The sequence below is a fragment of the Amblyomma americanum genome, chromosome 5 (assembly GCF_052857255.1).
Source record: "Amblyomma americanum isolate KBUSLIRL-KWMA chromosome 5, ASM5285725v1, whole genome shotgun sequence".
Taxonomy (NCBI): Eukaryota; Metazoa; Arthropoda; class Arachnida; order Ixodida; family Ixodidae; genus Amblyomma; species Amblyomma americanum.
This window is the reverse complement of record NC_135501.1, coordinates 109,630,995-109,685,685: the sequence shown is the minus strand read 5'-3', so window position 1 is coordinate 109,685,685 and position 54,691 is coordinate 109,630,995. Positions and strand designations below refer to the sequence as shown.

The following is a 54,691-nucleotide window of genomic DNA, read 5'->3' as shown; positions in this document are numbered from 1 at the left end:
TTGCCGCAGGTGAGGAGGACTGATACCAGAGTTGCGCTGGTTATTGGCCCAAGCCCTTCGATGACGTCGTAGTTATGTAACAGGCAAAATAATTACAACCACTTAACTGCATGTACGGCCACTGACGTAAGAAAAATGGTTTGGTTTATGGGGGTTTAACGTCCCAGGCTACGCGGGCTATGAGGGACACCGTAGTGAAGGGCTGCGGAAACTTTGACCACATGGGGTTCTTTAACGTTCACTAACATAGCACAGTACACGGACCTCTTGAATTTCGCCCCATTGAAATGCGACCGCCGCAGCCGTTATCGAACCCGCGTCTTTCGGGCTGTAAATTGTGGGGTTTAACGTCCTGAAGCGGCATAGTATGGACAGTGAAGGATGCCCTGGTGGAGGCCACACGTGCTTTTTTCCATGTGGCCTTCATCGCAATGCAGCCGCCACTGCCTCCATTCGATCCCGCGATCTTGGGATCAGTAGCCGACAGCCAAAGCCACTGAGCCATCGCAGAAAGTTCAGTGATATGCGCTAGCTACTTCGTGCAATGATTAATGCAGTGACGTCACGCGTGACGGAACGACGATTGTGTTCATGTTATGGGAAACTTAACGAGTCCCTTTTTAGCCTGAGAAATTGTTTGGAAACGCACAGGGACCCTTTGCAGCACAGCGCGTGTGCGGGCAGCATCCCGAGAATGTTTGTCCTCCACTCAATCCACCGCTGCATACGTGCAGTGTTCAGAGCACGAGCCTCGGCTGCATCCATTGTCTTCCCGCAGTGTGACTTGTGTGTCCTGTAGCCACTGGCAGTTTTTATCGTCACTGAAGCGAGAGCGGAGGCAGAGGCGCACCGCTGCTAACCTTAAAAAAATGGTTTATAGACAGTTTATGCAGTTCTTGATTGCCTGCTTTCCTATAGATATTTTCTTCTCTGCATTCATAGTCTGTAGACAAAAACCTGTTAAAAATTATATGGCCATTGATCTATAGATTATCTATAGACTGTATGTGATTTGTATTGCCTATACAATGTGGTCTAGGTATTTTATATAGATTATCTACAGAGTGTCTAAAGAAATTTTTGTAAGAGTTAATTGCGGCTCCATCGAATCATGCCACCAAAGGCGAGCGAGTCTCCTCTCAGGAATACCTCTGTGTGCACGCAACTGTGTCACCGGAGTGCCGCCACGTGTATTCTCTTTTCGCCGCCTTCACCTGCTCCTCTTCTCCGCCTTCCACCTTCCTTCTCTCTTTCTATTTCTGCCCTTACCCGCACGGAACGGGGAACTAAAGAAAATACCGGTGAAAAACCGGGTGTGTCTGTGGAATTGCATTTGAACTCAATGTGCAAGTGCTTGCTGACTGATTACTGCACCTTTCCTCTCTAATTTTCATATACTAATAGCTTCCTTAAAATAGCTTGGATTCTATTGAGGCCGTCTTATTGATTCTGCCGCTTTTCTTCTTCTTTTCCCAAGCTAAATTGGGCAACTTGCAGAACGTATCTCCTAAGTAGAACGTTCTTGTGTTCCAGTTGGTAGATTTGAATTAAAGGTAGAACTGCGCGAATAAGAGTGGAGAAGACAAAAATGGAACCGTTTTCGTTTCTATGTTTCTGGCCATGTATTCTTGGCGAAGTTCTACCTTTTGATACCTCCTATCTGCGCGGCCACGTGCGACCTCTACGGTGTACACATCAAATGTATATATATATATGAGTGTAGGCTGATCAATACAGTAGTGCGCTTTGTTATTTAGTCTAGCTTGGGCTGTATTGTCAAGGTGAAGGTGCTCCGCAGATGCCTGGTGCATAACCCATAATTCAGCAACTGGACATTGTGCGCGCACACGTGTTGTCGAGGAAATATGGCGCACGTTCAAAAAATGGATGTCTCCAAAGAAGGAGTAAGAAGAAATAGCCCTCTTTGTCATACCTAAGATGTTTGACGGCATCCAATTGGAGACATTTTTTCCCACTTCGCAAATGGGGGCGTTTTAAAAATTCACACGTTTTCTTTTCCGGAACCAAGGCAGTGCCGTATGGGCAACGTGTCCAGGTGGCACTTCAACTGTCCAAATGCACAATCAAAAATTGCCATCGCCAGTCACTTCAGCCGCGATAAGCGCGAGGCAACAATCTAGACGATTAGAGGCGCGTTTTTGATAAGCTTCTTTGCCTAGATGCTCTTGACATAGCCCAGTCCCCTGATGCTTGATACGTAGGGCTGCATAAGTGCGTGGTAGACACTGGTAGCTCGTGCCTTCAAGCGCAGGCATATGCGGCATAGAAAAGCACTATGAGACCGGTCGCTCCTTTCTGTTCTTTGCTTGGTCCTCTTGCTAGTCTGTATGTTACAGCACTGTGACTGACACGGCAAACTATCATTGCAGGTTGCATATTGCTGCCAAGGTTTTTTGGTTCGTTCTAGCAGCTGCCAGCACGTGACGTGATAGCTGGGATGTGAAGGGCGAGCAGATTTGCAAGACTGTACCCTATCGCGCAACTGTTTCTACGAAGATCGAGATTGTCGTAGGTGATTTCATTGCTTCATCTCATAAGTCATTCGTCACCTTTAAATAGGGCGCAGCCCGTGAGCGGCGAAAATTCCGTTCCTTCGTGATCGCCGCGCACACTTGGTACGTCCGCTCTCGCCAAACGGTGTCTGTTTGGGGCCACGAGATCGGCCAGTAAGGCATTCATCTTTGACGCAAGCCTGGTCGTCTTCCTTCTCGACTGCCTGGCTTCACCACTGCGTGACAATATTTGAACACCTTAGACTGTTTAAATAGAAAAATTTATTATTGCTGCGCTATTTTTTATCTTTTGAGTGTAATATTTCACATGGTAACCAAAAAACAGATTGCTTGGGTACCGAAAGTGTAAGGAAGCAGTCCTCAACGGACGGAGAGCTGTAATAACATTGCCAACTAAATTTTGAAAATTTTCTACTCAGAGCTATAATTTCAAACCAATAAAGTCAGAATGTCGCTGACAGGCTGATTAGTACTCATGTTTTCATGCAGGCTGTTAAAATTGCAACGCATTTGAAATGCTTAACTAGGCGCACTCTAACTACAGTGTGAAGAAACTGTGGTTAAGCGCTGTGCGTGCGACCATAGCTGTGGCCAAACGGTTTTTGTGCGGATGGATGAGTGAAAGACCCCAGAGTGCACCCACAGTATCTTGCGACATTGTGCACTTTGGTCAAAGCTTTCCTTATGCCATATTTTGCGAATCTTTGTACTGTTCATTCTTCAAAGCTGCCAACACGCAAATTTGTCTTTTTGTTTGCTGAGCATGACGCGAACAGATTTATTTCGATTGATCGCATAGAGGTGGAGCTGATTATAGATTGTTCCAGAATGTCGCAGTAACTTTCCACACCCTGTCTCGAAAGTTCGCTATCAGCTTTAAATTAAGCACGGCCTTCAACAGCGGGCATTCTGTTCGTTGACCGCCGAGCACGCTTGTTGCTTTCGCCGCCACCGAGTGATTCACTCCATTGTGGGCTGTTACGACTGTGGTATCGGCAGACCACCGATGACAACCAGTTGTCGTGGCGAGCTGGCTTACGTGAACCCGGGTTCCATCGGGTAGCGTTTCCAAGCCTTCGGGCTGAGGAAAGATGGAACTTGATGTTTGAGAAAACGAAAACAAGCGGGTTTAATGGCACTTTGACAAAACTTTTAACATGTGAAAGAATAGCAAACAGTCAAAAATTTAAAGTTTATGCGTCGAACGACTGGATGAGCCTTGTCGCCAGGGCCCAGAGCGACCTTTCTCACTCAGCACGCTCCGTAAATCACCTAAGGTTCCACCCCTTCATCAGCCAGTGGCCAATCCAACACGAGGCACATTTCCTGGCTGGTTCATCATTTCAAAGCCCCCAGAGCCCACACACAATTCTTTTGCGCTCCCTGAATTCAGAACGGCCCAACGGTCTAGTGTGACGCCCCATCTCGGAACTCGTATAGTTAGAGCTATTAACCCGTGGGCTCCGGATAGCTTGGGAACACGCACGTGGTCAGATAAGTTTCTGGAGCTTTGTTCGCGATGCTAAACTCACTCCCCTTATGGCACCGCACTGCCTTGTACGCAATCAGCCTTCAGCTGGGGCAATAACTTCGCCCCCATTCTGTGCATACCTATGAATTTCAGCTGCCCAGAGGTGCAGCGAGGAACCGGAGCAGTACAGTCCCTGCCATTCCGTCGTTTGCATCTCAGGGCCCGCGTGGGCATCCTGGCAACGGGAGACCGTGTCCTGCAGTGGAACCAGCCTCGCGAGAAGTGTGGTGCTTCGTGGAAGGTGACTATCTGAGTTTCTTTTTTCGAGCGAAAAGCTTCACAGCGCCAGCTTTTCGAGCCGTCAAAGGGGCCGTAAGCTTGACCTTGAAAGTAGCTAGACTTGAGCGGGGCCGCAAGTTTGACCTTGAATGTAGCTAGCGGTGAAACCATGAGCAAAACTGGTGGTATTCAGGTTCGACACATGACGGCAGCTACAGTAGGCGACACTAGTGGCTGTTGCACCATCTATCTCACATTTGACCTTGACAATCGGTCAGGATCAACAGCCTCTGCCGGCATCGCATGCGCAGGTCATGAAAGTGGATTCTGCATAAAACGCCGGTGCATTTTGATGCGTTCAGCGGAACGGTAGGTGTGATTGATGCACTCCTGCCGTGGAGAGCAGCAGAAGTGCGCTCCGTCGCCGTGTTGCGGAGAGGAAAAAAGGAGGCACCCAAGGTATGCTGCCTACTCCCTACGTAACGTCACACACCTTGACCATTTCTCCAAGATGGGAAAAGTTGCACAGCACGTAGCAAGCGGAGTCACTTGTTGCAGAGACAACCCGTGCAAATGGGCGAGGAGAAATCGCAAGTCCGCCGCTATTTCTTACTGCGATGCAACAGTGCTGCAAGCTGCAACATGTCCATCAAAAACACCTGTGTTCCCTGCGGGGCCGCGGGCCTCAACTGCGGCGAGAACTCTGTGGTCGGACACAGTTAACTACTTGACGTGCCGTCCTTTCATTCCCCCGTCATCTGTCCATCGTCGGTCGCTTTCCCATCCGTCCTTCTTGCTGAGAACCAGGTAAAGGGGAATGTCATTCCGACGTAGCCAAGCGCGGGAAAATTCCGCCGCTAGGCCGCCAGCTGGGTCGTGACAGGACGCAGTGCAGCCCCAGTAAAGTTTACATTTAGAATCGCTTTTGGCCGTCTTCCTCACTGCTTGGACTCCCGCCACCAATACATGACAGCACAAAATAATCTTAATCACCAACGTTATGCGTCCAGGTGCTGGAAAAGTCTGAGCTGCAGCAGTGTCGCTTGGGGCACCAGCCGATCAGAGAGATTGAAATCCATGCTGAGGTGAGGCAAGTTTGCTCGGTTTCCGACTCGCATTGGCACGAATGGGCTATCACTGTATGTACTTTCTAATACTCTGAGTCGTGCTACACTCTAGCTTGAAGATTATCCTGCCCCTTGTGTACTTTAAGGCCATTAGCTGTTAAGGCAAAGGTTTGGTTAAGGGGGATTTAACATCCGAAAGCGACTGAGGCTATGAGGGACGCCGTAGTGAAGGGCTCCGGAAATGTCGACCATGTAGGGTTCTTTAACGTGCACTGACATCGCACAGTACACGGGCCTTTAGAATTTCGCCTTCATAGAAATTCAACTGCCGCTGCCGGGATCGAGCCCGCATCTTTCGGGTCAGCAGCCGATGGCCATAACCACTGAGCCACCGCGGCGCCTAGTAAGGCGAAGATTCCAGGTCTACATGTAGTATACATTCAGGGCTGCCAAAATCCAAAGTTCGGTGGATACCTCAACTGCGCCATGAGGGAAGGGAAGAAGTAGGGAATGAAAGAAGGAAGAGAGAGCTAGAGACGTACTGCAATTGGAAAGCTTCCGATAAATTTCAACCTCGTGGCGTTATTTAAAGGGCAACCTGCTTTCTTTTTTTTACATTTTCAGTCGATAACATTGCATTCTTTAGAGTCGCTTTTGTGCGGCAAAAACCGCTTTTGAAAATACAGAGTAGAAGAACTTTAAAACTGCAAAAACCAGGAAATCTAAATTCGGTTTATACCAAACAGTTGTCATGATAGATGTATTGTGACGTCACGAATACTGTCGCAAATTGTTTGTGAACACGTTGATTGGCTAAACTGGTGATCGTAAGTGACAGCTGTGGTTATTATTTGTCTGAAGTGAATAAAAACAAGCTGGAAATTTTGTACTTCAGGAAGCGCAGAGCTAGTATCGACCGGGACTCAGACGCGCACTGTGTGGCATTTCACCTCGCTGCTTTAGGCGAACATACGCAGTCAACACAGAGGATGAGTGCTCGTGTCTCGACCTATGCCTTTACTGGTGGCGTCGCAACCCGCATCCGGGGCCACCTCAGTGTTGCTTCCTTCGGGGAGCACTGACGTTTCGCTCCCAGTCCCGAATTCGCTATGTGCGGTTCACGCTCACTTCATTCGCATGAAGGAACGATGTCTCGGAAGATGCTCGGGAGAAGGACTACACTTGTAACCGAGCGGCCAGGCTCGCAAGGGGCACAGCGGAGAAAGGGCCGCTGCGCCCCTTGGTGTGCTTTATTTACAAGCATGAGACAGTCAATTACTTCAATCTCTCAGAATTCACGACGAATGGTCCAGCTTCACTTTAAGAAACCAGTACAGCCTCTTTTATCAGCATCCGTGCTGTCCCTTATTTTCAGGTTTGTATTGTTTGCACTAATGACTCAGGAAAATAGTCAACGTGAGGAAGATAGGCAGGCGTAATAATTGCGTTGGCATTCTTTCTTTTGCGAAAAAAGGAAAGGAGACCGTGAATAAGGCGATCTATGAATACCTCGTGTCCTTGTCTCTGCTTAACGCTTTTTCATTGACCGTTCCTGTTCTGCGGTTTCCTGTGTCTGCTCGGCTCAGAGTGCCTGTTTTTGAATGCTCTTTAACATAGACGAATTTCAAAAATACTCTACGTTGTTAGCAGTTTGGTCATAGTGTAAATTATGTTTAAGATTAATTAAATCTATATTCAGAAGGCATATCTGCCCAACACTATTATACGTACCTTCCAGTACAGACTTAAAACCACTCAAGAGATCTTACCATTGGACTAGTTCATTCTTGATTTTTAAGGCGCAAAAAAAAAGGGGCAAAACACGAAGGTAGGCAACAGGACGAGGTGCCGCTTCCAACTACGTTATTACATACACGAAACGTACATATGTAGCTTTCATCAGCAAATGCCCAGATAGGGCGCCCAAAGATCACAACAGACATGATGAAGCACACTCCCAGAATCTTTACTCAGGCGCGTACAATGCAATAAAGCGAATAAAGCGAAGGCTTTATTGGCCGCAAACTCGCGATTTCGCCGTGGGGGTACTCCATCGAGGCATGTGACGTCACAGCGCGTGCCTCGCAGCGGAAGGTAACTGTGCTTCGTGCGCTCGCCGCGCCATCTGGCATGACGTCACACCGCGCTGGTCACCGCCGCCATTTGGTAGGACGTGCCATCGCGTTCCTCGTCGTTGTGGTAGCCTCCACTCGCTTCGATAGCTGCGTCGCATGCATCATAATATGTCACAGGATTGAAAAGGAGAGCTGGCGTGTGCTGCAACCACAGTTGAGGTGACAGTATGGACGGCGACAATTATAAGCTGGAAGAGGCCTGGAATCAACAGCTGATTAAGGTGAAGAGGAAACGAATCGCCCCGGAAACAGACGAACAGCGCGCCGAACGACCGGCTAAACGCCGCCGCGAGACATGCACGTTTTATGTCCGGTGTCTCGACCGCTAGCAGCAGCGACAGCAGCCGGAGGAGAGACCCGAGTCTTCAGTGGCAGGCTCAAGAAACCGAAGAACAATGTGCCGTCAGCCTAGAGAATAAGCGTAAGAGTGACGTGACCCCTTCAATCCTTGGATAGCCTCGGTGCTGAAATCAAACATGGACCTATAGGTCATACTGGACGTTTATGCCTGTGCTTCATACGTTGTGGAATATGTGAACAAGGCCAACCGGGCAGTTTCACACTTGCTTTCGATACATATATCCTGGCATAGCTGAGCTAATTAAGCCACTGCCATTTTTTTTCATAAAAAATGCTTCTAACAGCCCCCTGGCTTTCATGTATTTACTTTTACCGAGAATGCGTGCGCCTACCCTTACGGCGTGTTTCGGGTGTCCGGCGAGATATGACAGTTACTGCGCCAATTCCTTTCCTCGAAAAACCAATTTTTCATTTTCATTTCAATGTAGCATGGCCCATAAGTATGAGACTCGCACCTTTTAATGGCTTCGGGAAATACGTAGCTTCCTTCATTTGTTCCACATTTTGCTCACGTACCTTTGCTCGCTCATTGACGCACCGTCCAATTTGTCCTATATAGGTAGGAGAGGTCACATGACAGGGGGATTTGGTAAAGCACCTCTTCAGCGGTTTACGAATTCCCCTGTGTGAGTCACGTACTGCACTTACGTATGCATTCTCGGTAAAAGTAAATACACGAAAGCCAGGGAGCTGTTACAAGCACGCTTCATCTTAGCGATCGTGACCTTTGGGTGACCTGTCTGCGCATGTCCCTAGGCAAATTATGCATACATGTACGTTTCATGTGTGCAATAAAAGATTTGAAGGTGGCATTTCGTCCTGTTTTCTGCCTTCGTCTTTTCCCGTTTCTTTTGGACGTTAAAAATCAAGGGCTAAGAATTGTTCACTGTGTGCTTCCCTTGCAGGCACCAGAATATCCTGGAAGTGTTTAACTGGTTCCACGATGACACACGTGCCTACCTTATTCCGGAGTACGCACCAAAAGGAGCGCTCTACAATAAGCTCGAAGCGAAGCGTTTCAGCGATGATCGTGCGGCAACGGTGAGTGCCCCTGTGCTCACCCACCTTTCATCGCGTGGGCCGTCCTCATCGCAACAGCCATGCCATTTTTCCCAGGCGCTCCTCTAATGTTATAGAAAAAGCTATCAGGCCGATCTCCATGGTTTAATGATACGGTGTGATTCTGTCGCAGAGACATGATGTACTTTGAATAACAGCCTAAGGAAGGGCTATGGAGTGTTTAGGATTTTTAGGAACCACAATGAAAACGCCAAGTCCGCTGAGGTTCTAAAGAGAGGATAACAAGAACCAGGAAGCAGGCAGTTTTTTTTAATAGCGTTGAGAATCAAGTGCGACCCGCTAACGGCTCTTTTGAGAAAGTCGCTAAAATATTTCATGTTTGCTCCGCCAGGCGACCACATTTAGCGGCGGGTTTATGAAGCTAATGATGCTGATAACGTGTTTATTACTCGTGATTCATTAGTAGTGCTGGCAAGGTCTTCTATCGACTTCAACATATAGTAACCCGTCTATTCTATCCTGGAACTGATCTTCAGAAAATGTGTAGGAGTTTGAAGCTTGCGGGATAAGAGGAAGCAGTAGATTATGCGGTAGATTTTCAGCAATACGGGACGGAAAACTTGACGAAAACAAAAAGACCGGCTGACGGCAGTAGGCCTCATCGAAAACAGAAAAAACTATGCCATGACCAATTCTCTTTGTTAGTGCAGTTGACCACATTGGGACTGGACTCTCAGCTCGAATACTGGTTGGCAAGGATATTTTAAATGAGAAAAAAAAATGACAGACGATTTAGTGTGGTTAGGCAAATGAGACATAGGTGCGCTAGCCCTAGTTGTGCTTAGAGCTTAATTACACGAGAGAGGTAATACGTTAATGGCCACTTATGCGGAAATGGGTTGAGTTGTGCATTGGGTTTAGCGGCACATAAGCATCTATGGCTATCATGCGCCAAGCTCAACATGCGGAATTGGTTATTGTCTGCTTTACATTCATAGATCGCTGGGAGTCCTCTTAACACTCCTGGCACAGTGGTGTGGCGGTTAAGGGATGCTCCACTGCCCTGCGATGGCAGGTGCTGCCACCGGTGCGGCTTGTGAGAGCCAGGTTTCTTTTCCCGAGCAACATCTCTCGAGAAGTCATTAACGGAACTGCTGCCTACCAGGGCGGGCAGTTTGCTCACAATCCTATTGGCAGATTTTGATGCCGTGCAAGGTCACGTCACGTAGGTTTTCCGGACAGCTGCCTACACCCCGGTGGGTACACACAGACAACCGCTAAGCGGCTAACAGGGAGCTCTAGTGCTAACGCACAAAAAATATAGCGTTATGTGCTGTCACGGATGTTGGCTTAGCACGTCCCACGTGTAGGAATGCATTTGACTCAAATTAAGTCCGTGTATGACACTGATGGAGTTCAGTTGGATCCGAAAAGAAAGGGGGTGAAGGATGGTTGAAACAGTAATACATTACATTTGTTGTTTAGCATGATGTATATCATAGCGTGTGGTCAGTCACTGAGTGCTAATTTCTGGAATGTGAAGTGTTTCAAAATATTGAGCAAAGCACTAGGAGTGGCATTGCAATGCTATGAAATAAAACCTTATGTGCTGCTCACTTACTTACGGAGTGGTGCTTATCAAATCAGTGGAGGGATTATATAATCGTCACTATTTCAGAACGACCATTTCGGCAGAAGGAGTCAAGTCTGAGCATGTTTGAATAGTAACTTAAGATAACAATTTGCAGTAAAAGATGACATTTGGGACAGAAAACAGCAGAACACGTTCCATATTGCAGCGAAAATGGGCAGCTGTGGAGCCTGGATGTAAAATGCCAAAAAATGATAAATGTGACTGAAAGAACCGGAACTTGTCTCTTTCACTCAGCAAGGAAGTGGCAGCAATTATTATTCTAGATAACACAGGGCGTCTAGCTGATGCGCGTTTTAGGATATCGCGTCGTCCTACACTCTAAACGCGAATTAAGCCTCTGTAGGAGTAAATAAAGGAGTAAGCTGTCTTTTAGCGCAGTCCCTCTTAGGGGCAGGGTAACCTGATCAAGTCTCAGAGTAATTTCAATTGCTAAATGTACAGAACGTTTGTACTCTTGGCAAAAAAGGCATACGGTGCATCTTTTCCACGGTTATTTTCGGCTGGCCTAAACGTTTCACCGGGGCCATCCTTTCTTACCGGTATGTGACAGTGCTACGGGCTGCTCTTTTGTAGCGAAAGCTACACTAGGCTAGTCAGCCACACATTTCGGGTAAGCATCCCTAGTTACTACTGTGCATGCGCCACTAGTTCCACCGCTACGCCGCACCGCGCCTTTACTCAACATCCCCCGTTTTTAGTTTTCATTTTCCTCTTTCTTCCTTTCTTCTTTCACTTCCTCCTTTATCCCTTCCCTTACGGTGGAGTTTAGGTGTCCACCGAGATATGCGAGACACTGTGCCATTTCCTTTCTCAAAAACCAAACAAAACAAGTGAGCCACCAGCGTTTATTTTCTCTAAAGGAAAGGCGCACAACTGGCTCGGATCCGTGGGTGAGTGGACACCTCAATCTCGCTTTCATGTACACGGCGTTGGTGTCCAACTGCAAAAAAGTTGTCTGTGGTTTAGCTCTGGTTAACCCTAGCTGAATTGCGAAATCTTCGTTTCCTCAGCAGGTTGTCTACGCAGCGTCTCATTCCGATGCTCTCGAGAACTCTGGACGGTCTCTCCACAATTGAAGAGTCACCCCGGGATGTGTCACGACTTGTTCCAGCCGCATTTTCGTTACGACGCTTCTTGAGTCGTGCGGCGCGTTCTTCTGGTGTCCCTTGAGCGCATTCTCTCTTCCTCGCTTCGTTATGTCGCTGTTGCGTTTCTTTCATACTCTCCATAAAGACTACAACACACTAAGGCGAAGCGCATACATATATGTACCCCCGCGAGGCGACACTTCCTCTCCCTCTACCCAATCGGAGAACATCTGGTGGATCGAGCGGCGTTGTACAGCATACATCGCGACGAGCCGAATTGCGTTCCGCACACTGGACCGACAGCGCGACCACCCTGCCACACTGACAGGTGGATGTTAATGGTTGATCGCGAGAGGCTGGTCAACAAATGAGCGCTGCAGCCTATTGCTGCAGTGCAGCATGTCTGCCACAACGTTGTCAGCGCAGATACAACAGCCCACATCTCTCTCTCTCCACTGCCACGTACATCAAAGCGCGAATGAGGCGTCCACTGATGCAGGGAGCCAGTTATGCGCCCTAGCATTCCTCAAAAATTATCGCCGTCTGGAACGTTGTCAACGCCAATGCCAATGAAGACAATGATCGCCCATAGCTTTCGCTTTCTATATATCCTGGATTAGTTCAGCTAATCCACATTCATTTTGAAGCGGTAGCTCAGCGAACGGTAGCGAACGTTGTCGTCTGACTCTCGCAGCGGGTGCTCGCAAGACATCAGCAACCCCCAGCGGAGCCGTCGTCTGCAGCCACGCAGTCGTGTGAAATGCATGCGTCGCGTATTAGGGTGACTGGCAGCCGGCATCAAGACCAGCACCCTACGAATTCCACTACACCTAACAGGTCAGGATTGGTTGGCGGTTTAAATCGTCATTTTTATTTTTAAAGGGACAAAGAGAATTTTGGTTGTGAGAGCTTTCGTTTCAAGGATGCCCAAAACAACAGCAAACTATGATCGTCACGTGTAATTTGTTGAGCCTGGTATATAATTACGCATTCAGTGTTTTCACTGATAATCCTTGTTCCAGTTTCGACAGCCGTACGGTGGCCATATATATGGCGTAGAAAACAAGTTCATGTGCTTTTGAGGTCACAAGATGTAAATTCAGCGATGTAATAGCTGTCTGTTGATTTCCTGTTGCTGTGTCTCTCCGGGCAGATTGGCCTGAGCTGGAGGGAATTACATTGACAAAGTAGTGATTTTATCCCAGCCTTTCTATGTTTTCACCAGACAGCGCTGCCTTAACTCGTCTGTCACTTCACGGCCACTCCTTGGCATTTGAAGCCAAAGCGAAACGATGGGAGGAAAAACGGAACTTAAAATTATTTAGCGAGGGCAAGAAGTTTCAGCTTCATTATGCATGTATACTAACTTATCACGCATCATTTAAGATAGAAAAAAAATTGCAGGATGGTTATGAATGCGTAGTGCGAGATTCAGCGATAGCTGTTTAGGCGTTTAGTCACGTGACTATTCTGGTAGTAGTGACGTCATACGCCCCTTCATTTCAGGCGGCTGTTTCAAACAGCGCCAACCGTAGGTTTATGCGACCCAGGTTGACCGGCGAACCCAGTAAGTGCCAGAGCACCCACCGGTTGGTGGGTGCGCTAGCACCCACACTGCTATCTCTGCGTGGTCCCTTGTCTCAACATGGTTGTACGATGCAGCTGTGTTGAAATTGCTAAACAGGCACGCATGGACACCATCCACCTCAGCTGCGTCGAACCACACGCCGCTTATGCCTCGCGCATCTATATATATTCACTGGTTGTGATATCGCTCGGGCTGACTCACGCAGTCATTATAACAGCTAAAGTAGAGCGTGTTGTTTTGCGATTGTGGCTGTCATCTTACCGCTTGCTGTCATCTTTGAGTGTTTCTCTATTACGTGGTTACAGCGTGGCAGTCGGGATACAGAATAAAGGACACAACGCAGCTGCATGTGTTGTGGTGTGTCCTTTTTTCTGGGAGCTGTCCATCGCGCTATAACTATAGATTAGGAAGCCCAACTCGCCCAACAAGTTTGTAGATTTTTCGCACCGGGCGACACGGCGGAAGGTTTCGAACAGTCTTTCTTGCATAGACCACTCAGAGTGTGAGCCGCCATGAATGGTGAGTTGGGCGAGTTGGATGTAGTTTATTTTGGCGATAATTCAGCGCGAAAAGACGAAGGACACAGAAAGGGACAAAACAGGCGCTGAACGCAAAAATATATACATACAGAAAAACGACATAGTTGCGATAGGCACGTATTACAAAGATACCGAAGAGCTCTTGTTTTGTCCCCTTTCTGTGTCCTTCGTTCCTTCGCGCTGAATTTACCGGCAAAATAAACAGAGAACGTGGCTTTGGCAGTTCAAGGAATAATGTCGCGTGTATTGTCATTGCCGCAGCTGACCGCTATTTTTATTTTTATTTATTTATTTATTTATTCATACTGTTAACCCTCTGCATGAGGGTCATTACAGGGAGGGAAACACATACAGACACAAGTGCAATTCTCTTCGCTAAAAAAAAGAAACACTCAAATGCACAGAATTACAGATTTGCACAGCAATCTTCCAGGAACGCGTTCACACCTATCACAAATATTTCTACATCTGTTTGGTCCACAACGTCACTTGGTAGTTGATTCCAAATTTCTACAGCATCGGGAAAAAAGGAGTAGCGATAGACATCAGTACGTGTAATAATAGGTTGTAATACCTTACTGTGATTTTTCCGAGGGCAACGCTTCAGGGGAGGTGTAACATAGTGATGTTTATTAACTTTAACTTTATGATTCATTATCAGAAAAAAAAGTTTCAATTTCTGCTTTGTTCTTCTTACTTCTAGTGATTCTAACTGACTCTTTTAGCATTGCTGTGACTGAATCAGTGCGGCGGTATTTAGAGCATATAAAACGTGCTGACATCCTTTGCAATCTTTCCAGTTGCCGTTTTAAACCCTTTTGATGAGGACTCCACACTGCACTTGCGTACTCTATGATTGGCCGCACGAACGTCTTGTACGCAATCAATTTAATTTCTCTAGTCGCATTCGGCAACTTCCTCCTCAGGCAACAGACCTTCTGGTAGGCTTTTAAATAGACATTTTCAATATGGGTGCGCCAGTCAAGATTATTTGTTAATGTCACTCCCAAGTACTTGAGACACTTTACTTGATCTAAGGAATTTTCACCGATATTGAATCGTAACATCATAACATTCTGCTTCCTTGTTACTTGCATGTAATTAGATTTTTGGTAGTTTATTTCCATGCCCCATTTCAGGCACCACGAGTTTAACGACTGAAGACACCTATTTATGTTCATCTGATCTGCCGGGGAAGCCACAGGAGAGTAAATCAAACAATCATCGGCAAAAAGTTTCATTCTGACAGGCGATTCGACGATAGCAGAAATATCATTTATATACAATAAAAACAAAAGCGGACCTAAAACGGAGCCCTGTGGCACCCCCGACAGAACTTCACGCCTATCCGATACCGCACTTTCTATTTTGACGACTTGACCGCGGTTACTTAGATAGGCCTGAATCCATAGTACTATATTTTCAGCGATTCCTAATCTGCGTAGTTTAAAAAGAAGCTTATGATGCGGAACTTTATTGAAAGCCTTCGAGAAGTCTACACAGACCACATCTACCTGCTGACGTTCATCTATAGCCTTGCAAAAGTCGTTCACTGTTTCCATTAACTGCGTTACTGTCGAAAGGCCGGTTCGAAAACCATGCTGAATTGGACAGAATAGGTCATTTATTTCCAAAAAATGAAGGATGTGTTTAGCTAATATGTGTTCAAAAACCTTGCAACATACGGAAGTGAGTGAAACTGGCCTGTAGTTTTTTACAAGAAGTCGATTATCGCCTTTAAATACCGGAACTACTATTGCGCTGCGCCAGTCACGAGGTAAAGAATGATCCCGCAACGACTTTTCAAATAAAATTTGCAAATAATATGATAACCACTCAGCATACCGTTTAAGGAATTCCGTCGGTGTTTCATCGGGACCGCTCGATTTCTTCGGGTCCAGAGACAGCAGCTGCTCACAGATGCCCTCCCTATTGATGCGAATCTCGTGCATTGAGTATGACAACGGGTAAATTGTTGTATGATCACTCTCAATATCATTGTCATCCCTACTAAAGACCGACTGGAAGAAATCATTAAACAGATTTGCAATATCGTTTTTATCAGTCACCTCATCGTCCCCATCCATTACCTGTGTGATTGCGTTCTTTTTCGCTGAAAAATATCGCCAGAACTTTTGTGGTGAGCTTGTGAGAAAATTAGTCAATGTTGTATTGAAGTAAGTTTTTTCGAATCTAATAACACTGTTTTGAGCTTCTTTTTGATGTTTGAAAGTTCTATCACTCTATTTTTTTTGCTTTCGGAGCCTTTTTACCTTGCGCTTTAACTGAATGATCTCTCTAGTGATCCAAGGATCGAGCTGCTTCGATTTCTTTGAGCGAGTGGGAACAAACCTATCAGTGCAATATTTTAGTGTGCCCTTAAAACGTTGCCACAATTCCTCGACACTTTCATGGTGTGATGCAGTTGCAAACTGATTCAAGTTTTCTTCTAAGACGTCTCAGATAGACGTATCGTCTGCCCGGCTGTAATCTTTGACCCGTCATACTGCAGGCGACTGCTCCAGTCTACCGTCAGGCTCATGCATTGCTCGATGCCGACGGCAATGGAGGGAGCCTCGAGCAGCAGCCCAGCCAGCTCCTAGCTGCCATGCATTTGTCACGTGGGTGTGAGCCGCGACGCCGACGCACTTTCTATCCGCCCCGTCTACTCGGCAGGTTGCGGGCGGAGGAGACACCAGCATGTCTCGGGTGAGGAAGAGCGTGGCCGTAATTGGCCCATGCCTGTCGTAGAAATCGCAGTTGTTTATGAAGCAAAAAAGAAAATTAAAGGTGCACTAATTTCGCGGGAATGCGAAAGCATTTCGAGTTCTGTTGTCTCCTCTTTCACATAGTAATGTAATTAATCATCGATGGTAGTTCATTAAATTAAGCTGTCAAGGAATTTGACATTTTCTCTTTATTAACCCTTACCTGGTGTTATTAACCATTAATTAGTTAGTTATATTATTTAATTGTTGTTGTTATTTGTGTGCGTTCATTTCTAAAGGAATTACCAGTAATTCAATTTTATCAATTACACCAACTATTTAGCGAATTAATTGCCTTTAGAGCAAAATCAGCACCTTTTGTACGGACCGACAGCAAAACATTTGCGGGCAAGAATAGGTGAAAATGTAATCGTTACACGCATTCATTCGTTAAAATTCGAAGTGCTAAACCCTGCACCGTAACACACAGAACTCTGCAAAAGCTGTTGCCATCTTGGTGCTTCCCCTTTAGAACACCTGCAGTAAAACAGTAATGTCTTAGACCTGGTTATTTTGTGCCAATACCTGGGCTACTTTACATGCCCCGCGGCACGCGGTAAAATCACGTGTGACGTCTTCTTCCCTTTCCTGCCTAGACTCTGCCATCAGACTCATCGTCATCTGCTATCGGACTCATCTTCCCCAGCCGAAATTACCATCACGGTAAAGAAAAGCCGAATGGGAGGCACTGTTGGGTACTGCAGCACATCCTTTCTATGAGAAGGACAGCGGTGGAACTATTTGAGTGGTGGAGGTTGGCATGGTGGTGATGAGGGGCAAGGGAGATTTAGGTCTTCATCCCACATTACATGTTTTTGGTGTTTACCTTTGCCCCTCCTCTCCAGGCAGCACTGGACAGACGGAACCACAAAAACTCTTCCAAGCAAACGCACCTCGCTTCGTAAGAAAGAGGGCCCCGCCGGGGTGGCGGGGAATTCCGGTTTTGGAGCTCGACAAGCTCTCCCCAAATGATCAGGCTAAACCCATGCTGTTGCATTAGGCTGGGTGCCCCGTCTGCTCGTTCTGGTTTTCTCGCTTTATACATGTCGCTCGAAGTTCTGTCGCCCATGGTTCTATATACTAAGCAGGTTAGAATAAATGGGCCCCCTTCTACTACTGTCCGAGGTGAGGCCCTGGGCTCCAGCCCCCTCAACCCCCCCTCCCCCCCTTAATCCAGCGCTGTATCTATGCGTGGACCCTTGTTTTAACAAGGTTGTATGATGCAGCTGTGTTGAAATTGTTAAACAGGCACGCGTGGACACCATTCGCCACAGCTGTGTCGAACCACATGTCGCTTATGCTTCGCGCTTCTCTATTCTCCGTCTTTGATATCGCTTGCGTTGACTCACGCAGCCATTATAACAGCTACAGTAGAGCCTGTCGTTTTGTGATTGTTGATTTTCTGTCTTCACCGCTCGCTGCCTGCTTTGAGCGTAGCTTTCTCTAACCCTTGGTTACAGCATGAGAGTACACATACAGTGTCAAAGACAAAACGCAGCTCCGTATGTTGTGTTGTGTCCATTATCCTGTGTGCGGTCCATTGCGCTGTAACCATGCGATACGAAAAATAACTCGCACAAAAAGTTTGTAAATTTATCGCAGGGATTGATGCGTCGGAAAGTTTCGCACGGTCTTTCTTGTGGAGACCACTCGAGTTGGAACTACCACTTGGAGATAAGTAGCAGTGACACCACGTTCAACATAACAGGGCGTGTTCTGAAGTGCCCTGTAACAGTGGGGCCTGTAATAATTCTGCCAGTAGAGTGTAAACAGAGGACACTGGCTGTGGCAGTTCAGGGGATCCTCTTGCTTGTGTTGTCATTACCGTGGCCGACCGCTATTCTGTGTCATATTGCAGGCAGCTCCCTCGGTCTCCCGTCAGGCTCATGCATTGCTCGCCGCCCAGGGCAATGGAGGGGGCTCGTGCAGCAGCACAGCCAGCTCCTAGCTGCCGTGCCTTCGTCACGTGGGTGTGAGCCGGGACGACCGCATCTTCTTCTCCGCAGGTTGCCGGCGGAAGAGAAATGGATGTCTCGGGTGAGGAAGAGGGTAGCCGTGATTGGCCCATGCCTTTCGTTGGAATCGCAGTTGTTTATGAAGCAAAAAGAGAACAACTAAATGTTCACTTAAGTCTTCTTAAGTGCCTAAATGTGAAAGCTTTTTTGAGTTCTATCGTTTCCTCTTTCACTTAGTAATTCAATTAATCAGCGATGGTAGTTAAACTAAACGGTCAAAAAATTGCCATTTATTCTTTATCAATTCTTATCTGCTGTTATTAATCGTTATTTATTTAGTTTTTTATTTAACTGTTTTTATTATTTTTGTCCGTTCATTTGTGGAGGAATTACCAGTAATTCACCAATTTCGTCAATTACACCGAGTATTTAGCGAAATTAATTGCCTTTAGAGAATAATCAGCACCTTTTGTACGAACCGACAGCAAAACATTTGCGGGCAAGAATAGGTGAAAACGTAATTGTTACACGCATTCATGCATTAAAATTTCGAAGTGTTAAACCCTGCACCATAACGCGGAGAACTCGGCGAAAGCTGTTGCCATCTCGGTGGCTGTCCCGTTAGAACTTGAACACCTACAATAAAACAGTAAAGTCTGAGAGCTGGATATTTTGTGCCAAAACCTGGGCTACTGCAATGCACACTAACGTAATAGTCACGTGAGCGGATGTCGACTGTGTGTGCATACACATCCAACATCCGCCGGGACGTGCTTTTTATTACAGCTTTTGCAGCAAAACCCGCAAAAATTTGGTGTGCCTACCTAAGGCTGATCTCCTTAAAGATTTTGACATTTTTCTTTTTGCTTCACGGAGCGAGTTATGTGGCCTGTGTTCTTCTAAAGATGTACTCCTAAAGATGCTCCAGAATCTGCATGCACAGCCGTTTTCTTTTTGATTTCATTGAAATGCCGAAATGCGAAAGCGGGCACATGCTTTACAAACTGAGTGTAACTTGAAGAACACAACATGGTTGAAATTGATCTGGAGCCTCCGCCCTCCTCCCCCCCCCCCCACACACACACAGACACTACTGCCTCCTTTATACAGACTACGTAAACTGTCTGGATGCTAAACGCTGGGTATTCCTAGGAAATGATACATGTAGCTGGGATTGGCTGCCAATCTTGCAAGCCTGAAATGATCACTGATCCCAAATAGACATAATGATCTGACGTTCTTTAGAGGCAGGAGTGTGGCATGCATACAGTAGGGCCCCTAATTGATTTTGATGGTCATACTCTAATGCAGTACATCTGTGCAGGTGGTGCTTACGAGTATTCTAATCAAATTGAAAAGCTATGCGTGGACTCGTCATTTACAAATATCTTTTTTTTTTAATTGCAGCCCCCAACCAATTAGCGCGACAGCTAACTGCACGTTATAAGCAGTACGTATACCCCAATGCCCTGAATGGGCAATCTTGGAGAGCCTTTGCATTGAGCGTACCCATAAACGTGGGCTGGATGGGGCACCGCGGGGTTGAATTCCAGCCTTCCTTTTTTGTTTTAATTTTTTTTCTGGCGCGTCCGCGTGTGTCGAGTTTTTAGAAAACGTAGCGCGAAAAAATGACACAGATGAAGGCAGACACAGGACATCTGCGCTGTTGAAAAATGCAAATGCTCCTACTCGCCCACTTTAGCACAGCTGTGTAATATCCAGCGTTTGTGCGCTTTTCTTAACAGCAGCAAATATCAGTTCATGGTTCCTTTCAGTAGCGAATTAATGATGTTGGGAGAACCGGTATTGTTTGTTGTTCCATCTTCTTGATTATCCTGAGGCTGACTTCGCCTTTGCAGGGTAGCTGTCGGTGCTTTGGATGTGGAAGCTGGCCGGCGTCGCTCGGGGGAGCCGGGAGGAAAATTTTCCCAAGTTGAAACTCCGGCAGCCAAGGAAGGTGGGTATCTGTCTTCGATACACTTCTCACGAAGCGTGCAATGTCTCTCTCTGTGCGGAGTCTCCGCTCTGGGCTACTGATAGATGCGGGGACACACCCATCATTATGAGAATTCGGCGTCGTTGGAAAAACAAACTCCTGCCACTGAGTGCGGCTTTGCCGGTAGGGAAGAAGTCGTGAGATGTTATTCCTGTAACCCGCCCTACCATATCCGGGACGTTTCACTTAATACTGTCAGCACAATTTTTAAAAGCAGTCTATGTTGAGTTAGAAGAGCGCTTTTTTCGTCGTAGCATTTTCAGCGGTGTAGGGCATCAGAATACATCCAAGACCTGCTAACTAGCAGAATGATCGGCAAATAATGAATTGTTCATTTTCAACCATTTCGGTTTGAGAAGAGGGTTAGAGATACGCCCTATATTGAGCATGTTCCGGACAATACGTATTGGGGAGCATTAAGTTTTTTTAATGAAAGCTAAAAACTGGCTTTAATATTCAGTGTGGTGAGGGATAGAGATCAGCTGAAAAAAAATTAGTTACGGCAAGTTACCGCAAGTCAGTTTTCGCAAGAGCTACTGTGAATCTTTGGTGCATGGCGTAGCGGCGGCGTTTGCATCATCGGCACATCTGTCAGCTATGTCGCACCTGTGCGACGCGAGATTGTCTGCTCCGCATGTGCAAACGCACTGAGACGACGGTCAACTGGCGAGGGGTACATTCACGTCCGGCTCCCAAAAAGAAATGGCTGTTTAGCGTGGCTAAGCCCGGTTACAGATTCGGCCGCGATTATGGATGGAAAAGCTTAATCGAAAGCATTGTTATGTGTGATTATGCTGCATTGCTAAGCGAGGTTATACTCAACCTCTTCGTCCGTTGCCGAAGTCGTACGCGGTGGAGGTAGAAGCAGCGGCTACCTGCAAAGCTCTTCGTTGCCGCCTTTTGGCATCCTTCAACCGTCATTGAGCCTGTCAAGTCGTCTTCGGTAACGTCAGGGGCTAATCTGTAACCGGGCTCAGCCGAGCTAAGCCGCAGCCATTTTTTTGGGGAGCCGGACGTGAGAGCCCCCCTCGCCAGTTGACCGTCGTCTCAGCCCGTCTGCACATGTGCAGCAAACAATCTCGCGTCACACCGGTCCGCTGTAGCTGACATAGGTGCCGATGATGCAGACAACGCCGCTATGCCATGCGCCGAAGATTCTCAGTAGCACTTGGGAAAAGTGACTTGCGGTAACTGGCGGTAATTGTAATTTTTTTCAGCTGATCTGTATCCCTCATTACACTGAATATTAAAGCCAATTTTCAGTTTTCATTTTAAAAATTTTCTGACCCACGATAGGTATTGTCCCAAACATGTTCACAATAGTGCGTTCTGCTTTGCTGCCTGTCAGGTTATGTTGTAGCTGATGACTTCATTTGCGCTAGCAACAGGTCGTACCAGGAAATGCAATAGATATGGGGGCAACACATCTTCACTTTTTTGTCTCCACATTTGCATGTCCGCTAAGGTGAGACTGGCAGCCAGCAGTTATCCATTTTCTTTCGAGTTTAGATCCTCTTGGTGGTAGCCAGTAAATGAAAATGATAAAGGCTAAAAAAGAGAGAGGAAATGTAGTGCATAGCAAGTGTACCACCTTCTGGTGCCCAAATGAGAAGGTAATTAGATCTTTTCTGCCTCTTCAATACTGTGCAATGTTAACTAAAGTGACCTACAGAATCGAACGAAGAAGGTATGTGATCACTCCCTGCTATCATGCATTGTTCCTTGTCTCAACTATGCTGTACGAAACACATATATGTTGACATTATTAAACAGGCACACATGAACACCTTTCGGAACAGCTGGCTCGAACCGCATGTCGCTTATGTTTCTGATTCATTATTCACAGGAAGTGATATCACTGACGTCGACTCGTGCATTCATTAGCAGCTGAAGTACAGCGTGTCGCTTCATGAGTTTGGCTGTTCTGTCTTCCCCATTTGCTGCCTTCTTTCACAATAGCTTTCTCTAATTCACGGTTACAGTGCGACAGAGGAGACACTGAAGAAACGAATCAACACAGCCTTGCCTATTGCATCACTTATTCTGTGTCCTGTTCATTGCACTGTAACCATGGAATACAGAGTACAGCTCGCCCAACAAGTTTTGCAGCTTTCTCGCAGCGACGCGGCAGAGGCTTTCGAATCATCCTTGTGCACACCATTCGGAGTTGGAGCCCACCGCGTGAAATTGGTGCATCGCACCTGGACAGGAGTAGCAATGACAATTGGTGGGAGAGGGAAGTCAATTAAGTATTCAAAATAACAGTCAAAACGACAGAAGCGCCCTTTAACAGTGGGGCCTGTAGTAATTTTGCCAGTAAAGTAAACGTAGGACCCCGGCTATGGCAGTTTAGGGAATCCTCTTGCATGTGTCGTCATTACCACGGCTGACCGCTATTGTGTCATATTGCAGACGACAGCTTCGGTCTCACGTCAGGCTCAAGCATTGCTCGCCGCCGACAAAAATGGAGGGGGCCTCGGGCAGCAGCACAGCGAGCAACTGCCGTGCCTTCGTCACGTGGGTGTGAGCCGGGACGACCGCCCCGCCTACTCCGCAGCTTGCGGGCGTGGAAGCGGAGGGTGTCTCGGGTGAGGAAGAGGATGGAATGATAACCAGATTTGGGCCCGTGATTGCCCCGTGCCTTTCGACGACATCACAGTTGTTTATGAAGCAAAAAAAAATTTAGTGGCGCACTTAGGTCTTTTTAAGCATTTCGAGTTCCATTGTCTCCTCTGTTACTTAGTAATTATTTACAGTTAGCAGTTTTATCCTCGAGGGGCCCTCGAGCAGAGCACAGCCAGCTCCTAGCATCCATGCCTTCGCTACGTGGGTGTGCACCGGGACGCCGACGAACCTCCCAACCACCCCGTCTTCTCCGCAGGGGCGTGGTGGTTGCCGCAAGTGAGGAGGACTGATACCAGAGTTGCGCTGGTTATTGGCCCAAGCCCTTCGATTACGTCGTAGTTATGTAACAGACAAAATAATTACAACCGCTTAACTGCATGTACGGCCACTGAAATAAGAAAAATGGTTTGGTTTATGGGGGTTTATTGTCCCAGGCTACTCGGGCCATGAGGGACACCGTAGTGAAGGACTGCGGAAACTTCGACCACATGGGGTTCTTTAACGTCCACTAGCATCACACAGTACACGGATCTCTTGAATTTCGCCCTATTGAAATGCGACCGCCGCAGCCACGATCGAACCCGCGTCTTTCGGGCTGTAAATTGTGGGGTTTAACGGCCCGAAGCGGCACAGTATGGACAGTGAACGACGCCCTAGTGGAGGGCACACGAGCATTTTTGCGTTTGGCCTTCATCGCAATGTGGCCGCCGCTGCCACCATTCGATCCCGCGACCTTATGATCAGTAGCCGACAGCCAAAGCCATTGAGCCATCGCAGCAAGTTCAGTGATATGCGCTGGCTACTTTGTGACATGATTAACGCAGTGACGTCACGCGTGACGGAATGACGATTGTGTTCATCTTACGGGAAACTTAACAAGTTTCTTTTTAGCCTGAGAAATTGTTTGGACGCAAACTGGGGCTTCTTCGTGCAAAGCGTGTTTGCGAGCAGCATCTCGAGAACGTTTGTGCTCCACTCGATCCACCGCTGCTTACGTGCAGTGTTCAGAGCACGAGCCTTGGCTGCTTCCATTGTCTTCCCGCAATGCAACTTGTGTGTCCTGTAGCGACTGGCAGTTTTTATCGTAACCGAAGCGATCGCGAGAGCGGAGACGGAGTCGCATCGCTGCTAACCTTAACAAAAATGGTTTTTAGACAGTTTTTGCAGTTCTTGATTGCTTGCTTCCTATAGATATTTTCTTCTCTCTACATAGTCTGTAGACAAAAACCTGCTAAAAATTGTATGGCCATAGATCCATAGATTATCTATAGACTGTGTGTGATTTGTATTGCCTATAGAATGTTGTCTAGTTATTGTATATAGATTGTCTACAGAGTGTCTAAAGAAATTTTTGTAAGTGTTTATTGCGGCTCCATCGAATCATGCCACCAAAGGTGAGCGAGAGTCTCCTCTCATGAATACCTGTGTGCACGAAACTGTTTCACCTGTGTGCCGCCACGTGCATTCTCTTTTCGCCGCCTTCACCTGCTCCCCTTCTCCGCCTTCCACCTTCCTTCTCTCTCTATTTCTGCTCTTTCCCGTACAGAACAGGGAACTAAGGAAAATACCGGTGAGATACCGGGTGTGACTGCGGAAGTGCATTCGAACTCAATGCACAAACGCTTGCTGAGGGATTACTGCACCTTTCCTCTCTAATTTTCATATATAAGGATAGCTTCCTTAAAATAGCAGGGATTCTACTGAGGCCGTCTTATTGATTCGGCCGCTTTTCCGTCTCCCTTGTCCAAGCTAAATTGGACAACTTGGAGAACGTACCTCCTAAGTAAGTAGAACGTTCTTGTGGGCCAGTTGGTAGATTTGAATTAAAGGTAGAACTGCACGAATAAGAGCGGAGAAGACAAAAATGAAACCGTTTTCGTTTCTATGTTTGTGGCCATGTATTCTTGGCGAAGTTCTACCTTTTGATACCTCCTATCTACGCGGCCATGTGCGAACTCTACGGTGTACACATCAAATGTATATATCAGTGTAGGCTGATCAATACAGTAGTGCGCTTTGTTATTTAGACTAGCTTGGGCTGTACTGTCCAGGTGAAGGTGGCTCCGCAGATGCCTGATGCATAACCCATAATTCAGCAACTGGACATTGTGCGCGCACACGTGTTGTCGAGGAAATATGGCGCACGTTCCCAAAAATGGATGTCTCCAAAGAAGGAGTAAGAAGAAATAGCCCTCGCTGTCATACCTAAGACGTTTGACGGCATCCGATTGGGGACCTTTTTTCCCACTTCGCAAATGGGGACGTTTTTTTCCGGAACCCAGGCACTGCCGTATGGGCAACGTGTCCAAGTGGAACTTCAACTGTCCCAATGCATGATGAAAAATTGCCGTCGCCAGTCACTTCAGCTGCGATAAGCGCGAGGCAACAATCTAGACGATTAGAGGTGCGTTTTTGATAAGCTTCTTTGCCTAGATGCTCTTGACATAGCCCAGTCACCTGGCGCTTCATACGTGTGGCTAGATAAGTGCGTGGTAGACACTGGTAGTTCGTGCCTTCAAGCGCAGGCATATGCGGCATAGAAAAGCACTATGAGACCGGTCGCTCCTTTCTGTTCCTTGCTTGGTCCTCTTGCTAGTCTGTATGTTACAGCACTGTGACTGACACGGCAAACTATTATTGCAGGTTGCATATTGCTGCTTAGGGTTTTTGGTTCATTCTAGCAGCTGCCAGCACGCGACGTGATAGCTGGGATGTGAAGGGCGACCAGATTTGCAAGACTGTTTCTATGAAGTTCGAGATTGTCGTAGGTGATTTCATTGCTTCATCTCATAAGTCATTCGTCACCGTTAAATTGGGCGCAGCCCTTGAGCGGCAAAAATTCCGTTCCTTCGTGATCGCCGAGCACACTTGGTACGTCCGCCCTCTCCGAACGGTTTCTGTTTGGGGCCACGAGATCGGCCAGTAAGGCATTCATCTTTGACGCAAGCCTGGTCGTTTTCCTTCTCGACTGCCTGGCTTCACCACTGCGTGACAATATTTGAACACCTTAGACTGCTTAAATAGAAAATTTTAATATTGCTGCACTATTCTTACCTTGTGAGTGTAATAATTCACATGGTAGCCAACACACATATTGCTTGTGTACCCAAAGTATAAGGAAGCAGTTCTCAAAGGACGGAGAGCTGTAATAACATTGCCAACTAAATTTTGAAACTTTTCTACTCAGAGCTATAATTTCAAACCAATAAAGTCAGAATGTCGCTGACAGGCTGATTAGTACTCATGTTTTCATGCAGGCTGTTAAAATTGCAACGCATTTGAAATGCTTAACTAGGCGCACTCTAACTACAGTGTGAAGAAACTGTGGTTAAGCGCTGTGCGTGCGACCATAGCTGTGGCCAAACGGTTTTTGTGCGGATGGATGAGTGAAAGACCCCAGAGTGCACCCACAGTATCTTGCGACATTGTGCACTTTGTCAAAGTTTTCCTTGCGCCATATTTTGCGAATCTTTGTACTGTTCATTCTTCAAAGCTGGCAGCACGCAAATTTATCTTTTTGTTTGCAGAGCAAGACGCGAACAGATTTATTTCGATTGATCGCTTCCAGGTGGAGCTGATTATAGATTGTTCGAGAATGTCTCAGTAACTTTCCACGCCCTGTCTCGAAAGTTCGCTGTCAGCTTTAAATTAAGCACGGCCTTCAACAGCGGGCATTCTGTTCGATGACCGCAAAGCACGCTTGTTGCTTTCGCCACCGCCCAGTGATTCACTCCACTGTGGGTTGTTACGACACGCGTAGCGGCATACCACCGATGACAACCAGTTGTCGTGGGGAGCTGGCTAACGTGAACCCGGGCTCCGTTCAGTAGCGTTTCCGAGCCTTCAAGCTGAAGAAAGATGGAACTTGATCTTTGGGAAAACGAAAAGAAGCGGGTTTAATGGCACTTTGACAAAACTTTTTACATGTGAAGGAAAAAGCGAACAGTCAAAAATTTAGAGTTCATGCATCGAACGACTGGATGAGCCTTGTCGCCAGGGCCCATAGCGACCTTCCTCACTCAGCACGCTCCGTAAATCACCTAAGGTTCTGCCCCTTCATCAGCCAGTGCCCAATCCAACACGAGGCACATTTGCTGGCTGGTTCATTTCAAAACCCCAGAGCCCACACATTTCTTTCGCGATCCCTGAATTCAGAATGGCCCAACGGCCTAGTGTGACGCCCCAACTCGGAACTCGTATAGTTAAGGGTATTAACCTGTGCTCCAGATAGCTTGGGAACACGCACGTGATCAGATAACTTACTGGACCTTTGTTCGCGATGGTAAACTCACTCCTCTTATGGCACCGCACTGCCTTGTACGCTATCAGCTTTCAGCTGAGGCAATAACTTCGCCCCCATTCTATGCACATCCATGAATTTCAGCTGCCTGGAGCTGCAACGTGGAACCGGAGCAGTACAGTCCCTGCCATTCCATCCTTTTTATCTCAGGTCCCGCATGGGTGTCCTGGTAACGGGAGACCGTGTCCTGCAGTGGAACCAGCGTCGCGTGAAGTGTGGCGCTTCGAGGAAGGTGACTATCTGCGTTTCTTTTTTCGAGCGAAAAGCTTCACAGCGCCAGCTTTTCGAGCCGTCAAAGGGGGCCGTAAGCTTGACCTTGAAAGTAGCTAGAGTTCAGCGGGGTCGCAAGTTTGACCTTGAATGTAGCTAGCGGTGAAACCATGAGCAAAACTGGTGGTATTCAGGTTCCACACATGACGGCAGCTATAGCAGGCGACATTAGCGGCTGTTGTACCATCTATCTCACTTTGACCTTGACCTTCGGTCAAGCAGAAAAGCTCAAAAGCGTCTGCCGGCACCGCATGCGCAGGTCATGAAAGTGGATTCTGCATAAAACGCCGGTGCATTTTGATCCGTTCAGCGGAACGCTAGGTGTGATTGATGCCACTCCTGCCGTGGAGAGTGGCAGAAGTGCGCTCCGTCACCGTGTTGCGGAGAGGAAAAAAGGAGGCATCCAAGGTATGCTGCCTACTCTCTGCGTGACGTCACACACCTTGACCATTTCTCCAAGATGGGAAAAGTTGCACAGCACGTAGCAAGCGGAGTCACTTGTTGCAGAGACAACCCGTGCAAATGGGCGAGGAGAAATCGCAAATCCGCCACTATTTCTTACAGCGATGCAACAGTGCTGCAAGCTGCAACATGTCCATCAAAAACACCTGTGTTCCCTGCGGGGCCGCGGGCCTCAACTGCGGCGAGAACTCTGTGGTCGGACACAGTTAACTACTTGACGTGCCGTCCTTTCATTCCCCCGTCATCTGTCCATCGTCGGTCGCTTTCCCATCCGTCCTTCTTGCTGAGAACCAGGTAAAGGGGAATGTCATTCCGACGTAGCCAAGCGCGGGAAAATTCCGCCGCAGGGCCGCCAGCTGGGTCGTGACAGGACGCAGTGCAGCCCCAGTAAAGTTTACTTTTAGAATCGCTTTTCGCCGTCTTCTTCACTGCCTGGACTCCCGCCACCAATACGTGACAGCACAAAATAATATAAATCACCAATGTTATGCGTCCAGGTGCTGGAAAAGTCTGAGCTGCAGCGGTGTCGCTTGGGGCACCAGCCGATCAGAGAGATTGAAATCCATGCTGAGGTGAGGCAAGTTTGCTCGGTTTCCGACCCGCATTGGCACGAATGGGCTATCAGTGTATGTACTTTCTAATACTCTGAGTCGTGCTACACTCTAGCTTGAAGATGATCCGGCCCCTTGAGTACTTTAAGGCCATTAGCTGTTAAGGCTAAGGTTTGGTTTATGGGTTTATGGGGGCTTAACATCCCAAAGCGACTCGGGCTATGAGGGATGCCGTAGTGAAGGGCTCCGGAAATTTCGACCATGTGGGGTTCTTTAACGTGCACTGATATCGCACAGTACACGGGCCTTTAGAATTTCGCCTTCATGAAAAATCAAATGCCACTGCCGGGATCGAGCCCGCATCTTTCGGGTCAGCAGCCTATCGCCATAACCACTGAGCCACCGCGGCGCCTAGTAATGTGAAGATTCCTGGTCTACATGGTTATATTCAGGGCTGCCAACATCAAAAGTTTGGTGGATACCTCAACCGCGCCATGAGAAAAAGGAAGAAGTAGGGAATGAAAGAAAGAAGAGAGAGCTAGAGACGTACTGCAATTGAAGAGCTTCCGATAAATTTCAACTTCCTGGCGTTTTTTAGAGAGCAACCTGCATTTTTCTTTTACATTTTCAGTCAATAAAATTGCATTCTTTAGAGTTCCTTTTATCCGGCAAAAACCGCTTTTGAAAATACAGAGTAGAAGAACTTTAAAACTGCAAAAACCGGGAAATCTAAATTCGGTCTCTACCAAACAGTTGTCATGATAGACGTACCTGTGACGTCACGAATACTGTCGCAAATTGTTTGTGTGCGCGTTGATTGGCTAAACTGGTGATTGTAAGCGACAGCTGAGGTTATTATTTGTCTGAAATGAATAAAAACAAGCTGGAAATTGTACTTCAGGAAGCGCAGAGCTAATATCGACCGGGACACAGACGCGCATTGTGCGGCATTTCACCTCACTGCTTTAGGCGAATGTACTTAGTCAACACAGAGGATGGGTGCTCGTGTCTCGACCTATGCCTTGAATGGTAACGTCGCAACACGCATCCGGGGCCACCTCAGTGTTGTTTCCTTTGGTCGCTAAGATATGGTCACTTCACTGCCGGGGAGCACTGACGTTTCGCTCCCAGCCCCGGATTCGCCATGTGCGGTTCACGCTCGCTTCATTCGCATGGAGGAATGACGTCACAGAAGATGCTCGGGGGAAGGACGACGCTTGTAAGCGAGCGGCCAGGCTCGCAAGGAGCATAGCGGAGAAAGGGCCGCTGCGGCTCTTGGTGTGCTTTATTTACAAGCATGAGACAGTCAATTACTTGAATCTCTCAGAATTCGCGACGAATGGTCCAGCTTTACATTAAGAAACCAGTAGAGCCGCTTTTACCAATCAGATAACCATCGCTTGGTTACTTGTACCCGCTTAAAATCTAAGTAACAGACAAGAGTAACAGTGACACCTGCTGGGAGAGGGAAGTCAATAAAGTATTCAAAGTTACAGACTCAAAATAACACAACGCATTTTGAAGCGCACTCTAAGGGTGTGCTCTACATTAATTTCGGCAAATGGGTGTAAAGAGGGGATTGGCCATGGCAGTTTAGGGAATACTCTAACATGTATTGTCAATTACTGTGGTTGACCGCTATTTTGTGTGATATTGCAGGAGGCTGCTTCGGTCTCCCGTCAGGCTCATGCATTGCTCGATGCCAACGGCAATGGAGGGGGCCTCGGGGAGCAGCACAGCGAGCTTCTGCCGTGCCTTTGTCACGTGGGTGTGAGCCGGGACACCGTCCTACTTCCCAACAGCGCCGTGACCACATCGGGTTGCGTGCGCGGGAAAGGTGGGTGTCCCAGTTGAGGAACAGGAGGTCTGATACCAGAGTTGCGCCTTTGATTTGCCCATCCCCTTCCATGGCAACGTAGTCATTTTAACAGGCAAAAAAAATACAATCGCTTAACCACAGGATATGGCCAGTGATATTATAAAAACAATTTGGTTTATTTGAGCTAAACGTCCCAGAGCGACTCAGGCTATAAGGGACGCGTAGTGAAGGGCTGCGGAAATTTTGACCTCATGTGGTTCTTCAACGTGCACCGACATCGCACGGTACCCGGGCCTCTAGAATTTCACTTCCAACGAAATGCGACCGCCGCAGCCGGAAGCCAACCCGTGTCTTTCGGGTTCTAGATTATGGGGTTTAACATCGCGAAGCGACACACTACCGAAAGTGAGGGACGCCCTAGTCGAGGGCTCCGGATTAATTTTTGTCACCAGGGAATCATTAACATTGCATTGACTGCGTACAGAACACGGGCCGTTTTGTATTTGGCCTTTATCGCAATGCGGCTGCGGCTGACAGGATTGGATCCTGCGGCCTTGGGATCAACCGCCGACGGCCAAAGGCACTGAGTCACTGCGGCGGGTTCAGTGGTATGCGCTAGCTGGTTCGTGAAATGATTAACGCAGCGACGTCACGTGTGACGGTTATGCTCATGTTATGGGGAACTTAACGTGTCCCTTATAGCCTGACGGAAATTGGCTGGTCATGCATTGGGGCCCCGTACTGCACAGCGCATTTGCGGGCAGCGTCCCGAGAACGTTTGCCGTCTACTCGATCTGTCTGTGCATACGCGCAGCGTTCCGAACATGAGTCTGGGCTGCATCCATTGCCTTCCTGCAATGCGACTAGTGTGTCTTGTAGCCACTGGCAGTTTTTATCATCATTAAAGCGATCGCAAGTGGGGGGCGCAAGCACACCGCTGCTAACCCTTACAAAAATTGTCTACAGACAGTCTGCAAACTTCTTATAGACTCTGTTGCCTTCCTATAGCTATTCCTTTTTGTTTATACATACTCTATTGACAAAAATCTACTTAAAGTGTATGCCCATAAACCTGTACTATATATAGGCTGTCTGTAGAGTTTGTATTGCCTATAAAATGTTGTCGTGGGATTGTCTATGGAGAGTCTATAGACTTTATGGACAGAAATTTATGAACAGTCTATAGAGTGCCTAAAAATATTTTTGCAAGGGAACCGTGGCTCCACCAAATAATGCTACCAGAAATCAGCGAGAGCCTCCTCTCACGAACCCCTCTGTGCGCATGCACACGTGCTTTCACCTCACCACCTTTGTCTGCTCCCCTTCTCTGCCTTCCACCTTCGGTTTCCTTTTATACCTTCCATTTGCCATACGAAACAGGGGAACTGTGAGAAAACTTCGGTGAAATGCAGGGTATAACTGCAGAAGTGCATTAGAACTCAATGCGCAAGCGTTTGCTGACAGCCTGCTTGAAGCATCTGTGCAATTTTTTGGTGCATAATGGCTTGTAATGTTTTTCTTTTTTTAACTGGGATGGTGATATGATGCATTTATTTTGTATAAGAAAATATAATTTAAAACAAGACATGCTTCCTGAAGGCTTTGTTTTGTAACATAGTGCACAAGTGATGCTTATTTTCTTTACTATGATAGCATATCGATTAGTGTAATAAAGTATGTCATGTACAGGGAACATACTACTTTTGTGTACTTTCCTCTAATTGTGTCCAAGGCAATGTACTAGGAACTGCAGCAAAATTAGTTTCACATTGTACTCTGCTGTGCCTGGGCTAAATAAGATTAGCGTGCAGAATGTTCCGTCCATGCTTGAAGCCTCTTTGCATTTTTTGGAGCATAATGGCTTTCACTTCCACAGTTTAATCAATATGTTCCAATGGTTTTTGATGGGAATGGTGATATTATGCATTTATATTGAATAAGAAAATATAATTTAAAACAAAACATGCTTCCTGAATGAAGGCTTGGTTTTGTAACAGTGCACAACTGATTCCCATTTCCTTTACTATGATAGCTTATGGATAAGTGTAGCAAAATATGTCAAGTACAGGGAACATACATACCACTTTTGTGTATTTTCCTGTAATTGTGTCTAAGGCAATGTACTAGGAACTGCGGTAAAATTAGATTCACATTGTACCCTGCAGTGCCGTAATCACTTGGGCTAAATAAGTTTAGAGTGCAGAATGTGTTGTTATCAGCCAAGTAAGTGTAATTGTAATTTGATTATTTCATCAACTAGCACATCATAGTCTGTACCTGTTCGCTTTAGCAGGTAGCTATAGCTAACAGGGCAGTCTATCTGTTTATACACTGCGCATATCCATAAACACACCACCCACAGTACTATTATATCGTGTAGGACGGCTCCAGCTTCACGGCAGACGGCGTGCAGAAGCTGAGCTTCCACCACTGCCGCACATACGCCTGGTGTGCAAGAAGCGCGAGTGCCCCAGCGACCGTGTACTACGCTCATCTGGCTGCATTGCACGCAAAGCACCACATTGCCAGCAAGGTGGACATGTCCAGCTCTGTCAGCGAGTCGTCTGGGGGCAGCAGGGACGCTGTGTTGTCCACCGTCCAGTACGTGGAGGCCATCAAGGTGTGGGAGGCGCTGCAGGCCACCATGTACTTTGTCTGGAGGAGGAGCTTCTCTACTGTTGCTGCATTCCAGTTCCGGTGAGTCTGGAGGCATATTCACTCATTTCATTAATTCATTCATTCATTCATTCATTCATTCATTCATTCATTCATTCATGCATATAATTTGTCAATCGTAAATGATAATTGAGTCCTTCTTTCTTTTCTTTTCTTTGATTTCGCTTTCCCGGTAACGGCTGTTTCGTCATCTGTTCTAAGGATTGTTGTTACATTTGCTTTTGGTGCGGCCTTCTTTCGCCATGCGCTTTGCCTTCTCTCCATCCTTCTCTCCACCTTTACCACTGTATATACTTCCGTGCGTTCCGCGCCTTTTCATTAAAGTTGTTAGTCAGCAGTGTGTTCCGTGTTCCACGTGTCTCTCTTCGTTTGTGTCCCAAAGTTCATGCTGACCCAAATCATGGATTCATACCAACTGGCCCAGAAAAATGCCATTTTGCAGTGTCCTTCTCATAGGCTACATAAATGTTCTGTCTATGCTTGACGCATCTTTTAGATAATTGGTTAGATGATGATTTGTGAGATAATGATAAAATTGGTTAAATAATAATAAACGTCGCCAACGGGGGCCCCGCAAGGGCACAGAGGCGAAGGCGCAAGTCTAAATCTGTGCATGTGTGGCTAGCCCGAGTGGCCACGATATCCGCCAGCTCATTGCCGAGAATGCCGGCGTGACAAGGGACATGGAAAAGTGCAAGGGGTCTGCGCGACGCCACTGATGTAAGTGTGGCCTTTATGTGATCCACATCCGAATCACGCGGTTGTATGCGGCAGGTGCCGAAAGGAGCGAAGACAATCGGTATATAAATGCACCGGCGCCGTTTCCCTTCGGGAACGGACGTACTCCACTGCCTCCGTAAAAGCCACCATCTCCGGGGGCTACGGACCCGATGCACCGTCGACCCGAAAACGGCCGACCGCCCGGAGGACTCCGCGCGATCCGGACGCCACAAAAGTGGCGCCCGCAGCTACAGAGGTGTATGCACCATCAATGTAGACGTAATGCGCCTGAATTATTGTGCCTGACCGCTGTTCTGTGTGATATTGCAGGCCGCTGCTCCAGTCTCCCGTCAGGTTCATGCATTGCTCGCCGCCGACGGCAATGGAGGGGGCCTCGGGCAGACACAGTGAGCTCCTGCCGTGCCTTCGTCATGTGGGTGTGAGCCGGGAAACCGTCCCACTTCTTAACAGAACAGCGCCGTGTCGACGTCGGGTTGCGTCCGTGGGAGAGTTGGGTGTCCCAGGTGAGGAGGAAAAGGAGGTCTGATACCAGAGTTGCGCCAGTGATTTGCCCATGCCCTTCCATGAAGGCGTAGCTATTCTAACAGGCAAATAAATTACAATCTCTTAACCGCAGGATACGCACAGTGATATTAAAAAAAGGTTTAGTTTGGGAGTTTAGCGTCCCAAAGCGACTCAGACTATGAGGGACGCCGTAGTGAAGGGGTACAGCAATTTCGACCACCTGGGGTTCTTTAACGTGCCCTGACATCGCAGAGTGCATAGGCCTATACAATTTCTCCTCCATCGAAATGCGACCGCTACGACCGGTGTCGATACCGCATCCTTCGGTATGTAAGTTGTGGGGTTCAACGGCCCGAAGTAACACAAGATGGACAGTGAGGGGCGCCCTAGTGGAGGGCTCCGGATTAATTTCGGCCAATCGGGATTCGTTAACATTGTTGTAACATTGCGCAGCACACAGGCATTTTTGTAGTTGGCCTTCATCGCAGTGTGGCCGCCGCTGCCAGGATACGATGCCATGACCTTGGGATCAGTAGACGACGGCCAAAGCCACCAAGCAGTGGAATTCCATTTTGACCAAATCTTCCCATCTCATACGAAGCACATGCCGGAAAACATTTTAAACGGCCTTCTCTCTGATCACATAGAGGAATACCCCTATCATACGGTGCTTTCTACCGATGCCTCTGTCAGCTGCCCAAAAACTGCAGTTCGCATCTTTTAGCAGGATATGGCCTGGAGCTATTCCGTCCATATCCCTGATTTTATTCCTATATTCTTTGCAGAATGTATGGCTCTTGGATTGGCCCTGCACAAAATTTCGTGTCATGTGTCTAACGTTATTATCCTCGCTGATTGTAAGTTTTAGTCTCCCTTTAACATCACAAAAAGGTTCTCTGCGCCGTTTCCTAGAAGAAGAAGAATCGCGCCGCGGCGGAAATACCATGATTCGTGACGCCAGCAGCAACGCAAATTTGAAATAAGCGCGGCTCCTCTCCTGTACCAAGATTGGATGCAAGGTCTTGGAGGATCCATAATCAGTCCTCGCACGCACTCTGGCCACCCTCTCCTGTTGTATGGGACAGGAGGCTGCGCCCGCAGGATGCGTGGAACCCTCGCGGCCCGCCCTCCAGTGCATGCAACCGCCGCGTCTCCAGCGCGAACGGTACACCTCTCGGGCACGTGGGCCCCCGCACACTTCGTGCACACCGCTCTGTCTGCATGGGCGGACGGATGACACACCCTACGCGAGTGGCCGTAGGAGGCGCAGAAAGTGCACATGGGCACATTTATGTCCTCAGAGGCTGAAGACCAACCGAGAGTTACTCGTTCTAGAGCTATCAGACGTCTGAAAGCGTCGGGTGCTAGAGACAGGGTGTGGGTTTTCACGTCGTCCGGCTGCGTGAAGCTGTAACGACGCGTGGTAGTGCGCGGATCAAGGTCCAAGCCAAGATTCTTAATGTTAAGCTACGTATGACCTCATCATTCACGACATCGGGATCCACGCCATAAATCCGGACATGGGGTTTGCGACGCTCGGTTACACGAACATTCATTACAGTGCGCGCCATCCTTTATTTGAGCGCACTGCGGCGCACAAGTTGTCAACGGCATCGCGCCATCTTTCGCGAGGACAGTAACGCCGGCGGGTGTTGGTCGCCGGACAACAGGGCCTACGCCCGCGTCTTCAGGGACAACATCTTGCTTTAAAGTTGTAATGAGATCACGCAGTGAAACGTTCGCCGCTGGCGCAGATGTTAGGTGCGCAACGTGGTCGGATTGGACTTGCCGTTGTGTGGACGCGTGCCCTCCGTAGATGGTTGTGCAGGAGGCGCCGGCGCCGAGCACCGAAGGACGTCGGCAAATGTGAGAGGTCGCAGAGCCTCTGCAAAGGCGGGCCGCGGGACGGGCGCGGCGGCCACTTCAAGTCGCGCCTCCGCGGTGGAGGCCCGCACTCTGGCATCCGAGGACTCCTGCCGCTCGGCAGACCACATAGCCTGCAACATTTCCGCACGACCTCGCGCATCCGGGGCAGCGCCTGGTAGCGCGCGCAGCGGGTGCAAACTTGAGCAAACAGGTTGATGATGGTCATGCGGTGCTGGACCGCAATCTTGTTTTAGCCGGCATTAACGTAGGCGACCAGCTGCTCCTGCAGTGCATCACCTCACCCAAATTCGGCATGTCGCAAAATCCGAGGTTGGCCCGGGAGGTCTCGTTGACTGCAGGATCCGCAGATGGCGCCCCGAATGAAGACCCCGAGGCAGGGAGGACGTCAGTCGATGAGGGGGGCTGCCGGGGAGACTCCCGTAACCCTGGATTCGCGGCACCCTGAGGCGCAGCAGGAGGCGGCGCGGTCCGATCCGGCTCCCGGAACCTGAGCGAGGAGGTCGTCCTGGGCCTCCGAGAAAGGCGAACTCGCAGGGTTGAACCAGCTGCCAAAGTGCCCTAGTCTGAGGTCACGTCCGGTGAAAGGCGGTGTAATTACAGAGTGGGCATGTTCGCCCCAGTTGGCAACGCAGAAGGCGACGTGCGCGAAGCACTCAGGGCTGCGGCCGCGATCGAGACAATGCCCGACGACCAGCGCGGAAGTGCGGGGCCGGCTCTAGGCCTCGCTAGGGCAAAGCCTCAGCGCTAGAGCCAGAGTCCAAGTACCGCGTAAAAGCTGCGGCTAAGTCCCGGCGCGAAAAATGTGGTGAAAACCGCAAAAAGCGCTTAAAAACCGCTAGCAGTCTCCCGGGGCCTCGATGGAAAGGTCTAGAGGCCGTCAGGACCGCCGGGAGAAAGGGCGGGCCCAAGGCCCGCAGCAGCAGCGGCCCGCGCCGGGAAGCGCGAGCTAAAGTGCAACCAGACAGCCATTCAGGAGCTCAGGAACGCAGCCACAGGCACCTACCCCCGCCCCGTGTGAAGCTTAATAGTCACCAAGCGGTGGCGTGGAGACATCTTCAGACATGGGTCTACCCGCACCCAATATTAATTAAACATATTATCCCGGAAATTGAGAATGACAAATGTAAGAAATTAGGAGTGACAGGGACCCTCGACCATATTATTTGGGAGTGCGCTCAATCACCAGGCAGGGGGAATAAAATTGATTGTATAGATGCCTAGGTGACTTTGCTACGTAGCCCGTACAATGAGCACCAGCTCCTCGCCCTCCAACTGGCTGAAGAGGCCGTCAGGATTCAAGAAATCCAGGCCAGCGTCTGACACGGCGACCCTGTCCACTCCAATCCCTCCTGGCCCTCATCTCTCGACTGAGAGGGAGAGCCGGATGGTAGGATGAGGTCGTCTTCTTCCGCCTTGAAAATGGTCTTTCAGCCACTTCCTCTATTTCTGCCCCTTCCCGTAAGGAATGAGAGAACTGTGAGAAAATGGCGGTGATATGCCGGGTGTAACTGCGGAAGTGCATTCGAATTGAATGACCAAGAGCTTGATGGTGAATTACTGCACCTTTCCTCTCTAACTTTTATATACTGATAGCTCCCTTAGAAGAACATGGATTCTATTGATGCCGCCTTATGTTATTTATTCTGCTCATTTTCTTCTTTTTTTCCGAAGCTAAATTGCACATATCTCCTAAGCAGAATGTTCTTGTTGCCAAGTTTGTTGATCTCAATAAAAGGTAGAACTGTGCCAATAAGGCTGCGTAGGAGAAGACAGTAACGAAAGCATTTTCGTTTCTATGTTTCCGGCCATGTGTTATTCGCGAATTTCTACCTTACATACCTCCTATCTATGCGGCCATGTGCGACCTCTACGGTGTCCACATCCTATGTATGTATCAGTGTAGGCTGATCGATGCAGTAGTGCGCTAATTTATCTAGACTAGCTTAAGCGGGTATTATCCAGGTGAAGGTGGCTCCGCAGATGCATGATGCATAACCCATCATTCATGAGCTCGACAGTACTGACGCACACGTATTGTCAAGAAAATATGGTGCGCGCTGCCAGACACTGATGTCTCCAAAGAAGAAATAAGAAGAAATAACCCTCACTGTCGTACCCGTCGGTGCGTCTTTTCCACATTTATTTTCGCTTGGCCTGTTCGTTTCACTGGGACAATCCATTTTTGCGGTCTGTGACTGTGCCACGGGCCGCTGTTTTTAGCGCACTTTTCTCAGCGAAAGACAGCGAACGTGTTCGTCTGATTCCTGCAGCCGGTGCTCGCAAGACACCAGCAACTCCCGGCGGAGCCGTCGTCTGCAGCGACACAGTCGTGTGGAATGCTTGCGCCGCGTATTGGGGCGACTGGCAGCCTGCAGCTAGAGCAGCTGTCTGCGGATTCCACTGCACCTAACGGGTGAGAAATGGTTGGCGGTTTACGTCTTCGTCTTTCTTTTTAAAGGGTCAGAGCGAATTTTGGTTTTGAGAGCTTTCCTTCAAAGGATGCCCAAGGCAACAGCAAACCCTGATTGTTAGCGTCGAGTTCGGCTAAGTCCGGTAAATAATTTGGCGTGCTTTGTTTTTCTGATATTCTTTGTATCGGTTTCGACAGCCATACGATGGCCAAATATATGACGTCAGAGGGGACGAGTTCAAACGAAGTTGACGTCCTGAGAGGCATGCAGATTCAGCGATGTAGTCGCTGTTTGTTCAGTTCTTATCATTCTATTTTCTTCTGAGCAGACTGTTCTGAATTGGAGAGAGTTAAATTGACAAAGTAGTGATTTAAACGCAGTAGTTGTGTGGGGTAACTTGACAGCGTTGCCTCAACATGTCTTTGTCGCCACGGCCATTGCTCGGCATTTGAAGCCGAAGCGTAACCTCAAAAGGAAAAAATTTAAAATAAAAGTTTTTATCAGGCACAGGAGATTTCAGCTTGGTGATGCATTTATACTGATTTATCACGCATCATTTGAAAGAAAATGATTGTGGTGTGCCACATACTAGCCTAGCATTGTGAGTAAACAAACCATCATGCACTCGTTTCGCTGCGCTTGTCTATCGATGCATTGACCGTGAGGGCGACCAATTGATCAACGTCAAACAACGGTGGAGGCCTCCTCTGCTTCCGACTGTTCAAAGCCGTCGCGAAGGTCCGTCTGCACTCCATGCTAGAGGCGGTACTCGCTCTGCATCGTGCTTCTCGTTTCTCGTTTCACGGCACCTGCTTACGAAGGTGGCCTGGTAGTGGCGGTGAAAATGTATTTACGGGTCAGGTTCGGGAAACTTTGGTCTGGAAGTGGAGCCCTTAGTCCGGGGCCTCAACGGCGCTCGTGGCCGCCACAGCCCTGGTGACGAGCTGATCATCCAGGCCTGGCGACCGCAGGACAAGCTCGCGGCTACAATCGGAACGGGAATGGCCCGGCAGGTCAGACGGTGGGAAATAGAGTTGCATGCTCCCTGCATAGCGGGCCATTGGCGCTGTACCGAGTAGGGTAAAGGCAGCGGTAGCGCGCGAGGAGAGACTACCGCTGGTCCTTAAGGGTAACGGAGTGGATTCCAAGAGAAGACAAGCGTAGCAGGGCGCGGCAGAAAGTTAGGCGGGCGGTTGTACGATGGTTGTACAACAACAACGTAGATCTGCACAATATCATAGAACAATGTTGTCCGATGCAGCTATGTTGAAATTATTAAACAGGCACGTATGAACACCATTGGCCATAGCTACCTCGTGCCACATGTAGCTTACGCTTCGCGCTTCTCATTCACTGTCAGTGATATCACTCGCATTGATTCACGCAGTCATTATAACATCTAAAGTACAGCCTGTGGTTTTGTGATTGTTGTTGTTCTGTCTTCACCGCTCGCTGCCTTCTTTGAGCGTGGCTTTCTCCATTCCGTGGTTTCAGCTCGACAATAGGGATAAAGAATAAAGGACAAAACGCAGCTCCGTTTGTCATGTTGTGTCCTTATTCAAAGTAACAGCATGCTTTCTGAAGCGCCCTGCAACAGTGGGGCCAGTAGTAATTTTGCTAGTAGACTATAAACAGAGGACCCCGGCTGTGGCAGTTCAGGGAACATTCTTGCATGTATTGTCTTTACCGCGGCCGACCGCTATATATTCTGTGTCATATTGCAGGCGGCAGCTCCGGTTTCCCGTCAGGCTCATGCATTGCTCGATATCGAGGTCATTGGAGGGGGCCTCGAGCAGCAGCCCAACCAGTTCGTAGCTGCAATGCCTTCGTCACGTGGGTGTGAGCCGCGACGCCGACGCACGTCCCAACCACACGGTCTTCTCCGCGGGTTGCGGGCGGAAGAGATAAGGGTGCCTCAGGTGAGGAAAAGGGTGGCGTGATTGGCCGTGATTGGCTCTTGACTGCTTTCGATGACATCGCAGTTATTTATGAAACAAAAAAAGTAAAGGTATGCTTAAGCCTTCTTTCACGCCGAAATGCGATAGCATGCATTTCGAGTTATGTTGTCTCTAATGACGGATGTAACCAATCATGGATGGCATCTAAGTAATTATTTAAAATGGACAGCCAAGTAATCTTACTAAATTTGTATCTGATTAACACTTAATAGTTAATGCTTGTTAATTAGTTTTTATTCTTGTTCAATTATTTTCATTATGTGGGCGTGCAATTCTTGCTTAACCAATTTAGTGAATTTCTCGGTATCTTTTGTACGGACCGACGGCAAAACATTTGCGGACAAGATTAGGTGAAAACGTAATCGTTACACGCATTCATGCACTAAAATTTCGAAGTGCTAAACCCTGCACCGTAATGTGCAGAACTCGGCAACTCGGCAAAAGCTGTTGCCTTCTTGGTGGCTGTCCCTTTAGAATGCCTACAGTAAAGCAGTAAAGTCTGAGACCTGGATATATTGTGCCAAAACCTTTGCTACTACAGTGCGCAGTCACGTGACGGTCATGTGTGCGGATGTCGACTGTGTAGGAGTGCACATTAAGCATCCGCCGGGACGGGCTTCCTATTAGAGCTCTTGCAGCAAAACCCGCAACTAAAAATCTGGTGTGCGTACCTAAGGCTAATCTCCCTCTTAAAGACTCTGACATTTATCTTTTCTCTTCCTGGAGGGAATTATGCTGTGTGTGTTCTCTTCGGGCAGTGAAGAACGTCGTAGTTCTAACGATGCCCAGAAATATCCGTGCACCGCCCTTTTTCTATTTCGGTTTCACTGAAATACCGCGAACAAAACCGTGATTTCTGCTCTCCATAACCGCTTTATATACTGCAGATGGTCATCAGTAAGACAAACATGAAATCGTGTGCATAGATTGGCTACTGACCCCGAAGTTGTGGGATATTGGTTGTCCTCCTTTGTCTTTACGTCTATGCAACCAACTCACGTTTTCCTTTCGTTTGGGTGCCTTGTCATTGTAACACTTGTCTATCAGGGCCAGCGCAGCTACAGAGAGTGCCCAAATCCTTCACTGCATGAGCTTTTTTTATCGATAGCATGCGCGCTCTTCAGCGCGGTCGTGGGAAATAAACATTTAGACACACCCACTGTCGTGATGAGGCGCAGAGCTGCGGGAAAAGAATCTACGGATACGTAAGAGCTTTCCTCAGTAATAGAACAGCTACAATAGGGCTCGGGGAAATAAGGTCCAAGAGCTTTCAAACGCCTAATAAGGGAACGCCGCAAGGGTCAGTGATTTCACCCATACTCTTTAACATAGCAATGGTTAAGCTAGCTAGACAGCTAGAAACCATACAAGGCATAAGGCATGCAATGTATGCGGACGACATCACTGTGTGGGTCACGGAGGGCTCACTCAGCGAAAAGGAAGCGAAACTGCAGGCTGCTCCAACGTGCGTAGAAACTTTCGTTAGAGACATGGGCTTGGCTTGCTCGACGGAAAAATCAGAACTACTAAGGGTCTGTCAAGGTAAACTCAACAGATCCGCACCGGAAACAAAAGAACTAAAACTAAATGTTTATCTAGAAGGGCAACTCATACCGAAAAGAACAACCATCAGAATATTAGGGATGTGGATTCAATCCAACCAAAGGTGCACGCAGGCGCTCAGACTAATACAGAACTCGGTGACACAGGTCGCTCGCATGATAACCAGGGTCTCTAGGAAAACACACGGCATGCGGGAGAGCGACACGCTTAAGCTTGTAAAGAGCCTAGTGGTTAGCCGAATTACATACAGCATACCGTAGTACAACTGCAACAAAGCAGAAATAAAGCTAGCGGACACGATACTTAGGAGAGCATACAAAACAGCCCTACACCTACCGCAATCAATCTCGATGGTGAAGCTAATGGCTCTAGGTCTGCATAACAGCTTTGAGAAGCTAAGGTAAGCCCAACTCGTAGCTCAGCTCCAGAGGCTAAAAAAGGCCAAAACAGGGACCGAGCTGCTCAAAGGATGCGGCTACGAGGTTGCACTGTCAGAGATAAAAAGATCAAAACGAATACCCGATGAACTCCGGCAAACAATTAGGGTAGCACCAATTCCCCAAAAATATGGATCCGAACCGGCACAAAGAGTGACGAGGGGCTAGGGCACAGTATGTGCAACAGAACCTAGCCAAGAAACAAAACATTACGTACACGGATGCGGCTGCATACGGAAGAACTAGACAACATAACAGAAATAGAGCGGTCGCAACGCCAATTAATCTTGAGCTCAAAGAAATAGCCAGCGCAACTATCAGGGATGGCACGATTGAGGAGGTCGAAGAGGCTGCCATTGCCCTAGTGGCGGCAGAGGGCTACCGTGCTCAAAGGTTCCTAATAATTCTAAGACTCGCAAACAGTGTGCAGAAACTACATGAATGGCAAAATAAGGGGGACAGCGCTCCACATCCTAAAGACAGCCAAATTACCGCCGAAGGAAAAACAATTGCAACACATAATAATGTGGGTACCGGGACACACAGGCATCGCGGGGAATGCCAAGGCGGATAGGAGAGCTCGAGAGCTTACAAACCGAGCCTCCTACCAAACCAGCCTCGAGCAGCCTGACGCAGAACCAGTGCCCTTAGCATACTCAGAAATTCTGAATTACTATAAGGGGGTCAGGATTAGATAACCCCTACCTCACAAAAATCTCCACCAGCAGGAAGCGGTCTATTGGAGACAACTACAAACGGGAACTTTCCCGAATCTAAACATACTATGCAAGATCCACCCAGGGCTATATAGCAGCAAATCCCCGTGGTGCGAGGACAAAGCCACAATAATTCATATAACGTATTGTGAAAAGAGGACAAATGCGGCTGCAATAAACAGAATCCCGAGTGCGGAGCAGTGGGAGAGGATGCTTTCCAGCGAGGATCCGGCGGTCCAGGCAGGACTGGTCCGGAAAGCCTACCTGGCGGCAAGACTCAGTGGGGCCCTGGACCAGGGGCTCCAACCCTGCCACAAGAGCCACAGACCACATCAAAAGATGTGAAAAGTGTCTCTACACCGAGACCCAGCCATATATTTCTGTGATTAAAGTTATTACAACTACTTCCCCTTCTAAATTTCTTCCTTCACAGGTCTGGCCTGGCAGCTTCCCCACTGTGCCCTTCTTGTGCCGAACCTGAGACAATAGATCACTTCCTGCTGTTCTGCTGCCGCTTCTCTCATTTGAGGAAGCGTCTTTTGCAAATTCCATTTCATCATCTGGCCTTGCCTGTGTCCTCCGCGGTTGTTCTTTCCATTGGCGCTTCTTTGCTTGGACGAAGCGACAGGAGTGTGCGCTCTGCTGTTCAAAATTTTTTCAAGAAATGCGGCGAGTCGCATTATAATTTCTTTTTCCCGCTCTCAGTCAGTACGACATTGAAACATTACAGGCATTGTATATTATTATGCACATTAAGCCATTGTCCCGTCTTCGATCTCTAAGTTAACAGTACCCTTGTCCTTCCCTCTTCCAAACTATCAGACTGCATACTATTACCACTCCTTTTCCCGTCGAAACTTTCCTGTATCCAGTAATTAACCACCTGTGTCTTCGCCACTCCCCCATAGTGGGTATGTGCCAGCAACGTCTGAGGCCTTCCTTCCTTCCTTCCTTCCTGCAGTGCCGGTTCTCTGCCGTGAGAGTTTTAAAGCGTCCTCAGTCCGAGGCTGCTGCGGTGGATGCCCACCGAGGACCAGGCGGATCCACCCAGGGGACTGAGCCGGCGCCCTCCTTGTCTCCACCTCCGCAAGGATCGTTCGCACAGAGCATCCAGGATGGTGTGTACCCAACGGCGACGCAGCTGCTCCCTGCCCCCACCAGCACCAATGGCGCAGCCTCCTGCTCCACCAGCAACGGCCACGGTGATGCCACAGCAAGTCTCCCCAACACACGCACCCGGGCTCCCTCCAAAATATGCCGGCCGCAGACATCTCCTCGAGGAGGTTCATTCACCTCCGGGGGAAAATCATCGGCACGGCTGCCATGGAGTGCGATGAGGAGTGGCAACGAGTGCTTGACAAAATGTTCTTTGAGGAACTCCGAGATGAGCTGGACCAGTGCAATCTTGAAGCATCGCTGCCATGGAGTGCGATGAGGAGTGGCAACGAGTGCTTGACAAAATGTTGTTTGAGGAACTCCGAGATGAGCTGGACCGGTGCAATCTTGAAGGCAGCCGACGCTCCGGCCATTAACCCACGCGGCGATGTTTCTGCTGGAACGAGTCTGCTTGGTATACGGAGTCGCACCTACCTGAGTCATCGTTTATGGATGGACGGGCCCAGTTAAGAGTACTGGGAAGAAGCATGATCAAGAAAGAACTCGGTGCCACGTGTCGCCAGGGTACAAGAAAACCTGTCGCCGCCAAGGTGAAGCTCAGTCTGCTTTCATTAAACGCCAATTATTATTATTAAACAGTTTTCACCACCTTTCTGCGTGTATTTTATGCGCTCCGCGTCCGCGTGCTTCTGTGCTCACCGGTGGCATGTCGTGGTTTTACAAGGATAGTTGGTTAGTGCTTCTGCCGAGATCGTGATCTCGTGGTTTGCTTGTGTCACTGTCCACATAGTGCGCGGCACAGAAAAAAGATCGTAGCTAGGCACTAACCACACGCAGCTGCGATGAGGCACGCACTTGAGATGTCCTGCCCGAACCGCGCCGTAAGGACAGGGATAAAGGAGGGAGTGAAAGAAGAAAGAAAGAGGAAAATGAAAACTGGATTTTGATGAAAGGCGCGGCGCAGCAGTGGAACACCTGTGGCTCGGTGCTACCTATAGCTAATACTAAACCTGAGCTGATTTTCAGCGTCTCTAAAACAGCCATTCGTAATTTGGTGAGGGGCAGAAATATCTCACAGCGTCACGGTTGCTAAATCGGGTTACGGGGCCAGGGACTACGGAGGTGGAAATTGTCTGGGTACCGGCACACTCTGGGAACCCTGGGAACGGTGCTTCTCACATGAGTGCTTCAGGTTTCGTCACCCAAGCAGGTGAGCCAGACGTTTCGGGGAGGTCCACGAGAGATGGGCTTTTTGTCTTTTCACAACATTACTAACCATTACAATTTACCCGCCCCCGGACAAGCAATTAGTGAAGGCGCAGGAAAGCGTCTTGCGAAAATTGCAGACGAGATCTTTAACTTATACGTGTTAAACAAAATCTACCCGGACGTTCAGCCGAAATGCAAATGCTGTCAGGAACTGGAAAACTATGACAACATGTTAAGGAGCGGTAGCATGGCGCCGCCACCGGCGAATATTATGCGTGATCTTTCTCTCGATCTCGAGCAGTGGGAGGCAGGCCGTGTTGCCCAGCTCAGACCCGGTCGTCCGGACCAGGGCCGTGGAGTGGGCCACCCAGGTCACCGTCAGCCATGGGTTGATGGTCATCTAGCACGGAATTGTCCGCACATCCATGTGGCTCGGGGCAACTATTGACTAGCGACGCTTACCCGAAATGCGCTGCTGACTAGAGAGAGAAAAATGAAATGAAAAATGTTTTTTTTTGGAGGGGGGAGGAAATGGCACAGTATCTGTCTCATATCGGCGGACGCCTAAACCGCGCCGTAAGGAAAGGGATAAAGGGGAGTGAAAAAATGAAGAGGTGCCGTAGAGTAGGGCTCCACAATAATTTTGACCACCTGGGGATCTTTAACGTGCACTGACATCGCACAGCACACGGGCACCTAAGCGTTTTGCCTCCATAAAAACGCAGCCGCCGCGATTGAGTTTGAATCAGAGAACGTGATCCTGATCAGTGCCCGAGCGCTCTAACCACAGAGCCACCATGGAGGGTCAACTGGGAACATGCCAAAACTAATTTCGTATCAAAGCCTGGCAACCCTCAGCCTGGGAGATATGCGACCTATATCCCTAATCTCATGCGCCGGAAAAGACGCGGGTTCGATCCCGGCCGCTTCTGTCGAATTTCGATGGAGGTCAAATGTTGGAGGCCCATGTACTGTGCGATTTCAGTGCACGTTGAATAACCCCAGGATGTCAGAATTCCGGAGCCATTTGCTACGGCATCCCTCATGACCTGAGTCGCTTTGGGACGTTAAATCTCTATAAACTATAAACCATAAACTGTTGGAGCATGTTATCCTCAACATGCTGAGTCGATACATGGTCGACAAACGGCTGTCCGCACACCATGCTCGGCTATAGGTTTTGAGGAAAGGAAATAGCGCTATAACTCTCTCTGTTCGCGATGGATACCTGAACCGCCCCTTGAGGAGAGAGAGGAACGTGGGAGTGAAAAAGAGAAAGTTGTGCTTTAGTGGAGGGCTCCGGAGTAATTGGGCCACCCGTGGATCTTTAACGTGCACTGACATCGCACAGCAGACGGACGCCTTCTGCGATTCGCATCCACCGGAACGTGGCCGCCGCGGATGAGGGGTGGAGCTTCACTACGACGCCTCTTTCTCTCTCTTCCTTCTTTAACTCTCTCCTCCATCCCTTCACTCACTGCGTGGTTCGGGTAGCTCGGGTGTCTGCTAGATGTGGGGCAGTTATTATTCCTTTCCTCAAAGCCAGTTTCCCTTAAAGAAGGGAAGCAAGGATGTGGAACCGAAGACTGACGCAAGAGAGAGCATGAGACGTAGTAAAAAAAGCAAGGGAATCACGTGATCGCGCGGTGCTTCGCTGACGTGGCCTTCCTTCCCACAGTGCAACCTGTGCGACAGCCGCTGAACGAGACGCGTCTGCAATTTCAAACCAGGAGGAGGCCAGAGCGCATTGTCCGGGCCCGATGCCAGCCTTCATTGAAAAAGGCGCTTAGGGGATTTCCGGAAGCTACCAGAGACAGTCTGAATGTGGAGGATACCTGGGGCTAAAGATGAGACCGGCAGCTGCTTTCCACAGAAGCAGTTAGCGCTGTGGATCGACACGACATCGCAATAGGTGAGGACTCCAGGGTCCACAAGTAATGGGAAATGATACCATCAACAAGGTCGGCCCGCAACGAAAGGAGGTTACTCCAGGGAAGTATGGTTTGGGCGTCTGGGAACCATTCAGCAGCCTGCATTTTCGCCTGCTGCGTTTCAGAGTTTGGTGTGCTTCTCTGCTACTTTAGCCGATGAACTCTCTGCGTCTGTCTTTGTCTATGGCCGGTAAGAAAATGTAGCCGGCATTTGCGTGTGCGACCTGATTCTAGAATGCGTGCTTCAGCTGCGAGCTATTTTAACGGGTGTTCGAGGCTTTCTTTAAGCCTAACGGCTTAAAGCGGTGAGAGATGATGGCGATTCACTTTCCCGCATGGTCGCGTAGGCTATTAGCCTCTATAGTCCTAGCGTCGAGAACCGCCGCGTTCAAGTGAGACGCCCGTCGGTGTGCGTCTGTAGAGCGTCGTGTTTAAACATAGCAATGGGATGGAATATATGTGTTTCGGACGCTGCAGCCGCTGGCCAGGCCTTTTCCTGGACGATGGGTCCCCCGGCCGTTCCGTGGGCCGAGTGGTTCAGATTGTGCGAGATTGTTACGACTGCATCCTGCTTCTCTATAGTTCGCTCCTTAAATGCAGACGACCTTCATTATATGCACTGTTAGGGAGAAGAGTGTAAGTGCATTTAATATGAAATAACGGCGAAAACGCCCGTCGTCCGGTCGGGAAGACGGCGACGCCGATGCATGGAAGGCGTACGACGCTGTTGCCACGGCCGTTGCATGAGTCGTTTCCATCACCACGGTTTGTGAACAGCGGCGGCTGTTCCAACGAGGCCATTAAGTAGTTCAGTGCACTGCTGTGCCCGTGTAGACGACTAATACGTCTCAGGCGTTTCATAGTAGTGTGCCGGGGAGCGACTGGTGCTGGATGGATCCCGTTCTCCGCGGCCGTTCCCATTACACTGCCAAGTGAGCAGACGGCTCAGTTCGCGGGCGTCTCGATATGATCTGTTCCCTGTATTGGTTGTATCGCCGTCGCCGCAAGTGATGGGGATGCATGTCCAACATTCTTGGGCAGAAATTTTTAATACAGGAAACTTTAAGATACTGATATAGAAATATTGCAGGTATTCGTCCATTCTTCCTATATGTATCAAAATCATTCTTTATGTTTCCGTCGCTCACATCGAGCACATATAACTGCCATAGAAAACAGATGGGGGAACGTTTTTGGCGACAGCAAAAACGTTTATTAGCCAACAAATCGTCCAGCCGTCGTGTGTGTGCGTCTTTTCGCTGTGTTCGTTTCTTTAGTGTTTTTTGTTCGTGAACGTGTACCATCAGACCCAGATTTCAACTCTACTAAAATTTAAGCTTGCCAATGCGAGTTCTGCGGATGTATTGATGGTTATATAGTTAACTCTTACAATGTACGTAAATGTTGCCTCCACCGAAACGCTGCCGCCGCGGTTGGATTCGAAGCCGGGTACTCCGGATCAGCAGCCGAGCGCCCTAACCACTGAGCCACCGCGGCGGGGGTGAGCATGCAATGTCAATTGAGACGGAGACGGGGGTTGAGAATGGAGCGCCACTGAATGAAAGTGAAACGCTATCTCCTGAAACAGACACTATCGAATTTTGAACCCGGCCGACAGTGATTGCATTGAAACGCCGCCATCTGGAACAGAACGCCCACCTATCCTCTCTTCCTGTCCCCTCACCTCTTTCATTTCATTTCTAGATTCTGCCTGCTATCCTTTATTTCCGCTGCCCCAGCTCAGGTGCTTCAGTATCGATGGCAGATGCCGGGGCTAGCAAAAATCTTTTCCTTCGTTTTTACTATTATTTTTAATAAAGTCACTACCACCAGTCCATGTTTTGAACATAAGTAACGCCTAGGTATATAACCGACTCATCCAGCGGAATTGGAGTGGAGCGGTATACTAGCGAGATGTACAAATGAGCGTCGGGCGGAAATACCAGCACGCCACATTTGCTGACATTATGTGATAAATAAATTTGGCTAAACAAGACTTCAATAGCATTCAGGTATGCCTGCAAACACTCGTATAGTGCATGGATATCCTTCGCTGATACGAAAAAAAGCTATATCATCTGCGTATGCATATACTGCAATGTCTGGATGAATGAGTATGTCCCGAACCAATATGTTGAAAAGCAGTGGAGACAAAACAGATCCTTGCGGCACACCTCTTGATTAAACATAGGTACTAGAACAGAAAGATCTGTCTGTACAGAAGAAAAATCTATCTCGTAAAAATTCACAAATATGAGCATAGATGTAGTGCGGTGGATGTAGCTGAGCAAGATTGTTAATAAGGACCGTGTGTTCAACGCTGTCATAGGCCTTAGCAACATCAAGTGTCCGCAAGGCCGCAACTTCTGTCTTGCGCATTGATAGTCGTATTCGGCTCTCGATATCCTTATGCGCGGACTATATGGAACAACCGCGGCGAAAGCCAATCTGTGCGGAGCTGAGGCCGTTAACGTGATGAACATGCTCTGTGAGACGACTGTGTACTACTCTTTCTATTAGCTTTACTAAATTTGAGGTTAAACCAATCGGCCGAAAGTTAATTGTCTAAATAATAATAATAATAATTGGTTTTCGGGGAAAGGAAATGGCGCAGTACCTGTCTCATATATCGTTGGACACCTGAACCGCGCCGTATGGGAATGGAACAGGGAGGGAGTGAAAGAAGAAAGGAAGAAATAGGTGCCGTAGTGGAGGGCTCCGGAATAATTTCGACCAAATGGGGATCTTTAACGTGCACTGACATCGCACAGCACACGGGCGCCTTAGCGTTTTTCCTCCATAAAAACGCAGCCGCCGCGGTCTGGTTCGATCCCGGGAACTCCGGCTCAGCAGTCGAGCGCCCTAACCACTGAGCCACCGCGGCGGGTGGGAAGCGAGGCAGATATCAATTTTTTACACGTAATTTTTTATTCGTAATTTTTATACGTTATTTTTATACGCCGGAGCTCTCCACTACAGTACATCTTTCTCTTTCTCACTCTCTCCTCAAGGCGTGGTTCAGGTGTCCATCGAGAACTGAGAGAGTTATTGCGCTATTTCCTTTCCTCAAAAACCGATAGCCGAGCATGGTGTGCGGACAATCGTTGGTCGACTGTATATCAGCTCATCATGTTGAGGACGACATGCTCCAACAGTTTACGGTTTACAGTTTATAGATATTTAACATCCTAAAGCGACTCAAGTTTTGAAGGATGCCGTAGAGAAGGGCTCCGGAATTTTGACCACCTGGGGTTATTCAACGTGCACTGACGTCGCACAGAACGTAGACGTCTATAACATTTCACCTACATCGAAATTCGATACCCGCCGCGGTGGCTCAGTGGTTAGAGCGCTCGGCTATTGATCCGGAGTTCCCAGGCTCGAACCCGACCGCGGCATCTGCGTTTTTATTGAGGCAAAACGCTAAGGAGCCCGTGTACTGTGCGATGTCAGTGCATGTTAAAGATCCCCAGGTGGTCGAAATTATTCTGCAGCCCTCCACTACGGCACCTCTTCTTCCTTCTTTCACTCCCCCCTTTATCCCTTCCCTTACGGCGCGGTTCAGGTGTCCAACGATATATGAGACAGATACTGCGCCATTTCCTTTCCCCAAAAAACCAATTATTATTATTATTATTATAGACGCGGCCGGGTTCGAACCCGCGTCTTTTCCGGCGCAGGAGATAAGGGATATAGGTCGGATATCGCCCAGGCGAGGGGTTTGCCAGGCTTTGATACGACAGTAATTTTGTCGTGTTCCCAGTTGACCCGCCGCTGTGGCTGAGTGATTAGGGAGCTTGGGGACTGATCTGGATCAAGTTCCCTGATTTAAACCCGATCGCGGCGGCTGCGTCTCGATGGCGGCGAAACGTTAAGGCGCTCGTGCGCTGTGCGATGTCACTGCATGTTGTTACGTTTCGCCTACGACGCGCGGTATAGCCGGCGCGGATACAACGGACGCCGGGGATTCGTTCAAAGTGGCGGTCATTTTGGGCCCGTTCATCGCTGCCGCAACGCCTCCCGCCAAGCGCGTCCAGGCAGGTTTCAATGCCACGTGTCGTCGTGTGTGCGTGTGTGTGTGCATGTTGGTGCCCACGCTTGTCAAAGCGCGGCAGCCGGGGAGAGGAGCTCCCCAACTGGGAGGCGAGGAGGTCTGACCGGCGCCGGCCCGGCGGACGCGTCACTTCACGTTTCAACATGTCCGTGCGTCGCCGTCTAGTGCGACTCATTCTGAGCCGTTCCTTCTTTCCCTCGACTCCGTGGGTATAAAAGCAGCTGCCCCGGACGCCAGAGAGACTTCGATTTCTTCCTTCGAGTAACGTGGTCGCCCTGACCGGCTGCTCTTTTGCGATGCCAGAATAAACAAGTTGTTCTGTTGCCAGTCGACTCATCCTTTGCCGGGACCTTCGGATGTTTCCAGCTTTGCCCCAGGCCGCCAAGCCAACGCCACCCTTGGGGCTTGCAACCCATTTGCAACAACTGGTTGCCAGCGGTGAGATCGCGACAATGGAGGCCAGCAGCGAAGATATGCGGTCAACTGTATGCTGAGCAGCACAACGACCATCCGGGAGCAGTGCAACGAGCCCTGTGTGATGACTGGTTGCCTGCAGCGGAACGACTGCGCTGAGTTCTTGGCTGCGAGGTTTGGTGAGTGCGGGACGTTCTTCTTCTGAGTTTTGCCAGGCTTTTGTTAGTGTCAGAAACAGAGCTGGTAATTGTGTTGTCGTTGCTGCCGGGTTAGTTTGCGGCAAGACAATAGTAGGCAGTAGAGAAAGCAGCATTCGGAGCAGCCATGGATTTGAAGTCGTTGCGCAAACCGAAATTGCTGGAGCTTGCAAGAGAGTTGGGTCTGGATGTCTCAGACAAACTCAGAAAACCAGAACTGCTAAGGGCTATTCTTGAGTTGGAGGCTGAGGATGACGAGCTGTCGGAATGCCTTGAGGCCATTGAGGAGAGGGAGCAAAAAGAAGAGAAAGACGAGCGCGAACGTAAAGAGCAACAAGAGAAAGACGAGCGCGAACGTAAAGAGCAAAAAGATAAAGTGAAAGAAGAGCGCGACCGTCAACACGCTTTGGAAATGAAGCGTCTCGAGGTAGAGATGGAACGCGCTCGTAATGGAAGTCAGGCACACGGTGCAGGAGAACGAGTATCGTTCAAAATGACTGACCTGATGCGGCCGTTTAAGCTTGGAGAGGACATTGGTTTGTTCCTGGTTAACTTTGAGCGAACGTGCGAGAAGCAGGGGTTCTCTCGGGAAACGTGGCCACAGCGCTTGCTCACTTTGTTACCCGGCGAGGCGGCCGACGTAGTCGTTCGCTTGAAGAGAGAGGAGGCAGAGGATTTCGACCAAGTGAAATGAGTCTGCTAAAAAAGTACAGGCTGTCAGCGGAGGCGTTCCGTCGGAAGTTTCGGGAAAATGAAAAAGGCAGAAGTGAGTCATATACAGAGTTTGCCTACAGGCTTATGTCAAACATGCAGGAGTGGCTCAAAGAAGAGAAAGCGTTTGGTGACCACGAGAAAATTCTGCAGTGTTTCGGGCTGGAACAGTTTTACAGTCGGTTACCTGAGAACGTGCGGTACTGGGTCTTGGATAGGCCAGACGTTAGTACAGTGGCTAAAGCCGCCGAGCTAGCCGAGGAGTTTGTGACGCGTCGTGCTCGCGGAGCTAAGGACGGTCAAAAGGGTGAATTTGGCTCCAAGTCTGAGAGGCCGAAGTTCACACCCATGAGAGCAAGGGGGGACACACGTAGTGCGGATGCGAGTGAAAGCAGTCCGACCGAACGTAAGGAGACGGCGGCAGCCGAAGCCGAACGCAGAAAGCGTTTCGAGACGAGGCAAGCGCGCGTGTGTTATACGTGCCAGAAGCCGGGTCACTTTTCGGCGCAGTGTCCAGAAACAAAAAGAGAAGTCGTGTGTTTGTCATTATGTAGCACTGACGAGAACATGAAGCTTCTCGAGCCTTACATGCGAGACTTCCTCGTGAACGGGAAAGAGTGCCGAGTGCTTCGTGATTCCGCAGCTACAATGGATGTAGTTCACCCCTCTTACGTAGAACCCGATATGTTCACGGGAGAGTGCGCATGGATCAAGCAAGCCTTGGAAGCTCATAGCGTGTGTCTGCCCGTAGCAAAAGTGCTTATTGAAGGACCTTTCGGAGCACTTGAGACGGAGGCCGTAGTGTCATCTATGCTGCCCCCCCCAGTACCCGTACCTATTTTCGAACAGATCCGATCACCTCCTGCGCGAGAAGGGGCTTTTGTTTGATGAGGCTAGCGTTCAGGCCTTAACCAGATCGAGAGTTCGGGAGCTCGCTGCAAAGGCGCTAGTTGCGGGGCCGACGTTGTCGAACAATGAAAAAGGGTCGGAGGCGCAGCAAGCTGATATTCCGAGCACGTCCGAACTGGATAAAATTGAGCCTGTAGCGTTGAAGGCACCAGGTACTGGAGAGGAAATGCCCGACACGGGAAAGTTAGAAGAGCTTCCGGTCGAGCTTCCGGGACTAGGCTCAGTGACGAACGGGGAAGACACCGATCAGGTCATTAGTGACTTAATCATTAAAGCACCGCTGTCGGCTGAGCAGAAAACCGAACTACACCAACTCTTACAAGAGTTTCAAGGTCAGTTCTCTGAGAGGCCTGGTAGGACTTCTGTCCTTACTCCTGATATAGAACTTACCTCCCCAGAGCCAGTACGATCCAAGGCGTACTGGGTGTCACCCCGCCAGCGCGATATTATGGAGGCTGAGGTAAAGAAAATGCTAAAGCTCGGTGTTATTGAGGCGGGTGAGAGTGATTATACCTCCCCTTTGATTTTAGTTGAGGTACCGGGCAAGGAACCTCGTCCTTGCGTCGACTACCGCAGGCTTAATTCCATCACTAAGGATCAAATTTATCCGATCCCTAACATCGAGGAGCGCCTTGAGAAAGTTAGTAGCGCTCAGTTTATTTCCACCCTAGATCTTGTCAGGGGTTATTGGCAGGTTCCACTTACAGAAGAGGCTAGTAGGTATGCGGCGTTCATTTCACCAATGCGAACATTCCGTCCTAAAGTTTTGAGTTTTG

General features: G+C 48.7%; 1 protein-coding gene across 1 annotated transcript; it reads left to right on the top strand.

The window, feature by feature from the left end:
- Positions 1-4,224: 4,224 nt before the first annotated feature.
- LOC144134905 (uncharacterized) lies at positions 4,225-45,136 on the top strand. Its single transcript, XM_077667715.1, has 10 exons — positions 4,225-4,306; positions 16,248-16,456; positions 18,189-18,540; positions 20,318-20,415; positions 22,867-23,042; positions 27,530-27,611; positions 30,322-30,499; positions 32,862-33,178; positions 40,425-40,619; positions 44,336-45,136. The coding sequence occupies exons 4-10, from the start codon at positions 20,338-20,340 to the stop codon at positions 44,807-44,809; spliced, it is 1,500 nt and encodes a 499-aa protein (XP_077523841.1). The 5' UTR covers positions 4,225-4,306; positions 16,248-16,456; positions 18,189-18,540; positions 20,318-20,337; the 3' UTR covers positions 44,810-45,136.
- The last annotated feature ends 9,555 nt before the right edge of the window (positions 45,137-54,691 follow it).

Coding starts and splice junctions, on each gene's coding strand:
- LOC144134905 (XM_077667715.1), top strand. CDS start 20,338: ATGTGGAAGCTGGCCGGCGTCGCTCGGGGGAGCCGGGAGGAAAATTTT. Junction 30,500..32,861: donor GGGTTGCGTGCGCGGGAAAG/GTGGGTGTCCCA, acceptor TATATCGTGTAG/GACGGCTCCAGCTTCACGGC. Junction 40,620..44,335: donor AAGAGATAAGGGTGCCTCAG/GTGAGGAAAAGG, acceptor TCCTTCCTGCAG/TGCCGGTTCTCTGCCGTGAG.